Source organism: Sinohyriopsis cumingii, chromosome 6, assembly GCF_028554795.1.
Source record: "Sinohyriopsis cumingii isolate HCF-2022 chromosome 6, ASM2855479v2, whole genome shotgun sequence".
NCBI lineage: Eukaryota > Metazoa > Mollusca > Bivalvia > Unionida > Unionidae > Sinohyriopsis > Sinohyriopsis cumingii.
This window is the reverse complement of record NC_142966.1, coordinates 63565435-63637523: the sequence shown is the minus strand read 5'-3', so window position 1 is coordinate 63637523 and position 72089 is coordinate 63565435. Positions and strand designations below refer to the sequence as shown.

The window sequence follows — 72089 nt, the reverse complement described above, 5'->3', positions numbered from 1 at the left end:
ACATGTCTTAATTACTCCGAGAAAACTGTGACATATTATTTATATTCTGTATCATCGATTCCGATAGTCCCGCAAGCATTTAATGTACCTGGAGTGCAACTGGTGGGATACATTTCGGAATATGTTTGCGGAGGTAGCCATTGAGCCGTACACCTCACTAATGTCTTGACCGGAAATTCCAGCCAAGGTGGACAATATCGAACCGGTTTGGATAGAGCAATATAAGAACATTAGTAAACATATACGATGACGATATTCTCTATCGATGCCGTAACAGAAGCTGCTGACCAAGTTGATCATTTCGCGCGAGATCAACTTTCACGTAAGTACATGAATGCATGCAAGCGCGCCAAAGATATGTTACAGTCATGACAATATGCAACGGACGACCTTACAGAGGGTTTCGATCAAACGCGTGCACCTGCTTGAAATGAATAGATGAATTGCAGAGCAAGTAGCTAAATTCGTGGAAACTACAGCGGAGATGTCTGAAACAAAACAAGAACCATGTCCTATTGTTCAAGCAGCCATATGCGTCAAAGATGTCAGGAAAGCCGTAATGACAACCTTAAAGACATTTAGAGCTTCCAGTTGGCGATCGAGAGAATCAAATAAGACATATGAGAAGCTTGAGAAGCCATTGGTGTAATCGCAAAAGTCACCCGTATGCTTCATGAAGATGTCAAAACGACTATTTAAATTCTTCTACTGCCATCATCATCCGTGTATCTCTCATTTATGAACAAAACCCAATATTTAAATAACCAGGTCGTCTGGTAATCAGTGAAACTTCAACAAATATCTCTCTTAACGTACCACCTAATGGGAACAAAACGTACTAAAACAGCAATTCGGAACTTTGCCGATACATGGCTATTGTGGGTATTGAGGGAATATTATATTAAAATACGTCATACACATCAATCTGGAGACATAAATAAAGGCCTAGAAATATAAGTAGAATTTATGCAAAATTATGGGAGATAAAACCTACTAAACGAGGCACCAGGCAGCAAGCACGCTCACGCGAAGCCGAAGCCAATTACATAAAATGCACTTGAAGCAGGACCTGAACTCTCGTACATACTTTGACTCTCTAAAGAATCGCAATCACCCTCCAACATATCTCAACCAAAAGTGCAATAGTAACTTCTAAAGGAAGGAAAATTGTCTGGTGGATTATGTGACCCTTATCGGTTGGAATCGGTGGGATCGCTCTCCGACGAGTCAGAAGATAACATTTTGTGCGTTGATACATGAACTTATTGAAGACATCGATGATTTATGCGACGAACACACTGATGATGAATACTGATACCTTTTACATTCAAACATTTCGTGTTGAGAAGCTTCGCGTCCTACGTGAAAGCGTTGCAAGGGTTATGAACGTTTCAAACACAACCCCGAAAGGTACCTAGATGGTGCTGATCTCATGAATGGAGCCCAAATGTGTATGTGACATTTGTTTATACCAAGCATCACGGTGGAAGGTTGCAGACTTGCAATTGCATTGGCGCCACTACACTTGTTTTACAATGGGACTTTTATGCAATCACAACTGTTCGGTGGTCTTGTGTTTTCGTCTGCCACTTGGGACACCGTTCGACCGAGAATGTCGTCAAACACTGGCAAAATCTTGGAAATCTGTGCATGTGAACAGAAGCCTACACTCAGTTCTGCAATCTTAATCGAATGCGGCTGATATGGCACGGTCGTCAATAAAAACAATTATGGATTGGCCTGAAAAGATTCCCGTTGGCAAACGAATCTTACATATACAGGCATTGACAGAATTATCTCTACACGTTTTATAAACTGAACCTGTGACACCATCAGTGGTAAGTACGAAATAAGAGTCTTAGCAATCATCGTTTTCGTATGCAGTTCCTCCCAGTCATATATTCAGATTTTGCAGATATGTTGGAGCTAATACAGTATCATTATACCAAACACCCAACAAAAATGATGCATATTTGGAGAGTTGATCGCAAGGTTATTTTCAGAGCTAAAAACACAGTCACATTGTGCCGACAACTCAACAGTCATGGTGCAGCTTGGGTTGCTCATTTTGTTGAAGATGGCAGAGTTATATTCTCAAAATTAATATTGCGGATGCCAGATTTAATCCTTTCAATCGCTGTAGAAACTTGTTTGTTATTTTACACGCTGACTACGTACCGGATTGAAGGCAGTCGTCACCTTTTTCATGGCAAATAAGTTGTGAATGTAACCAGACATGTGTTCATTTACATTTTGAGCTGATGTTGGGCATGTCGGTAGGAAAATGGCATTTGGCAATTTTGGAGTGCCTGAACCGTAGGAAGAATATTTGCTTGAGCTCGGCAACGATGTTTTGCTGTATGTGCATATCACAAGATGCTATCTTTGATGAACCCGACTCAAAACGATGCACTTATAAGTGTATTTCTTAAAATACTTCATTGGTTTGTGTTCGATTTACTACGTGTTCGTTGTCGACATCCACTTGTTACTCATTCGCCTGCACTCAACAGTTCCAGATGTATTAACGTGATTCTCTCTGATAAGCTAATGTAGTTGGAAGGTGTAGCTGGACAATGAGGGTTATTAACGCAACAGTGGAAAACTATTAATATTTTAGCAAACTTGTAATTGAACCTGTTTCATCTTCAAATAAAAACAATGGTCTACAGCCAAAATGCTTCCGACATAAATGTAGTTAACCGTTACTAATTACTAATTCTAAAGATATGAAACTGGGTCAGTATATCCTATCCTTGTACTGGGAATGGCTGAGCATAAGTGATTTGTAAAGAGAATGGGTCTCAATTTAAACCAGAAATGACTAAAAAAAAGATCTTTGACTCGATCTATGAACACATCTATGACTGTGTTTGGTCAGTACTTGCTTTTTAGGCAAAACCATGAATGATGCAATCTGAAGCTGGTAGTGCATAATAAATGCTATATATTGCATCATGTTATTCCTAGAAGTCATGGATGATGCAATCGTAAACAAGCTTACATCAGTCTGCTGAACAAATTGTACTATATCAGCTAAAGAAATCATAGTGTCATGATCTAGTATTTGTCAGAGTTTGATTTAGCGAAGGGACACATTTCTGTTTAGCCAAAGTGAGCAGAGATGCCGCGTACTTGCGTGAACAATGCCGATAACTTCTGTTATGATTATGGTAAAGTGACGTTTGCATCACAAAAGTGCTGTATAACCACTGTGGTTAAGGAGCATATCACCTTTAGTTTTGCTTCAGAATTGTAGATCAGGACAAGGGGGTGGGGGGCACACATATGCTGCAACACATTTTGAACAGGAAAAGGAAATATATTCCTTTTGCAGTGCCAATGATTTGGAGATAGAGCCAACAAAGCATATCAGGAATCGTTACTTCTGAATGGTGCCTCCAGTTTGGAAAGGTGTATTAAAGATGAAATATTGGACTGTGTATTATTCAAAACATTCTATTTCCTGATGCACCATGATCATTCTCACATTAGCTAGACGAGGAAGAGGATGAAACGTATAGTCCTTAACCATCAATGTCACATGATCCATATTTGTTCCCATCCTCCTCCTCCTCTGAACCACACATCATAACACAAAGTGAACTGAATGACCGTGTCAGGAATTTGAAACTATCCAAGAATAATGCGGAGATGTTGGGTTCCAGAATACAGCAGTAGGATCTCCTGGCAGGTGAATTTGGGGTTTCCGTGTTCCGTGACCGTCAAAAGGATCCTGTCCCATTCCTCTCCATTCCTGCAACAACATCGATGGGGGTGATGACAGCTCTTAACAGCGTTCATGATCTAGGTGCGTGAAGACTGTTCATTGACTCATCGAAAACGAGTCTTAAATCTGTTTTTCTGTATAATGGCAATGTTTCTTCAGCAATTCCAGTTGGTCATGCAGTCCATATGAATAAAACCTATGAAAACATGAAACAATTTTGGAGGTACATAAGATATGACTAACACCAGTGGCAGCGTTGTTGCGATTTAAAGGTTCCTAAACTATTGTTTGGTCTGCAGACTGAATACACAAAGTGCTGCTGTTTCTCTGTAAATGGGATAGTCGTGCGACAGATTCCCACCTCATCAAGAAACACAGGCCACTCCGACAGTCATTGGAGCCTGGGAGGAATAGGATTTAGCATCAACCATTTGTTGAATCATCGAAGATTTTGTTACCACCCTTGCACATCAAGCTGGGTCTGATGTACTCCTTTTCAAAGCCATGGAAAAATCACAAGCAGCTTTCGAGTACATCTGTGGAAAATTTCCAAGCTTAAGTGAAGCTACGATAAGGGAAGGTATCTTTATTTTGTCCTCAGTGATGATGCATTTGACCGTGCACTGCGTGGCAAGGAAAAGACGTCATGCAAAAGCCTTCCAGTTATTGGCTAATTTTTTAAAATCGGAAACAACAAAGGAAACAATAACAGGGAGTTGGTAGAAAATCTTCTCGAAGCATTCGAAATCCTTGTCGCATGTCAATAAAGAAACATGTTTGCACTCTCATCGAGATTTAGTTTCCACTGAACTGCGAAGCAGTGAGCGACGGACTTGGTGAGCAATTTAACCCGGACATTGCAACAATGGAGAACGCTTTCAGGGCGAATGGAGCCCATCAATGCTTACAGATTATTACTGGACAATGACAAGAGACGGTCCATTAAATGAATACAAGAGACAAGCCATGAATCGCCGAGTAGACACTGAATAAGGAATAAACTATATATACTTATATATAAATTATAATTTTTGTCTTTTGTTTCGTTAAATATTATTTATACCTTTTGCTGTTTGAAAAAGTGTTACATGAACAGGACGTATGAACTATTATCATGTACAGCAACCAAAATATGAGGTAACGCAAATACAAAAGAACAGGTGGAAATATTCCATTCCTTGTGACCTTTCGAGCTTAAAAAGGTAGTGGGTGAAAAATTCTACCATATTTTATCGAGGTTGTATAGTTTCTCATAAACGAAGAAAAAATGATTGCCAGTAACCACTCGCTGAATACCCTCAGGCAGAAATCTTCGACTATTCATTACGACTAGACCGTGAACGAATTTTAGCCAGTTTTGATTTGCATTCTATGGCAAAGTCTGCTAAATATTTTCAACAAGTCCTTATACGTGATAAAATCGGAGCCAAAATGATTCAAAATAGGACATGGAACTCAAATGGGTTGCATATGTGATAACGCCCGACATGTTCTGGATTTTAATTCGTACGGGCTTAATCAACCACCTGAAGTTGTTAATTGTTTAACCCGACGAGATGGACGACAAGCAGTGTTATTTGATTCTGCTGTTGAAAACTAGACTGGACAGGAAACACATGTGTAAATGGTGCTGTCGAAACGTTGCATGCACTTGCAGGAAGCAGCGTTTCCTCGAGTACAACCATGCAATCAAATATTGGTTTTAGGTTGTCACTTTTAACGTACGCTAATTATTGTATGAAATGTCTTTTGTTATCTTTACGTACGTTAATCATCCCGTTGAGGCGCTGGCGTAGATCTGAGCAGGTTTGCCACTAAAGAAGATTTGCCTGCGAGTATCAGCAGGGATGTTTCCAACGTTGATCCGGGCGAGGTGGTGAATTTACAACAATAAACTGGAAAACTTCAAACATCTAAAGTGGACATTCAAGATGGTTTTCTGAGGATGCTAGATGCTATCGAAAACAAACCAGCCAAAATTATTGAAAACAGGTATGTCGGAGGAGCAGATGTTGCAGCTGCTACGTTTATGTAAATGTAAAATTAATGTTACAAGATGTGGCAATTAAATGGTCTTATCTTAAACAGAAACCGATTCAACTGATGCAAGAGCCGTCAATGATGAAGTAGTGATGTGATGTGATTTTTATTTTTAACGTAGCTTTAACAATGTTTCAGTCATATCGCTACGATGTCTGCAGCGTGGCAGTTTATAGGGATGTCTAGCACTGGGGCATCATGCCGCAGACATGTAGCATGATGTCCCACCCAGTCCCATTATCCTGACACCAGGCCGACCAGTCCTAACACTAACCTCTTAATGCTGAACTCCAAGCGAGGCAGCTGTTAGTACCATTTTTTAAGTCTCTGGTATGACTCGGCCGGGGATCGAACCCACGACCTCCCGCATCCAAGGCGGACGCTCGAACCACTAGGCAACCGGAGCGGTCTATGATGAAGTAGAATTCAATGACAAATCCACCCCAGTTGCACATGCTGCACCAACATGGATCCATTTGAGAGGAGAAAAATGTATGTTATTCACGAAGGACGCAGTTTTCCGTGTGATGGATCCGCAATGCTACCTACTTGGAAATATAATGAAACTGTGCAACTGCTAGGATACGAGATCGCCAAGAAAACTGTTTTACTAGCAAAACAGAAACGCCCATCTATGGTTGTAGATACTATTTGTGGAATCACCGCGGCATCAACTGTAGGCTTGGGTGTTATTGGGATTGCAATTACAGTAACTTTTGAAGGTACACTATTCAGAGTTGTCGTTGGACGTATATTGATTGGACCTAGTAAAATAGTCTCGTTTCATTTACTTAGACGAACTAATGTCCATTTAGAAATTCAAGGACTAGTCTGAATACAAGTAGCAAGCTTTATTAGGTTGTTATCGAAGATAAAACAATTACCACACAGAGATCGAAATTGTGTTTATAGAGGTGAAAATATCCAAAACAGGAAATGAATTAACAGCAGTAAAAATCGGTCAACATTATGCCAGTGTATGTCGATCTGCGCAGTAGTCTTATGACCTCAGAGGAGCATTTACTAATGTAATTTTCACATGCAACTTACTAGGTGAGGCCCACAACCAGGATCTATCAACGTACTTAAATTATACACTTGCTCGTGATTTAAGTGTAAAGTGCCATGGTAATGAGGCCTTATCTGAGACACTTAGAAAAGTCCAAACCCCATAATGATGATACTTGCTAAATAATATTGTATAATGCAGGTCAACGTTGTGGGTGACCGATGTTACCAACTGCAATACAGTGCAGGGAATGTTGAGTGATGTTTGGATGCAATTTCCTTTCTTTCCTTTTTATTAGTTCGACCAATCTAGGATTTCGGAACTTTTTAAAATCATGAAAATGTTACTTATGAACATAACCGTTTATGTTCTTTTCGAGAAAAGAAACAATTATCCCATGTTAGTCTACACATGAAAACAGGACAACAAAGCAACTTTCATGGTCTAACCCAGACCAAAAGTAATCAACTGACTCCTACCTCTCTGAGCATCACACGATGCACAACGGCAGAGTTAACCACCTATCCATGTTTTATTTGGCCGTTCACTCCCTATGGAACGTTCGCGCCGAACAGGTAGGAAAGCAAAGCGTTACAATTAGCTGTTAAAGTAATGTTCGAAAGTCACCAGCACTGTACATATTTACGAAGGCTACTGTGATTTTGTATTATGTGAGCGTGCAATCGGTTTAGCACAGAAGTTCTAGCGTCTTGCACTGAATAAACCTTAAATTGTGCACTTTTTCAAGAAGGTACTGAAAGTCATTTGAAAGTGGATTCTGCAGATATCTGGTAAGGCCTGAGGGAACATTATACATCAATTTACGTAATATTTAATTGTGTCTGGCGTAAAGGGCATTCGCTCCTACATATCCTTACGATTGGGCGTTAACTATTGTGTGCGTGACGCAATGATGGTCAGATGAAGCTTAACACTTAATTGACCATTGTTATTTAACTACCGAGGGATGCTAATTAGGCGTATATTCAATACAGATCAAAACAGAGGTGTTTTCTTATTACACTTTACATGACATGTTTTTGTAACTAAATTATTTTTACTCAGCCAATGTCGTAACTCTTTACTAGCGACCGATAGGATTTAGACTTGGGCGTATAATCATGAAATAAATGAACTATTCATCGGTACAAATTTCAATGACTGATTGAGAAAAATAAAAACGTCCAGATCATTATCTTAAGGAAAAAATCTTTACCCTTGACATTTGTCTGCTCTGGAATAATTTCAATGTAATGTCACCTTGCCGTCTAACAACGGTTTATGAAGCGCGATCATTGCCATGAATTTTGTTTTGAGGCAGATAATTTATGTGAAAAATGAAAACAGTGATAAATCATCTCCAGTAGTATTTTACAGAATACTAAAAGATTATTATCGATTTGATCATTTTGTTATGTCTTTTAGCCTTCTTTTGCATTGTTTCTTATCGTTATGTTTTGTCACTGGTAGAGACATCAGCTGAAGCAGCATGTGGATTATTTATCTTTTGTTACACAATGTTTCATAATGTGTGCAAACATCTTGGGAACTAATCCCAAAAACTGTAATGAAATGCAGGGAATATTCAGTAACGTTGGAACAGATACAAGAGATCATATTGGATCATTCTAAATGAAAATCAGATTTCGTTGTTTTTCTTTAAATTAAGTTGACCAATCATTGAGTTCCCACTTTTTGCACATATTGGAAATGGTTGACTTGTTGCAATAAACATTGATATTATGACAATGATGCCTGAATGTTCTCATGAAGAAATTGTCTCTCAATTAATAACCACAGGATATCCAACGATCATCCCCAGCCAAACCCGGACCATAATTAACCAACTGACGTCGACCATTCTGAGCACAACAAGTGTCACAACGGCATTTTATACCATCTCCCCATCTTTGAATATGTCCTTGGCTACCACTGGTAAGATGACTGCAAATAATTATGACGACAAAATAGTACACGTATGTACAACCAGTTTGAGTGAATGTTGCATTAACAATCTATACTGCACATATTTACAAAAGGTCCTGGTGTTTTGTATTGTATCTTCGCCCAAACGGTTCAGCACAGAAAGCATTGCATCTTCTACGGAATGAAACCTAATTGGTGTTGTTCTTGAAGAGTATGTATTGGGTACTATTTAGAACTGATGTTTGCACGTGCGTCTTCGGAATTTCTAACTTCTTTGTTAATGGATGAAGCCACACAATATAAGTGAGCGTTTTAAGTTACCTCGTGTCTAATATTGTCTTGCATAAAGGCCATTTATTCATTCATCGTTGTCGGATTCTGTCTTAGACATGCGTCTATTAATTAGAAAATGTGACATTTTATTGATTGTTTAAGATACAAAACATATTTAGATTATTGTCCATCTTAAACAATATTGTTTCTATATTGTGTATATTCGTCAATAATTCCTCTGATTATTATGTTATGCTGCTGACAACCAACAGCTTGCTCCTCTCTGAAGCGCGATCCATGTCATACACTTTCTTTGAATATGATTCATCCAAAATAGTTACATAGAAAAAAACTGTTATCTAGAAGTTTGTTTAGACATTACTGTAACAATTATTGGTTGTGTGTCCGCTTTTGCCATGAGATTTCAATTTAATTAGCACCCTTGGATATGATAACCTATTGTCAATGCCAGATGTAGAGTCTTTACGTTTAGTTGCATGTTTCATTATGTAGGTGAACGTTGTTCGGGCCAATCTCACTAATTGGACTGAAATATGGGAAATGTTCAGTGACTTTGGGATGAGATAAAAAATGATAATGTTGTTATTATCTTCCCAATGTTCATATTGTCATTCTTATGGTTTATTTACGTTGATGAAGCTAAGCGTTTTACAAGTTTTGAAATATCAGGAATGATTTACTTGCGGAAATAAGCGTTGCCGCTGTGTCAATACTACCCGAAGTTTCTCTTGGAGTGATAATACTCACCACTGTCTGACGAGAAATAACTATCGGAAATCTAGCAGCAATGAATTGGTCCTCTTCTACAACTTATAAGATGACAGCAAAATATTATAAATACAAAATGGTACAATGGTTTCTCAAAGTAATTGACCTCGGGTGGAGCGGAGAATTATTGAGGATAACATATAAATTTGGAATAGATATTTAAAAAGAGTCACTGGTAGTAATTTGGACCGAAGATTGCATTACCATGATTCAATATTTAATTTCATTTGTTTAATTGGTTTACTGGTTTTACAATGTCTCCGATATAACATTATTCAATGAACGAAACTAGTATGTACCTTAGGCTGAGTTCAAAGTTTTTTTGTGCGAATATTTTAGGTTTCCAAGTGTGTTGGCAATTGCATTTGGTTTCCAAGTCCCGTAGAATGTATGTGTAAAACAATTGGAGATTTATCAAATATTAGAGCCGTTGAAACAAGACACCCTGCTGATATAATAGCTAATATCTTCTTGTCATTGATGCGCTACATAATTGGACCCCAAGCCCCATACACCATCGCGCGTTGCATTACATGTGAAAAGGTCACACACACAGTGTTTATTATCTGTTATTATATGATTCATTTAACTTTGAATATTTCTTGAAGGATTTGAACTGCAAATGCGATGTAAACATATTGATATAATCATATCGTATATTATAATACAACATTTTTTAAAAGTTATCAATCAAGGTAAAGACAAGTATCAAGTACAAGAATTGGCATTGTCCCACCAATCTCTAGTAACAATAAATACTCTAGCCGGTAGGTTAAGTTTTCACGTGCATTAATACAAATAATACCGAGTCGAGGTAAAGCGAAACAAACCTAAAACATGCCACATATAATATTGTAAAACTGGCTTATTGATTTTGATATATAAACTGGATTTGGTCATTGAATCTTATAGTCGTTCTTGCTTGATGCCATATGGCCAAAGATATGACATTTTAGAACTTGCTGGCTGTTTCAGAAAGGCTTTACGTAAAACCTCGGAAACTGGTAATACTCTAACACATATCCACATCCGCAAGCGTCAGTGTAAATGCATGTGTGAATTTTATACGATTTTCCCCACTGTGTTCAAACAATTCCACACCTATTGCAGCTCCTCCAAAGGACAACAATGAAGTAATAATACAGATCGTTGGAGCCGTTGGTGCTTTTCTGGGATTATTATGTGTGATTGCGGCAGCTGCAGCTATTTGCAGAATATCGAAGCGACCAACAAATCCAGATGTGAGTACAGACAAATGCGATGTTTTTTTTATGCGACTCGTTTTAAATCTACTGCTTATTAAATCGTTTCATATTTTTAGGTTATTGCACTTGCTATTAATATCGATAGTAGATGAAAATTTTGTTACTCGTGAGTAGCTTTTAAAGAGGAGTCTTATGTTGAACAAACGAAATATTATGCATTTCAATAAACTGGACAGCAGTCTACATGCTGGTGGTCACAACACAAAATCTTTCGGTGCTTTCATTTGTATCACTGATTCAGTATGCTAGGTTTAATCCAAACGGACGTGGACATTGCGCATACAATTCAATTAAGTCAATCTAGATTATCAAGTTATGCAACTCATTAAACTATTTCTGATCATTTGCATAAATTATGGCAAAGCCATATGCAACTACATTATGAATTTGAAAATTTCCTTTAGGGACTGGTAAGGATACCCCCAGTAGCCATGAACGTCAGGAATCGTGCTTCATGACGCCGTGCTCTGAAAATGTCATAACATGTCATAGGTGTATTTGACTTTCTTCACGCTATGTTTTTCCCGTTTGATCTCTTAGGACTTCCAGAAATGGTCATATCCAAGATCCCAATGTTGACAAATGTAAACATTTAGTAAAGCGGGGGTCATCGTCAATCGGGATTACATTTGAATCTAGTGTTTTGACCCTTCTCTTGTGTGATTAAGACCATATTACAGTTATACTTCTCGATATTGCATATGGCACTTTGGGTTTAGATAATGCTTTATGTTTTGTTGGAACAATATCATGATTCACTTTTATTTCAATTAGCGATTCCTCAACATGTCCTTATTATTGTACTATGAGACTGTGCGGAGTTAATCAGTCCGATGTGCCTTTTAGAACACATTATGTAATTGTCCTACATAATGATGTCGAATTTGTTTTTTTAAAACTGTTATGTCATGTCAGGTTTTGTTTTCCAGATTGTATACATGTCACAGGATGAAGCCGGGTTGGGACTGGATTAGGGAAGACACCAAAATCAACTGCGTTTACAAGATGTTTATTTATAAACGCAATTTAAATATTAACAAATCTGACACCATTATAAACAAAAAGATAAGGAAAATTATAAAGTTCCTAACATGGAACTATCAACAACAATTAACTCAACGAGAAAAAACTCAAAACATGAATTTAACAAATGGAATTTCAAAAACGTGAATTCCTATCACCGATCAACAAAATAAAAGTGATCTACACCCCAATAGAAAGAAAGTCTTGAATGTATCGTTCAAATAACGATTTAGAAAAGAATGTAAATTTGGATGTATCGTTCGTAAAACGATATTGAAAAGAATGTAAATTTGAATGTAATTACGAACCTATCGATTGTAAACAGATCGAAATACGTCTAATTATGAATGTACCTTCATAAAACTATGTTGAAAAAGCAGTGTAAATTACAAACCTATCGATCATTCACATAACGATTTAGCAGTAGGAATGAATGAAATTACGAACCTATCGATCGTTCACATAACGATATAGCAATAGGAATGAATGAAATTATGAACCTATTGATCGTTCACATAACGATATAGCAATAGGAATGAATGAAATTATGAAATGCAGTAGTGGGACTAACATTGAACACTATATATAACTATCGTGGCGCCCATTTGACGTCCAAGGTGTTCCGGTTCCACGCGCTCTAGTCAATGGCCAGAGAAGCACCCACGCATGGTCCGCTCCTCTCAGTCTGTTGAAGGATCCCTCGAGAGCCCTCACATCACAGACCCGATGGTCGCGAAGCCCTGGTCCTTCGCATCGAGAAAACCAGTCCACTCTTCCGATCCAACGTCCCCATAACACAGCGTATACGTCACACGAAACCCCACAGAGTTCTGTGACTCCACATCAAATGATGTATAAGGCATGGCAGGCATGTATAAAGCAGCTCTACAGCTGGTGACTCCACATCAAACCATATACAAGGCATGGCATAAGGCAGCTAAAATTACAACAACTAAACCGTGTAGTACATATGACACGTATAAGTACTTCTGTATTGATATATGTTGCGCATGCGCGCACATGAATTCGTTACCCATTACATTAATGGTTCAATGCATGCAGCGTATAATTAAATATTAATTTGTCTGTTCAGTTACAACAAATAGCTAACTCGAACCAGACTAAAGTACTTTTAATATGGCGTTGTATAACCAAGGTATTGACTCTCTGTAGAATTTAGAATAAATATAGGTTTCCTGCTCGTTAGCTACTGCATTCAATGAATATGTTTGCAGATACGTCTTTTTGAAACATTAATTAAGGTTCTAAAACTTCTAAAGTATGAAGAATTCTGTCATAAAACAAATAGTAATAAAGATTACTTAAATTTCATTACCTATACAGCTGCAGATTTAAAGGTGTAAGCTTCCTGACAAGACTCGGCGTAATGTAATTTGGTTATAAAGAATTTGCTCTATATGTACACTAGCTGTGATAGATATGCGCAGCTAGCTACTTAGGTTTCCTGCTGCAGGCGATTTGCACGTGCAGGGCACCGAGTTTCACTCAGGATTTTGAAATAACTAGAGCCGAAAAAATATACCACCCTCGGTTGACGCTGTTCGCGGCAACGAAACCCGAGTACATTTTTGACAACATATACATAGTGATATAACTCATACACAATTCCGTGACAATACATTTATTTGAAGCTGGTAGGTATTTCATACAGACATCTTTCATTACCCTACGTATCTTGTTTTAAGTACATTCACTGGGCAGACGAACATTTAGATCCACCCTAGTGTGAGGGAACATTTCAGCTGTATTTGTATATATTTCGGTAATTAGTTCCTATAACAAGGCATCAACAATGTGACTGTAAGGTGTTCAGATGGTCAAAATATGGTATATTCTGCATCCATGTCAGTTTTGTTAGGCCGTTAACCTGCCTTAAAAATATACTTTTTATTTCATGCCTTTTTGTTATGACTGGTAACATTTTGTTGACGTTTAAAACATATCTTTGTAAAATAACTCACAGTAATTATATAGAAATATTTATTTTTTCTCTAGAGCTCTGATTCCGAGTCACAAAATAGCAGCAACGATAACGAGAATGAAAACGAACTCTCTGATATTACTCCTATTATCAGTCTTCCACCTGGATACCACGGTCCAGGGAAGTCACCACGTTTCGATACCAACCAGATTGACACAACACGGAGGAATGAAATGCCCAATGACTCTGTCAAGATAAAACGAAAACGACCGAAGAATAAATACCAAGACGGTTTACCAAATGTGGATTGAGATTCTCCAAACGTGGATTGTGTCATCCCATTTTCATACAAAATGAGTGCCTATCTCCTCGTCTTGGCGTTTACTGTATTCAAAGTACACATGTACATTTTGTGAACATTGCAATTGCAACCAAAGTATTGAATCAGAATGTGGCCTATGCTACCATACATGCTTGGGTTCGGGCTGGACTCACAGATATAAGGAAACACACATTGTTGCATGACATTGGTTGTTTTCGTTTCACTTACATTTACTGGGAAAATTTAACTAAATAATACTCAATACCCTAATTATTTTAATATTAGTTCAATCACAATGTTAAATCCTGTAAGGATGAAATATTCAACTGTCATTTTTGGAAAGAAGTAAGACCATACCAGTGCCAAATTAGGAAAGATCGTGAAAATATATTGATAAGCAACAGACACTTAAGTTACAAAGAATATAAAAAATTACCTTTACATATAGAAAAGAAGAAGATGACATTGTTATAGAATCCTAACAATTATATTTTATGTTGGGAACGTACAACAACAAATATCCAATATTCAATTCGTACTTTTGTAAGTTTTGTAAATTTAATTTAAAAAATATTCAACTCCTGAACTAAGACGTTTGTGACGTTTGTGAGCATTTATTAAGTAAGCCGCGTGACAGATTGCCAGGTCATGATGCGATCATCCATTTTAGTTGCCATGTTTATGAGTATGAACGTCCTACCATTGTCATCTGTGTCGACTGGAACTTAGTTGAAGATTGCGATATAGATGTATATATTTACTAAACTAAATTATCGGAGAACGGGACAGAGTACTGGATCTGAAAATAGAATTGATTGCGTCTCTGCGATCAATGGAGATTTTATAACCCTGAGATTAAAACAGAATACATTTGTTCAGAAAAATCCGTTGAAAATGGTACGTTTAGATTTTATTTATTGATACACGAGTAAAGTTAAATCTTTATCGATATAAAGAATACATACATATATCCCAGCAATAGGTATGACCATTTCCCAGTGGTACTCGCTTTTCAATATACACAGTTTAAAAAAGGACCAGGTTTGTGGAGTTTCAATAATTCGTTCCTAAAATACACAGTATATGAAAAAAAGGTCAAGAAGAGATTAGAAGAAAAAATAACCGTATACTTCTAAGACTTTTAATAATAATAATAATAATAATAATAATAATAATAATAATTTAGATGATCACTTATTCTTTGAAATCTTTAATTTAAAAATCTTCACCCTCACATTAGAATATTCTTCGTATAAAAAAGAGCAAGGTAAAAGGGAAAATAAAGAAAATTGAACTTGTATTAAAAATAATATTTAAAGCACTGAATTTGGATGTATTGATACTTTGAATATTCCACTTGAAAAAAAAAGACAAGAAAAAATAAAAGAGATGATTGTACGATGAAAAAGTTAATTGATAGAAAAAGGTAAAAAGGACAAAATATGTATGTATGTTGGGAAAAAGAATTTATATTAATAAAGCAATAGCAAAAATAAAAGATGATTCAAAGCAAAGAATCATTGATGAGTTTAAAATTTTGAATGAGGAGAATAAGTTTGATGGTACATTATTTAGTAAACGATGATGATATAAGTCCTCAACAAATGGATGATATACTAGGGAGAGTTGAGATTATTAAATTGACACGAGGTGAACCAAAACAATTAAAGGGTGAAATAACTCTTTCGGAAGCTTCAAAATACAAAAATAATATGAATAATGGTATAAAGTCCAGGAAGTGATGGAATCACTATTGCATTTTAGAAATTGTTTTGGAAGGATTCAGGACTGTATTTGATGTATTCAATAAATTAAAAGATTCAAAAAAGAAATTTTATCTATAACACAGAGGGAGGGAATTTTCACATTATTGTCAAAGGAAAATAAATGTGGATAATTTCGAAAAATTATTGGAGACCCATTACTTTATTAAATATGCTATATAACATAGCATCATGACTAATATCTAATAAAAGTCTTTTCGCCAAAGTTAGTATAAGAAAGTCAAAGAGGATTTGAGAAAGTCATGTAAACGGGAGAAGTAGTTAGACAGGTAGATGATATGATGTGCTTTACAGAAGAGAATAATATAAATAGTATTATTTTACAGGTTGACTTTGAAAAACGATTTTGATTCCGTCTCCCGGAAATTTATTCAGAAAGTGCTTTTTAATTTTGTTTTGATGATCATATTTATATGCAAAGTACATGCGTGATTCAAAGTGGATTTGCATGGCAGTTTTTATATTGGACTTGGTTGTCGTCAAGGGGGTAACTTCTCTCCATATTTATTGGTATTAGCAGCAGAAAGTTTAGGAATTATTGTTCACAACGATAATTATATTAAAAGTGTATGCATAAATGAATAGAATATAAACTGGCACAAAATAACGATTACACATCCTTTCAGTTTAATGGATAAGAGAACTCTTTGTATGCCTCGATATAAACATTAGTACATTTGCATCAATGACGGGACTAGTAGTAAATATCAAGAAAGCAAGAGCTATACAAATAGGAGAATTTAAGATTCTCAGACACAAATGTGTACAAAGTTAGGATTTGATTAGGTTTCAATTTTTTTTAACTAAGAGTTGAGATAGCTGTGGAAACAGACAATATTGTGAAAATGAATTTTGAAAGCAGAACTCAAGATATACAAACACGTTTAGGATAAAACTACACTGGAGACTAAATTAGAGTGGCTGTAGTTTGAAATCAAATTTAACATACTGACTAGAATTTTTTTAATTTAAAATTGGTTTTGTAACTGACAAAGGGTGCTCTTTCTGTAATAGTGGGAAGGAAACGATGAATCATTTATTTTGCAACGATGTCGTTGTGAAACATTTTTGGTGTGGGGTTTGAGAATTTTATAGAACTTATACTGAAGAAGTTTTAGAGATTTCTGAAAATCCTATTTTATTTAAAGATTTAAATCAATCTTTCCAGTAACATTTGATAAATCTAGTATTTTTACGAGCAAAGTCTGTGATATTTAAATCGAAATTTCTAAACGAAAACCAAGTCTGCTAGAACTCTACTTTGTGCATTATTTTACATGAATATGCCTATATATACATGTTCTCATATTTATTTTGTAGAAATGATAACACTTTCATACGGAACCATGATAATTATACATCGTGTGTCACTACGCAGCTGTCTTCCAATATCTTCTCTATGTGAATTTATATGCAATAATGAACATTTGATATAAATGTAACGAGCAAATTCTAACAAAGGAACAGGAGAAGAAGAAGAAAAAAATAACTGAGAAACAGATTTGCAGGGAAAGAAAGAGACAAACAAAATACTTTCCTTTTTAGTACACAGTTTTCAATTATTTACTGAATCTCTGGATCAAACATACATTTATACAACTTACTTTATTCGGGACTTTGAACATTAAAGCGTTTTATGAGCTGAAGTCTCTTGAACTCGAAACCTGCATACATCAGTGCTATAAAAATTAGGTGATAATTGACTTCAAGATAATATATAGTAAATACGTATTAAATTTTTGGGACCCTTAGTGGCTACATCATTATAATTAAATATTAAATTCAAGACCTAAAGAAAAAAAGAGGCACCTAATTAATATCTTTAACCTAAAATCTTTAAAGTTTTAAACATGTTGCTGTATACACAGTAAACGTTCCGGTGGCCTAAGTGGTTAGAGCGTCCGCTTCGGATGCATGATGTCGCAGATTCGAACCCCGGCCGAGTCATAAAAAAGACTTTTAAAAATGGCACTAGCAGCTGCCTTGCTTGGCGGTCAGCATTACGAGGTTAGTGTTAGGACTGATTGGCCTGTCAGGATAATTCGACTGGATGGGACATGACACCTCATGTCTGATGCATTATGCCCCAGTGCAAGACATCACTATAAACCGTCACACTGCAGACATCGTAGCGATATCTATATATTAATTACTTACCTTTTATGTCTTCTGATTTTACAATGATGTTTCATTTATCCCGTGTATGGCTATCTTACCCGTGAGTAATCAATTCGCCTAGCCCCATAGGTGGGACATTATCAGATATATATTCTGCATCTGAATAATCATGCCAGCACAACAACGTCCTCCTTGGTCATTATTTACTGTGACTCGTGCAAGTAGTCAAACCCACCATCTGGTACCAAAGAGTGTGACAAGACGCAGACATTTTCCTCACCATCTCGTCCCTCCTAATATACATTAGAAAGAACTGCATGCAGCCGCAAAATGTTTGAGTTTCAAGTTTATTGTCGTCTTCTTGAATCTAATCAATTAATTGGGTGTACACCATTGAACATCTCAGCTCTCCGAGGAAAGACAAATTGTTTATTAAAATAAGTAAGAACAGAAAATGTGGAATTAAACCGAAGTTCAAGCTGATAAATGTTCTGACTCTAAAGTTCAAGAAGTATTCAACATGGAGGAATGTTAACATTTATATATATCACAACAACATCAATCGGACACTGCGAACGTGACGTTTTGGTCAGCGTGTACCGCATGATTTAGTAGTTCCAGGCGCCTGCTCGCCTTGTGCGAAAAAATGGCTGAAATAGTAAACAGAAGCAAACGACATAGAAGGATTCACAGAAGAAGCATAACTTATCATGCTATGGGTGGATTAGTATGTGAAGAATTTGTACGTGCCTTTCACATCGTCCATCCTGGAAGTGGTCCAAACAAGCCCAAACGCGAAAGGGTCACAACCTCAAAGGCACAAATTCTACACCGTAGACTATGCTACGACTTTTTCACAGAACTCGGCAATACGCATAAGCTTTCCTTGTATACCAACATGTGCTACATGTGCTACCCAAAACGCACAACACTACACTGAGTGTGCTGAATTAACGGCAATCATCATTAACGTGATTATTGGTATGGAAGACCTATGTAATTTTGAATACACATACATGTGTCTTTGTCTATGGATCCATTGTACTGAGTACTAGATCTTAACATCAGACATTGACATATGTTTAGTACATATACATCTACGACCTTGAACTACCCTTTTATATCAGTTTCTGAAACGATCTTATTAGTAGGTTTGTGCATCTTTGTGGATGCATGACATCAACAGATACTTTATCTGCACATTATGTTTCTTTTCCCAAAGGCAATTCTCAAAAGTAAGTTGTAACATGGGTTGTCAATATAAGAGTGCTCAGTCAATGGGTGATCAAGACGCTAGGGTCCTGTAGTCCAATGAGTGAATCGGTGTAAACAAAATCAATCATGAAATCACATTCTATATCAATATATATATTTGTGTTGTCTTATCTGTTGTCAATGTACCAGCATTTGCATTATGTAAAATAACATCATTTAAAACAGAAGATATTTATCTACTGAACTATATACCCCATTTTAAGTAATTAATTCCAAATTATATTTTTCATGATAATGGAGGGGCTGGGTATCTTAATGCGTGATGATCCACCCTCCTACTTAAATCCGCCTTCAGACATGTATTTATATTTTGAGTGGATTGGTATCTGATCCTACCTATTAATAAAGTTCTACAATTTTTGCCAACATACTTGTTCAAACCAAAACATAGGATGTTTATAGACACGAGTAGTTCAAGTTTTTTTTATATGATTTGTACAGCATATTTTAGTATATACTCCGCTGCTTCTTGTCATGTAAATGCACGTAGAATAAGACAACCCTACCATGAGTCGTCATTTTTAATTAAAGGGTGACATCGGCGGATAGTCGGTAGATCCAGCAATATCTATGCATTAAACTGATGCAACTTTATTTATTCGAAATACCTGTTTGGCCATTTGACTGGAGTGTCTGTAATTCTGAAATGCGTCTGTTGTTGAGTCATATCTTGTCATGTGGATATTATTCCACAATGCATGAAATTGGTAAGAAAAAATAAAAGCAATAAATACATATAATACAGATGATTTAATTCAGCAACTCGATTTCCCTACATACGCACAGGTCTAAAACAAGTACACAAAGGAATGCTCCTTTTATAAAATCATTTAAGGTTATTGGTCCTCGGTAATCCTTGTCGGTACAACTTTAGTCATTAATTTAAGAATGTGAATTCATTCAGCGACAGTCTTGCAATGTTTTCAATATAATGAGAGCATCCCCTCATCGTGATTTTGGTTAGAATAAAATCTGTAGCTTGTGTTTTGTACAGTCATGTGAACACTGTTTGGCTACATAGCAACCAGTGTGAAAATGAAATAAGTTAAAGTGATAATTTTAGCTCAACTGATTCAGATTTATGACTAATTTAGTATAAATTACTTACAACGAAAACTTAATAAAATTCTAGTTCGAAAAATATTACGATGTAGCATTTAGGGTTATGTTACTCTTTTCCACTTCAAATATTTTCATTTGTCTAAGTAAGGTGCAAAATATGGAAGGTTTCCTTGACAAAAAATATTGAATAGTATATTTAATAAATTTTCTTCTCTGAAAGGTAGAAAATGGTGCATCTTGATAGATGTACATAAGCGATACAATGAATAAATGGCAATGTATAAGCTCACATACCCGTGAGACCAGTAGAATGAACACAAATAAAGAAATAATAGGTCTCGATAAACACAAAAACGTTTTATTCAAGGGAAAAAACAAACCCTTGTGTCAATAAAGCCCGTAATACATTCCACTATGACAGAGAATATGTGTGTTTAATGAACATAACACTTCCAGCACTCAAATTCTTCTCTTAAAAACAAAGATTAACCCTTGCGTCATTGTTTGCATTATCTTTGGCCAATAAACAATATTACCAGAAACAGGACATAATCTCATGCCAACTTACTGTCTTGGCTCATGAAGTTTGATTTGACACAGTAAGAATGTTCGTGTCATATTAATGTGCAAATCTGTTCACTACAACTAAAATGCATAAGAAATATTTTATTTAAAGTCGCAATATCGTTCAGCAAACTATAAAAATTGCTTCAATGGCATTATCGAAATATATACTAATATATCAGTTAAAATCTTCTTTGCGCTTAAATTATTGTGCTGAAATTTCAATGAAATGAAATTTTATTTTAAGTCAATGCAGTGGCAATTTCGGCATGAGGAGTATGCACATTTTTCATAGAAATATGTCTGCTAGAGCTTTAGTTATTCAGGAGAAACGAAGAAGAAAGATAAAGAATAAGAAACCTAGCTCTAACCAACTGAACACTAAATAAATACTATATTTCTCTGCTTAATGCCTAGAAAAATAACGTGTATGCGTTGCATCGGTTGGTCCAAACAATATTTGCCGTTTCTCATTTTTCATCATACTTTTACCGAAAGTATCACATAGTTTCTTGACTTGTTTTTGTTTACCGTTGAGAACACATTTATCAGAATTACGTAACAACACAATGTTATATATTAGCGAAATATACACTCGTTAAATGATCAGCTCAGGAAGTTCCTCAGATCTTTCTGGAAACTGGACACAGCTATTTTCTTTTTGGTTTACAGAGAAGGCACATATTAAAATTTCTTCTAGAAATATATTTATTTTATTGATGTGAAACTGTGTCTAATCATACTCCAAACCAATTGGGTTATGTCATAGCACAAGAGAAACACATCAAATTTCAACATAAATGTACACGGATGTAGATACATATGGCTCAAATAACAGTGTCGTAACATAATACTTTCATATTTAGACAGATATGTAAACTAGGCATTTATTACTGATCGCTTCATATAACATAAATGCATGAACGTATCCTTAGTATTTATTCCAGCATATTTATTAACATCACCGTTTTCTAGAGGCATCAATAATTTATTTTTTACATTTGCGATATGCGTACTGATATATTCTGATAGGTCGTGTAATTTGTGGATACGCTAACAATATAATCATTAGAAAGTCTCATTTTCTCTTTTAAAGCTTTTACAACTTATAATAATGTTTACTTACCAATGCTGATAGAGATACGGGGCAAATGCAGCCTTTGAAGCTTATTTTAGAAGAGTATGCAACGTTCCTGGTACTGGAGCATTATGCTCTGTTTTTCTATACTCTGTTTTGTCTATCTTGACCAATTAAGATGATTACTAAATGCAGGAAATATGAAAATAGTTTAGGTATGGTAATCATAAAGTATAATCTCAGGGGTCTACAGTGTGCTTTACAGGAGGCATATACATGTACGTACTTGTAATCTTTCTTGCATTGGCAACACTGGTCCTCACCATGATGCCGACATATATGCTCCTTATTGTGTTGCGCACAACATATAAACATTGGATAAGTTCTCGTAATTAACATTTTGCCAATGATCCTACCCATTATGCTCATTTTGTATAAAAGACATGTGCTAGAAGGCATGGGCTGTATAGCAATGTTCAAATGTACCTCATGGTCGAATCGCATGATGTAAATATAAAGTAAAAAATACGGGCATTTCCTTTTCGAACAGTGGAACATACACTAAATGAGAGATCTATTCAGCTATTAACTTTAAAGAAAACAAAATGTTCACAAAATATTACAGAAATATAAATTTAACTTAAGACATATTCAGGTGGATTCCCTGAGATGTGTATGACTTCATGTCTCAATCAAAATAATCAATGTTTTGGGAAATTAGTGATTTTAAATACTCAACGTGTTTCTAGATTTAAACCAGTAATTCTCGTCCTCGTTCTAGATTTAGCGAACTTTATTCGAGAAGGAATTGCTCAAAAGCGTAAATGCTCTCGAATGAAAGAATAAAGGTTTGGATACTAGTCGACTGGGAAATAATTGCTGCAAATGTCAGTTAGTTAAACAACCTTGACATCTGTATTCAGAACTTGGCCGTCTTTCAGGTCAGTAAGCCACATCTGCAAAGAGGGTGAATCTTGTTACACAATAACATCAAATGAAAAAAAGACGATTTTAAACTTGCATACTGAACCTTTGTGTTGAACCCTCACGCAAACAAATCACAATCAAATTCAAAGCTTTGATTAGCAAGTGTAGGAAAGTAATATGTACTGTAGTTTCCAGAGTCGAAGTTTGTTCTGAACTGACGTAATGTACCCATGGACCTCATAGACAGCTACCCTAGAGCTTGTAACTTAGCACTGGGTTTATTTAGATGGGATGTAACATCTACAAGAAATGCAGTATCACAGAGCAAGTGTTTTGTTATCAAACTCCAGCACAGGATTTCCTTTCCTTTCTATAAAAACAGAATACACTATCTTTCAAGTCGTAAAAGTGCTCTAGCATCTTACCTTTTCTCAATCAAAGTAATTCACAGTAAAAGGCAGCGTCTTCATGTTCAGATTAAACGTCTTCCAGACATTCTTCAAACTGCTGGTTTAGTAAGCTTGACAACGGTGACCATGAAATGTAGAATTTCATCGATATGCGAACAATTTTCTGATGCATAACGCAGTTTGACCTAACCGTTGATGGAGCTCCATTGGTTGATATCTTGCTGGGCCTCCAGCTTATAAAGTCGCTTTATCAGAAGCAATGTCACGTTCTGGTTAATGTCTTCACCCATTGTAGTATCTTTCACTAGTTGAAGGGCCAACATTCATTCCGTATAACCGAATTTAGTATCGACCTAGTTGAAACCTAGATAGCTAGTTCATTTGTATCACTAACATCTGTCCAGTCATCTAGTGCAGTTGAAAACGCTTTAAGTGGTAACACTAAGACTTTGAAGCTTAATTTTATATCAACCGTTGCACCTATACGTTTCGCTCAAGTACAAAGGGAAAGATGTATGTGTTCAAAGTTCTAATATTTATTAGGACACGGTACTTTCATGACAGCACTGCGACAATTCTTTCGGAATATGGCTTCGAGCGCTTCGCAATTGTTTCACTGACAATAAATGTTGCCCAAATGATCTTGTCAGTTTCATTATTACGTTTTGGAAGGAAAAGCATTTGTTTGCCAGCCACACCATTTTTAAAAATTTTCAATTTCAAATTTTTCGCCTGCTGCCCATTGACATTGTCATAACTGGCTTGCAGGGAATTATAGTGTCTTATCGGTTTAAATTATTTAAAAACAGAAATAATTACTAACATAAATATTTCCCACTCTGCATGATACAATGATAACGATTGGTCCATTTATCTTGAAATGTACGACACTGACTGTTTACTTTCCTCTTCTTGAATAATGCAATATCAATGGTTTGCAAGGCCAGAACTATATCCAGCCGCCAAAGCGCACTATCCCAAGGTTTCTCAAAAACATGAAAAACACGGATGATCGCTGATTTGATAGGCTCATGAGGGAAAGAGGACATCGACTCGGTTCACATTGGTGAGGGGTTTAATAGCAAATCTTTGCTGGACGAACTTGCGCAACTGTGATAAATAGACACAGGGCGTATTTCTTGAACCTATCCTCGAACGGAGCCTGGTGACCTTTTAATAGATGCGTCAACCCTTCCGGTACCCTCGCCGACTTGAGTATATTATCGGAAGCGCAAACTACATGTTGCTTGTTGTCTGTTACAATGAGCAACATATATTGTAAATGGGCAAATCTATCGTGTCGCCTGGTTATGGATACTTGTAGGCCACGTAGCCATCGACTAGGTCGCCAATAATGAAGATGCGCCCGTACATGTTCTCTGGATATGGCGTGTACAAATTGAACAACATGGAAACGGAGTTAACATGCGATCCTTCTACCCCATCTGCTGGTAAGATTCATGCCGTGATTGGCTAACGCCCTTGTTAGCCTCCTTGGCTTGTTGATCGTCCTGATATTGTTCAGCAAGATATTCGAGATGTTCGCTTCGTTAAAGTCGGCACTCACTTTGAGCCTCATAAGAACGTCCTCGGCCTTATTAAAAAATGTACTCGCTTCTTATCAAGATCCCATGCATCAGCAGTCGAATTTTGTTTGGTGTCCGCCTCAATACACCGGTCCTACATCTAGAAGATATAAACACAAAAAAGTAAGAACGACACTTATTTGTGCACAAAAAATGGTGCATAAATAAAACGTGTAATTGTATTTGCAAGTAGGCAAATAAGATCTATATTGTTTAAAGAATATTTACATATACCGTTGTTATGGCATAAAAGTGTATCATATTGTGCGTACTGCGTAAGTCCTGTAATTGTCTATATGTTGCAAATGAAACCCTTACAAATGGAGGTTAATCTCAAACTTCAATTATGTGGTTGATCTAGGGTATGGACAGACACGAATACGGACGCCAATGTTATCGTTAGGTCGAGCTTCCGCCAAGTAGGGCTCCTCTCTCTCCCTCCTCCCTCCCCCTCTCCCTCTATCTATGTATTTAGCTATCTAATACAGAAACGTTTGATCCATAAATTATATTTCCTTGCCTTTCCAATCATCCCATTTAAATCCATAATCAAAGATATTCCTTCAGTAAGGCATCTAATCAACAGTTTTGCTATTTATCATTTACACGCTGTGAAGTCACATTTTAATATGTTTTGATAGATCCATTCTGAATCTGTTCGCCAAGCTGAGTCAGAACCTTAGAATTGTTTTTTTTAAGGTATCGTTATCAAATATCTTGAATAAATAAGCAGATAATTGATATTAAGCACTAAGTATTAAGATCCAATATCTAAATAAGGACTTTCAGGTACCTTGTACTGCTGATAAATGCCGCCATGCAAACTTATGTTTAAATCCCAGTACGATTTCGTTATACCATTTTGTCTATGTCAATTTTGGTTAAGTGCATTGATGATTTAGCCACAAACAAGTGCGAATTTGTATACCTCTGGATTCTGAACTGATGGCCAGAAATTTCTCCTATAGGAGATTTATCTTCATTGTTATCTGAATGCAACACTTTTAGGAAAGAACATAAGCCATTAATAAAGAAAAGTAAATATACTTAAAGTCCAAATATAATGGGATGTTAAATGTATTATTCACTTGACCTTTAATGTTATACTTTGAAATATGGTCCTAGATATAATTAGGATTAGAACAGGTTAAAATTATATACTTTAATTTCTACAGGTAGATCTTGTTGAACTGTTTGTATTGTTCCTGTAGTCATTCCGGAAATATGTTATGTCTTTCTACTGACTATACTGAAGATGAATGTGAAATTAGTATGCATACTTTAATATCTTGCTGAGGTGGATTTTGCATAAACGTTGTCATCACTATTGTCACTCATATTATCCTCATGTGACACACAAGTGGCTTTGTTCGACAGGATATATCTTGAATATTTGTTTTGTTAGTGTGGGTTATAATCCAGACGGTGCTGGGGGTGGGTGTAGCTTGAGTTTAAATTTGTCTCTAACCCGTTTTAGGACGACATATTCATCATTTTTGCAGCATGATGCTAAACCGTTTGTTTACTGTTTATACACGAGTAATTGTTTCAAAGATCAAACCCACTTTGAAAGAATTGTAAATGCTTCTCAATGTACAAAACTGTTACTTTCAAATTGGTTGCCCTTAGTTTCAGGGATATAAGTTGTAAAGTTACTTCTTGCAGAATTCCATTTATGTTATTCTTGATAATTGACTATTGAGTTTCAAAAGGAAAGATGTTGCAAATATTTCATCCAAAATCATATAATTTCAAGTCGAGATGTAGTGTTAAGTAACAAAGTAACAAAGGGTAGTTTTAAGTAAGAAAGTAAAAAAAAATTATGATACCTTATCGAATTTAAAATTTCTTGAAACACTTCATGAATCTTTGAGTGGAATTGTTATTTTGGACCAGCAAAGGGTTAACACAACAACTCAAGTTTTTGACAACTTGGTCAATTGTAAAGCAATTGACCGAATAATTTACAAACAGACATACATTTAAGATGTGTGTAAATATATGTGTATATATTAGAATAACAGCACATCTGCACAACAGTGACTTTATGTTTCCAGTTGAAAGTAAAGTTAAAAAAATTTATCAAATGAAAAATTTCACAAAGGCTTCAGGCACATAATAAACATGCCAAGTATGTATGGGCAAGTCAACATACAACCCACATCAAAAGGCAAAATATATCTTAACGATAATATACATGTAGATGCGCATAAACGCACACAAACATAGGCAAATTACTGAGGAAAAATTAAAGAGACTGCAGGTTTAAACTTGTCTGTATCTGTTAAACTCATACATTCATACATACTGACAAGAATGGTTCCCTCCCGCTAATTAACGGCTGACATCATACATACATACATACATACATGCAGTTAGAATCCTAACTCATACAGGGACTATTGTGTTCAAACATCATCTCCATACCTACCTAATATTTTACTTACTAATCTAACTATCTATCCTTCTAACTATCTATCTATCTATCTATCTATCAAGATATCTATCTGCTTTATTACGTGTGTTAGCTGTTGCTTGGGGGGCTAATTATAACTATGGCTCAATATAATCAATACTTTGTTCCGTTATTTGCACTGTGATAGCGAAACATGTTATTTTCCACCATTGATAATTCTTTTTTCATAACAGGTAGCTGCCATTCATGCTCAGTAAATGCTTTCCCGTGGTAACCCAATTCTCTTGCGAAATAACAAGGTATGTTTATTATGGAGCAATGACGGCAGTACATTATAACTGCAATACAGTAAGGAGTAGAGTTCGTTACAGACCTTCGCATTGTAAATCAACATGACAATCCTTAAACACACAGAGAGAGAGAGAGAGAGAGAGAGAGAGAGAGAGAGAGAGAGAGAGCTAGAGAGAGAGAGAGAGAGAGGAGAGATAGTCTTTCATCTTCCACCACACTGTTCATTTCAAGAACGATTCCCCAAATCTTATATCTTTACTGTTCGATGGAGCTACACCCTGACTGGTTATATATATATATATATATATATATATATATATATATATATATATATATATATATATATATATATATATCACATACATGGTTGATAAGCCTTGTTATAATCCACTCGCTTCAAGAAGAATAACTGGGATTCATGTTTAACTGGGATTCATGTTCCGAACATACCTTCTTGCATAATGTTGCACAATGCCTACGTCGTTTCGGGTATAGACTCTAAACTGTGGGACATGCGGAAGGACGGTCTGGAGATGTACAAAAAGCGTTTACAATTCTGATCCATCCTCCAAAAGCAAAGTTTTTGTGGTGAGGAAATTGGAATCGTTACGATTTTGTATAAAATGTGCAGTAATTTCAGGTGGTTCCATTTTATCGCAACTCTTGTCTACCCATTTTAAAATGAAAACATCAAACTTTCAGACACGATTCGGGTTGTATGTAGCTGTGTAAAATCGATTTAGAAGAATACTAATCCATCCATTTTTATCTGAGGTGGTGGAGTGGGGCATTGGGATACTTTTGCAACTGTATGATTATGCATAAAAATATATATTTTAATTTGACGTGTTTCCTACTACATTGTGCAAGATAGAGACTTTAGACCTGGATATGTAATGGGAGTTGGTGGGTGTATTCTCTAGATGTATTCAACGGTATAAACAGTCCCTCAGCGAGAGGTGATGAAATTATCTTATATATTTAAAGAAACTACCGCATTATGACACAACTGTTTCTGAACATCGAAATCTGGTGTTCATGGGAATGTACCATCTGTAGTGCCAGCACATGTCAGGTGGGGTCTGAACGAAAATGATGTTTCTACTCTGGGGTGGGTCGCTGGATGCATATAATTATGGTCTCCGTGTTACAAGTTAGCAATAGCATAACGAGATTCACAATGGGTTCATAGAACTGTGGTCACACAGTGAACACTGGGCGCGTAAAAACATTAATACATGCAACTTAGGGTCTTGTCTTACCACAGGAGGATCTTACCTTTTGGGCCATTACTTGGAAAATAGTGGGATTCCACCCTATAAAATATACACTTAACGAACATAAAAATATATATTTATACACGATATTCGCCTTGAACGAAATATAGATCCCTAATTCCAATGACCTAACCCAAATGTCATAATTAGGAATCTATCAAGATCCACATCTTGTACCAATAACTACATTGACTATTTATAACGAGATGAATTAAAATATACATCTAAACTTGGCAGATGGTTATCATTGTTATTATTATTATTATTAGTAGTAGTAGTAGTAGTAGTAGCAGTAGAGATAGCTCCATGATCACATGTAGAACTCTCATAAATTCAGAGATAAATGTATTTGTGTGAACAACATGGTCAGTCGTATAGTCTTTTATTTTGAACTTTTCTAATTTTTTTATGACAACTTTTATAATTTCGAACTGGCAAATTAATTTTTGTCCTACCCTTCCATCCCTGAACAACAAGTGAAAATATCGTATCAAAGAAAATGCATTTGAAGGAAGTGGTGGATAAAAAGTCAATATATATAAGAATAACATATAGCGAAGATTAAACAGTTGTATAATTGGCTATATTTATATCTTATTTATTTCATTTTGTCAAACTTCAAACCGCTAGTTCTCGAAAATATATTAATAAAAGTTGATGAAAGGAAGCTTAAGGTTGTTGCTCAGTGTTTTGTATCTTTTGATGCTTTCTTTAAGTAAGATACTCACAAATCTACATCTATTTCTAAAATCTTACTTTTTCCGTTTATAAAAGATACTTTCTTCTATACCTAATAAAACAACAGTCAGCCATTCAGTTCGATTTGACATATATATAATCGAAGAGCAAGTAAAGATTAGTCTTCATGAAGTTAAAATGTCTGGCTAAATGAGTAATTTAACGCGTGACCACTCTAAAGAGAATAGATAAGGGATTAAAATACAATAACGCATCCCATAAAGCTACTGTATGAACAATTTAAATAGGCTTTATTGAAATAAAAAACAATCTTTTTTATACGCCGACTCAAATCACCATTCCTTTTGTTTTGAACAATGTCTACATTGTGTCAACAAAAGAAAAGATAGCAATCTGTTGGCACATTGCCAAAAATTTAAAACTTCATGTAACTCAATCCTCAGTTGTACTGCATCGTCTGTGTTCCTTCGTTTTGCTATTTATTATGGACTGGAAAGCAATACAACACTTTATGAACAGGGAAGGAAAACCAGTGAATAATATACAGGTCTATTTATAACAAGAGCTCCATTTACAGGTACGTACTCGGTGAGTCAGAGCTGCATTTTCTGTTCGTCATTTTTAAAAAATATCAACTCTGACAAGATCAGAATAATCGGACAATGTCAGAATTATCCGTAATCGCATCATTGATGGTAATATGTGCAATCTTGATTGGATCATTACGGGGTAAGTCTAATTTTTTTCAGTGAAAGAATTTATATACGAGGAATATATCAGGGACACTCTAATTCGACCGGCTCCTGTCGGATATTTGTTTCCCTGAAAATTAACGTGGCGGCCATGTGTTTATGGAATTTGATATCAAATCACTTTAAAGATTCATGCCAAGTTGTGACAAAAAGAAACTATTGATATATCTAGTTACGAAATGTACCGGAAATGGGATCGAATTTGATACAGTGGTTTGCTCTCAAACTATCTATTTCTAAAAATAACTTTTCCTTATGAACCCCATATTAACGCGTGCCATCATTAGACTCTAGGGCTTTAAACTAAGCACACAAAACAAAACCACAACCAAGTTTCGTCAAATTCGACTTATAATTCATTTTCCTACAATATAAGTTTTATCACAAGTGCAGTGTATATAGTGCTCTTAATGAATCCAGTGGTATTAGGAATGAATTTTAAAATTGAATGCACTGTGTATGTAGCCTTGAGTGTGTCAATAGTTTTGATACATCAGACTGATATAACCAAGAATATCTTTGAATGAATTCACAATAATTCCAAAAGATTGATTTAATTGTAATGTCAATGAGCACATTTTAATTCCAATGGGTAATTAAAACAAAAAGTTCCTCACAAAATCTACAAACTTAACTAAAATTAATTTATCAAGGACTAATTTTGAGGTATGGAATGAGTAATTATAATATAAACAATTTCCCTATGAAAACCTAAGACAGAATAAGAGGAATAAGAGGAACAGGATGAGCATCAAAAGTTCATTTCAAGAACATTCTAAGGTCGAGTCTTTTACTTAATTTTATGAAAAATATGACAAATATCAGGCAGAACAGGATGTCTGAAAGGTACAATAAATGTCCCGAACTCAGATTAATGTAAACATGTTTTTTAACACTAGAGTTTAGTCTACATTCATTGAAAAACGTTTTAAGATGTAATATGTTCTTTACAATATGACCCTTACTAGCTGCAATCACAGACACATATCAAATACACAATAACGATACACATAACAAGCAGACTTACGACCTTGAAAGTGTGTAAGGTTGGATTACTGGTTAAGTGGGAAGGTGTAGTTGTATATGATCAAGTGCCCCCAAAAGTGTTGGGAGATGTTAACAATCTTTGATTTTTAATTCAGGCCTAGACTGCACGTATTTTGTTTCAAACGTATGATGCGCTGCATACAGCGACACAGTATAGATCAAAAATGTGGCTTGAGGGACTAATATATTGGCCACACTCTAGGTTAATTATTATGAGTTGTTGGGGTCGCATATGCTTCAGACACCTTTCTATCTGGTGCTATGTGGCTGTATAATGTTTAAACATTTGGAAAGTCTGTTACACCCGTTTTGATTGCTTAGCAAAAAAGCAATGCGTTGGATCTATTCACTTATGAATTATTGTTAGTTCTCCAAATTTATTATCTGACAATGACATTTGAAACTGACATTGACATCGTTAAGATGTATATATATATATATATATATATATATATATATATATATATATATATATATATATATATATATATATATATATATATATATATCAGATTTCGTTATAGCATCTATTGATCTATTGTTAAGGATTAGTTCAGCTTTTAATTTACATTGGTTTAGTTTACAATGTTTGTAGGTGTTCGTGATCAGTAGACTTAAACGTTTGAAATACTGATGTGATATTCACCTTTACCATCGATGCGGAATGGGAGATCCACTGCACAATTTAATTTTTTAAAAAGAACCGTGATACTTAGAATCGAACCAACAGATTGCAAAGTTTAGTCCTTACAGATACGCAGATTCAAAGCGAGGTACTATACACCCATTTCAATTAAATTTATTTTCAAGCACTATTATTGTTTAAATCTTTAATATAAAACATATTTTCAGGTGATGTAGGGGTGGGGGTGGGTTAGCTCTATTTTACAGCGCACGACAGACTATACATGGCAGTCAGTGTAACTGGTAGAGTAAAAACATGGGAAAGCCCCGATACTAACCACCCACCTATGGGAAGCTACTGGCAAACGTTCCCACATATCTACAATTGTCGAGCCCTAGACTCGAACCCACGCTGACAGGTGAGATTACAGTGATCAGTAAAGCAAGCGCTTTGAACCTGGAACCCCTAAAAGAATTATAAGGATGCAATACATTGACGCACTAGGGAATTGTTTTAATTCAGATCATCTCTATCCCACAGAAAATTACAGAAAACAAGCCGGATAATAGTGTTTTATTTTCCACCTAATTGTGCCATTCATTAATTGTACCATTCATTAAGTTTAGGATTATATCTAAATTGTATGGTCATAAAGAATTCAGAAAAAGATTCACCCATGTTTGTGCGCCAGTTATATTTTAAATACTAACCTTAAAGCTTACTATCCAATCTATGTACCAAGATGAAATTAAGAAACGTCTTTGACATAAATATACTAAAGATACTCACAATATTCTCATATTGACTTTAGATCTCTAAACCCGTAAATCAGTTCATTTTCCTGACTCTAATGTTGTGCCCATACGAAAGAAATAACGGTGGATAGTTTTACTTCAGATATATTATTTTTTCCAGCACATAATGTAATCGAAGCGTGCTACGGTAGCCTTCAAAATGATTACCTGCAGCCCGCATGTCCTGCTGGTCATGTGATCTATGTGTCAGATGTGTACACTTACGCGAAAAGGAATGGCACGGGATGTCGTGAGGAGTCCTCCTACTATTTATACAATAAAACATACTGCTGTCGATATGTCAATGACACCGATGATTGCGGAATGAGGTAGGTCAAAGAACGATTCGTTTAAAAGTTATTTCACTAAATATGCAGGAGGGTTGAAAAGGACGATTCTTTAAAATATTTTCATATCAAATTAAATTCTACGTATTTCATTTAATAGAAAGTCTTAATAAATCTTTAATCACCTGGACACGACAGTTTTGTTTATAGCATTTCTCGATGCCATTTTTAAATGGTAGGTGCCGTCCTTGAATACGTTATTTGCTGATAGCTACACTTCAATTTGGAAAATAGTTTCAGTCCGCCCAGGTGTCAAAGGTCGGACCCACATAAGTCCTTTTTTCCTGAAGTTAACGTACAGTGTGACATACAGTGACAATAAGGAGTACTTTCGTTATCACACTCACTCTCTCCATTATCCTAGTATTTAAACGGATTAGGTATCTTTCCAGGAAAAGTTACAAATAAGACCGCTCTGATTCACCAACATTAACAATTGTTAACTACTGTAACTTAATATATATTTAACACGGACGACGCACGTGATTATGACTACAGGGCTGATAAAGTAGTACATTGCATTCACGAGCATTTTAAAACCATACGTAAATGTCGTTTCAAAGAATTATAACCATAACAAGAAGCACATGTCAACATCAGTATGAGTGTTATTGTCCTAGCTGTAGAGTTACTATATATAGGACAAGAGTACGCGCGCTGTTAGTTAAAGCGTTCCCCTTACGGCCATAATTTGTGGCAACACATTATTTCGCTTACATTTCAACCTTAAGCATCAATAGCTTCTATATAAAATAAGTCATCGAATATCCTCAGTCAGATTTATGCTTATATGTTTATTGTTTACAACTGTTGTAATCAGTGTTGCATTCTTTCATCTATTTGTTTTTCTTACTCCGTTATTGTTGTTGTACCGCTCCGGTGGCCTAGTGGTTTGAGCATCCGCCTTGGAGGCGGGAGGTAGTGGGTTCGATCCCCGACCGAGTCATACCAAAGGCTTACAAATATAGTACTAACAGCTGCCTGGCTTAGCGCTTAGCGTTAAGAGGTTAGTGTTAGGACTGGTCGGCCTGGTGTCAGGATAATGTGACTGGGTGGGACATCATGCTATATGCCTGCGGCATTATGCCCCAGTGCTAGACATCACTATAAACTGCCACACTGCAGACATCGTAGCGATATGACTGAAAAACTGTTAAAGCTACGTTAAAAATCCAAATCACACACACACACACACACATTTTGTTGTTGTTGCGGAACTCCTATTTATTTTCTTACATATATTTGCACAATCCAAAGATTTTATGAACTATCGTTCATGATCTCTGTTATAACTATGCTATGGTAGGCATATACGTTCGTGGGTGCTTATACAGAAGCCGGAAGGTGTGTTACAGACACTGCATATACTATTAACTCAGGACTGAACACGTAGTGCTTGTCTAACAAAATGAAACAATTCATATAACTTGTATATTTTATAAAAGATTCAAAGTAATCCTCTCTCAGCTACATATACATATACGTATCTGTCAAGACGTAATCGTGTCAGGAAAAATAAAGCAAAGAAAATACTAATTTTCTGACTCATCTCTTTTGATGGTTAACTTAATGTATAGAGGATCTCAAAATGGTTAAGGACTTAATATTGAATTATGAAATGGGGTTCAATAATGTCCAGTTTGTGCGAGCCTTGGACATTACATTATTCAACGAGTTTCATAAATATAATATTAAATCATTAACCATTTGAGATTCTGTTTTATCACAGTTTTCTTTTCATGGAAATTGAAGCGAAATAAGAAGAAATATTTTCATTCATTATGTTTCAGATGATACATCTTTCTTTAGTCGCTCTTAAAAGTTCCTGGAATTTTGTTGCGTTGTTTTATAATTAGTAAAATATTAGTTTTATTGTCAATATATATATGTCTCAAAGAGCAACTGCTCTTCTGAATGAATTGAATATTTGACTCATAAAAAAATAATCTTTTTTAACATATATTGGCTAAGCATGTTCAGTATGATGTCACAGAGTTTTAGTTCGAGTAGAGAAATACTGAACAGCGAGCGTGTGTTACTATCAGTTTCACTTCTAAACATGCATTATGTTTGATATGTCAAGGGATGCTTTTCCCATGATCGCAACCAATCACTAAAGAGAATAATGTGCAATAATTTCAACGGCTTATTTGGACCAATCAGACACGCATAAAGTGATTGGTCCAAATATGAATCTTTTGATTACAGTAATCACAAATGCAGTAAAGTATATAATAGGCAAGACCTAATCCAAGTTGTCTTCCAAATAAACACGAAATTCGAAATGGCCACAGTAGGTACTGTTGTGTTATTTCATGTGCATTAAAAAGTGGTCAAATATAGGATTTGATCCAGAAATATTATGTACCTATTGCCGTAAGGATATTTCAGCTGACTGTAAACCAAGAGCAGCGAGGAAATAAAGGTACATGTCTAAAATGTACACAGATGTGTGCAGACATAAATGTATGTAAGAATTTCACATATTAAAGAATAGTCGAGATCATTCTCTAAACCATCATTCATTATCTGTACAGGTTGGGGACTGGTTTATCGAAATAATCAGTAGCTAACACATATGCTCTTAACACCAACAGAGTAGCTTAGTCTAATTTTGAATCTGAAAAATGGTAATGAAATCCTGTTATGGCATAACAACTTTTGACAGTGTCTACAACAGTGGGAACAAAATGCAAAATATAAGTTCTATTTTGTATTTCTGTAACTGGCGTACATATCACATAATGTCATATACCTTGATTTAATCGAAATATTTCTTCTCTGTTAATCCGTTGCTATTTTTTTTATAAAGAAAAGCCATCCTATTCTTCATCGCTTCTCGAAATTGTATTGTGTGCTTTAGCAGTATTTTACAACGGCTGGATTTGTAGTGAAAGGTATGTGATGGGGAACATGGCAACTGTGATGCAACAACTAAATATGACAGCTTTATTCTTACAGCAGTAAAACCTCATGTCTTAAAATCATGCTTAAGATACACACTTGTAACTGATTTACACTGAATTGTCTTTTGCACCATTTGTCCTTTACCATGTATTATCTTACTATATCATGATAACTACACAATTAATCCATTGATCCATCATTGTGTACCTATCTAAAATCTCTTTTCTATCACAAAGATATGTAATTTAAAAACCAGTGGCAGCAATTTAAAACAACTGTGTTCTTTCATAAAGTGAAAAAAAAATAAGATTTATTATTGTCGATATACACCATCCAGTTTGCACGTTGACGTTGTATAGGTTACAGAGCTTTACCAACGTCTCTCCTTTTACCACTAGGTGGCCGCTGCCATTGATGCTGAATCAGGCACGCTTAACTACACATAACAGAGTGCGGCGTGAATACTCTAGCCCTCTATGTAGTAATTCTATGGTCATATTTTATACTCACAGTGAGATAAATTTTCAATGCAAATTACTCTTTTTCAAATAAAGATTATTCAAAATAAGATTGAACACTTGTGATAAAATATGCCCATGGCTATGATGATTGATTTGATAAAACTTTAGCGGAGGCTAATTTATTACATAAAATTGCAGAGTTATTTGAGAAAAATTAAACACTCCGAAAGAATCTCTCTTGAGATGAATAATAGTTTCCATAGATAAAGTTCTGAGTTCGAGTGATTTACTTTCATATTTACATAAATCGAAGCTCTAGATTTCATAAAACATTTCCATTAAATTTAGGAAAGGTATCTTTCTAGTCACAGGCCTTAAAAATTAAACTAAAACAAACCGCCACATCCCCCAATATTCCTGTTATCCTTGAATGTTCCTTAGACAATATATTAACTTTTGACCTATAAAATAACAATCTTAGAAGAGCATTTTCCTATCGTCACAAATTATAGTTTTATGTTTTACTAATAATTCCATGTGCAAATTATATATTTTAACATCTAAAAATCTCAAGTCACAAGACATTAATGCAGTTATTTAATAGCTATTGAACTTAACATTTATTTGTAAACTCTTTTGTTCTATAAAATTAAGGTACAGCGGATACCCGTCTAGATTCAGCCTCTATATGAACTGTAACGGATACCTGAACTGCACGGTCCCGGTGATCTGGAACAACACTTTCCTATGCTGCGATCAGGGTACATACTTGGCTAGGACAATTTACATGCGAATGCATTATCAGTGTATTGCAGGTATGAATGACCTTCAATATATTTATTTGTATATTAATTCCTTTTAGATGGAAGAGGGGTCGATGTTCATGTTTCTATTATTATTTCCGGTCTGTTCACCAGTCATTATTTAAAAGCGCAGGGCTTGTGACAACAAGATTTGGCTAAACTTTCCTGTTGTTTTAATTTATGTTTTGAAAAGCTTTAGGTAATCACTAAAAGATAGAACAGCGAAACGGTTTTCATCTGTCCGAACTTGGCTCATTATTTACATCCATTAAAATAATCGGTTGGAGATGGTTAAAGACTGATGCAAGCATTGCTACACTTTTGGCGTGACATCCATACTCATATATCATATTATTGTTCGCATGTTTTTAGACACAAAATCGTTTGAATCTAATATTAAATGCTTTTATTCTGTTTGTGAAAGAGTCCAGCATTGTTGAACTCCCCGCAACGCAAGATGTAGGCCCTAAGAAAGAGGTACACATTCGGAATGTTGGCTATCCAAGACAGATTCGGAATTGTAATGTCACCTCAGGGTATCTTGCCATGATAAAAAGTAGTTCTGGAGTCATCGTCATTAGGGCCCTGGATCTGAGGCTGGCTTTCGACGGAATGGGACGCTGTACACAGAAACTTAACATTGTGGATGGGAATAGAGAAACAGACATTACGTGTTATGACAATAACAACTTTAAAGAGACGATTTTATACAACAGTACGACAAACAACATAACCATAAGAATAGACAATACATTATCAAATGACGCAGGCAACGTTTGGATCAAAGTAACAGGTACGGCGTTATATAGCGTTTCTCTATTAATTATTTCATTTTGTACTGCAGTTGAAATGTAGCATTGTTTTTGCGATGGAACAATGTCATATTAGGCAATCGATATCCTGAAAGCATGCTAATTCTTCCAAGTGCATGCGTACACAAGAACTGAAGTTAGATACAGATATTTAAATATAAATTACATGAAAATATTCTCCACAGTAGAATCTTGTCTTAACATCAATAGTATTGATTTAGCAAATTACATTATTTACTAGCTTGACAGTATATCTGCTAGTCATTTCATTTTGGTTATCAAAGCTGACCAAATACGAAAATTGCAATTTACATGAAGCTGTAAGATCAGGTGCAATGATTACTGTGAAATGCTAAGGCTTAGCTCCGTACATGGTTGAAAACAATGTATGAAAGTTACGTATTTTACAAATTGCGATGTACAGCTTTTGCTGATATATCATATAATCGACTGGGACACATAGGAAATGCAGTAATACATGTTATTCATATAATTAGAACAACACATGTATAATATAAATTAAAACATATGTCTAATGTATTCTGAATACCACATATGTTGATCATAAGTCACGTCACAGATATTCAATAAATATGGGGGTACTAACGCTGAACATGTCATAAATAAAGCATATGTTCTGAGTAAAGTATGCCAAACATACCATAATTCTTCCATGAAAAACGTGATTGGAGAGAAATATATTCAAACTTTGTGTATTTAAACAGGATTTATACGTGTTTAACATACTGCATCTAAAACATTGTTGAGTATGTTTTATTAATATCAATTGTTGGCTTTTCCCAATGATCTGTTATGTAGATCTGTTTTTTTATATAATTAAACTTCGTCCAAAATCAAATTTAAGGTCTACCTGACCAGCGAAATTTATTTTGTAAATAACATAATACATAGCAAATATTTCTCAATGACTATAGATTAAATATTTAGATCATTCGTATTGTAGATAAGCATGCTTATGTGAATCTGAGTGTAGGACAACAGTTTTTCACTTATAAATTCTTGATCTTATTGATGACAAAAAATGTTTAAGAAAGGAAATTGACCTATATCCTGGCTCCGTTTATTTGTCTTATATTTCAATATTAATGCTGTTTACGCTTTCCTACATTGACAACCGAAGTATAAACAGTCTTTTTCTGCTCTGTTTTAATGTGGTAAATTTATGTATTAAATTATTCACAAAAATTACATGGTGCTCATTAATAAGTCTTCAATTAAATCATTGATTTGGAATTTTAGTGAATTCATTCTGAGTAATTTTGGATTATATTAGTTTAATAAAAAAGTCAGGTATCTTTACTTAAAGTTTAGCAACCAACCTGACAGAAATCACATAGATCATAGACTTACCAAGGGGAAAAACAATATCCCAATTTTACGTCTACGTAAACATGTTTGCTAAAAGTATCTTAAAGCATAGTTTGCAGTCATGGAAATGTTTACAAAATGACCTTAACAAGCTACAATAATGGACAATAATGTTAAACACACACAGAGTATAGATATACATAACATTCACCCGACACAAGTATTCCACGCTACTGGTTTAAAAAAAATAATTATAATCCAATTGCAACCGACTTGTTACCTCGAAGTCTGTGACACCTCTGTTGATTGTCAAGCAAAGAAGCAACGCATACATTGTACTTATTCACCTTTGAAATAATCTTAGTCGGCGACATCAACTATCTGATAAAGAAATAAAAAATATGCAAAGTAGATCTAACTGCATTTAAAAGTTTACTTCGTTAAGGTGTTTATTTGACTGTTGAGAAGATAAACGGATTAAAGACAAATTGATATAATCCTGTATGAGGTATTCTGTGAGGTCCAGTTGGTCGTTGTATGTCTAGGACATAACCTTCGATCCTTTGGCAAATACATAGATTGTGGAATAACTGTTTCAAGCAATGAGTACTTTCCGATGATGTTGTTTTTCCATCCGAGTTTTTTTTAAAAAGTGTATAAAGACAAATGCTATGACCTTAAATAACATCATATTTACAAATATCTCACGGATTTGCAAAGTAAATGAACATTTTGGAAATGCTAATCATTTGACGTACACACGTAGAATTTCAGTGTATTTCTCCTTTTATTGTAAAGCAATATAACCTATTTAACAATTACTTGATATTACACTATTCATTTTTAAGGGTCATTGGAACACATGAACTGTTAAATTTAAAAACAATAAATACCCACAAAACGTTTGAGAATAGGCCCATATGCCACGTAGACCTCAACATAATTGCATGACACAATACATGCTGCTGGATATGTACAGCGTGCAATATGGCAAATAGAATAGCATGAACACAACATGCATTTAATGCTATAAAACTTTGCAAACCTCTCAAAACTGACTAGGCTCTCAAATACATAATATACACACATAACTCTCCACACAATACGCTTATTACAATACACAAAACATAGTCAGAAAATTAATAATTTAACACACTTATAATTATGAAAATTTCGCGTAAAAAGGTGTTAAGAAATATAATAGTCTGCATGTGAAGGGGCATAATCCTGTTGATTTCAGAACAAATTACCGTCCCTTATAATAAGTTGAAATAACATTTGCATTAATACTGATAAGTTTGCACGAGGAAAGGATTTTATTCCCCAGATTGCAGTGAGCTATAAATATAATATTTGTTTTCGTGCCTCATATGTTAAACCTCTTAACAAGTTTTGAGTTCTTATCCCATTGGATACTTAAGTCAGGTGTTTGATTATTGTGTACCACAAGTTTGGGGTAATTCTCCAATTGTATACTTAAGTCACGTGGTTAATTATTGCGACGCGGGTCGTGTGCAGAGAAGTAGTAAAGTTTGCCATGTAAGATTTAATTGCAACTTAGCGCCTTAATAGAGTTGTGGAGGTACTGCGCATTCCCCTCCCCCTCTCTCTCTCACCTCTACACACACACACACACACACACACACACACACACACACGTACGCACGTACGCCCATACGCACGCGCACACACAGACACACAGAAACACACACATATATATGTATGGATATGTGAAATGTTTTTATTCCGATTTCCTTATTCACTTTATGTTTAATTATTTTTTATAGCAACCTGCCGATGTATTTAAGTCTGTGCTTGGATTCCTTTTAAGATGAATCATTTAAATTAGTTGTTGACATTCCAAAGTGCCCTCAAGCCATTCTGGAATAGGCAATAATTAGGATTATTGTGAATTCATTAAAAAATATATTCTGGACAATGGCATTGTGATACACCAAGACTTTGGCACTTCAGCGAAATTCAAGGATAATGAAATTCATTGGGAACACTCAACTCTGTTGGACGCGTGAGAGAACTTTTGGGATTATTATGGATTTCATTCATAATAATGCAGGTTCCTAAAAAAAATATTTTATGACTTAATAATTTAATTATTTGCAAAAACTATTTCGGTTTGCTTCTTTCTGTTTCTTTGATTATCAAACCATGCTTTACTGATCCTTTGGACGGTAATATTAGAAATTAATGAAATTGAAAATGGTCCTTCCGACATGTAATAATTGTGGTCTGACAAGATGTAGGCAAGTCAAATTTATGTGACCTAGGTATTGAACATCCTTTAAAAAATTCAAAACAACACAAAAGACTTCAACAATGAAAACACTGATCTGCATGCAGAATGGCGCATATGTATGTTTTTAAAATAAATAAAATGTAATTTGATGTACGAAAGAAAGTTTACCATCTGATACCTGGGGACGAAGAGGGAGAGCTTGGCATAAGCTTAATGATGTTGATAAATGGTTTTAATCTTCTGATGTTGTATTTTATTTGCGTCCAATGATGACCCCATAAATAAATACCGTTTAAACCAATGGACACGTGTCTGATAGTCATATACGTGAGCAAGTAAGATACTTACACTTTAATATTTATTTATAAAATCTTTTTCATATCAAAAACACTTTGTTCTATACCTAACAAAAACATTAGCCAATTAGCAATTCAAATTCACATACTATACAATGAATGATTCTTCTTCATAATGCAAGACGATACAATATAATTTTTGTTATAGAGGAATTTATTTTGTGTACGGAACAGCAATAACAATGACAGCAACACTGAAAGTGTTAGTTTGATTCATTATTTTATAACACAACCCTCATAATAAACGAAAGATTTATATCTAAAGTATTTCTTTACATATAAATCAAATATACATGTAATTAAAATTACACAGCAAAATGTAATATGAATGGTACAAAATATACAGAAAATAAGGCAATATGGTACTTCTATGCATGTGAAAGTAAATGTGCGCTGAGATGTGTTTCCCTTGATGTGCCTGATGTCAATCATATATTCCTGCAACATCAAGCTCTGCCTTAAAATTATATTAGTTTTGTTTTTCGTTTTGTTAAGGAACGTAAGGGGCTGTAATCACTGAATGCTATAAACCGAGAAAGAGGTGAATAAAACTACGCTTCAAAATGTTGCAACGCCAATATCAAAGCCAAACATTATTTCTTGGGAAATAACTTCCCTTGTGCTTTTGTTAACGTTTTTTTGTTTAAAAAATGGTCATACTGTATGATCCACGCCACTTACTGTTCTTTAATCAAACTCCAACATCATCTGCATCAACATCTATTTAAAATAACTGAAATGTGTAGCTCAAAAAACGGATGCACTCTTACATATGTTTTTGTTTTATCGGAACAAGAAACTTGGTCTTCTTACTCAACACATTTGTTAGAAGTTCAGCAATAATGGAATAATTGAGCACAATTTACCGAGAACATATTGCCATATCAAACATCGCAAAGATTACACTGACCTTAACTTCTCAGGTTTTAACTTGACCGTGTTGTAAAATATGTCCTAAGAATGAAACAGAGGCTCAGCAAAACTAGTTTGTTCCCAAATTAATTGTCACATTTATATCACTGGGTCGATCAAAGAATTTCCGAATGGTTTTCAAGTGATCGTTCCAGCTGTTGTTGTAGATGATGAAATCAACTATATACGCATTATTTAGACCTGAGGGTATTACGTTCATTAAACGGTAGGAAGTTAAAAGATAACTTTGTCATACCAAACGGCGGCACTTTGTATTGATTAAGCCCATCGGTACTTGTAAATGTAGAAAAATTCTTTTGTTCTATGCATGAGTGGGATTTGCCTGCCAGTTTCACGTGCATTAATCAAGATCTTATCTCCTGCTAGGTCATTGCCTAGTGATAAATAAATAATATCATTGGGTAAAAAGTCACTGTTCTTACAGCCAAGGGTCATGAGAGTAAGACAGATGCAGAATTGATGCACTGGAAAGGAATATGAACGAAGCCACACTCTACTCCCTGAATAAGAACATTTTCACTAGAAGAACACTTCTAATACAAAGACAAACTGCGTGGTAATAAATGCACGAGAAACTACTGTGTCCCTTACTATTTTAGCAGGGATTTGCTTTGTAGAATCACCAATAAGTGATATAGAACATCTCGACATTAATGGTTTCAATGACAAACTGTAACATTGACTTCTTTGAAAAAAGACATTTGGAATAGACCTTTATGAAGTTGCTTACTTGTCAATCCGTAACAATCATAAATAATGTGACCTTTCTACATACGATAGGTGAACGTAGACAGAAAAAGGATTTCTCATCAGTCTTAATAAAATTTTGATTCCTAACAGTCGTGTCGGACTGAGATTTGAAAGCATTCGTATGAGACTGAGATGAGAGGAAGATGTGTAGACAAACATAATTTTGTGAGTCAAAGCGTATTCATCAGCTGTAGGAGCAGCATTTTTGAGAGTTTCCAGCTTTTGCTAATCAATGGAGATGTTAACGTCACTATGAACAAAATTGCTGAAGTCTACAATTAATATGAACTGTCTAAAATTATTGTAATCTTCATCAAGCTTCATGGTCGAGCACCACCTATCAAATAGTTGTTCTTTTTCTCTTGCAATTTCAATATGGGTTTCTCGAGTTTCTTTTCTTCAATTAGAAAAACTCTGTTGATATGCCTCAGGTACCACCTTATAAACGTTGAGAACACATTTCTTAACTTAATGATATTCATCACTTTGTAATATCAAAGTCCAACGCCATCGTGGCCATTTCAACCTATCTGCAATTTGATCAAAAAAAGAATGATTGATCTACTCCTTTCTCGCATTTACCTAATATTTCTGATTACATCAACACATGAAATCGTGTTAAAGGCTTGGAGTGTGCTCCGCCTGTCAGTTCGAGTTAGTTTCATTTCAATTGCATTTCACTTTCATCACTATGAATTTGAATTTCTCTTTCTTCTTTCTCCTTGAGCATTTGTTTTTCTTCCTTCTGTTTAAATTTGGATTTATCTCTCTTCCTTTTCTAGTTGCATTTATTCACTTAGCTTTCTCTTTGCATTTGTATTTGCATTTGCCTCTTTTATCTTTCTCTCTCTTTGTCCTCTCTCTATCCTCTTCTTAATTTAGAATTTCATTCGTTCATTTGAGTTAGACTTTGAAATTTGCTAAACTCTATTTCCATCTTGGTCTTTTTTTCACAACTGCAATTCTTTTAAGTGCCTAGGAATACCAGACACACATATTCGAATCAAATCCAAAACAAATTGATCCCAAAAAATGTTTAATACCAAAAAAGGATTCAAAGTTTTATTATTCTCTTGTTTCGCTAAAGGTGCTTTTACCTCAGAAAGATGGTCTGGCAAGCTCAAGCAACTAAACCTTTTTAAAGGACATTAAACATTTCTAGGTAGGATTTTAAATAACGTTTTCCACTATGGATGACATTGAAAAAGCTAGCTGATTTCACTAAAACTTTCTCAAATTTATGAACTTAAAAGACCAGGGACTACGAAAATTCCGAAACAAAGTCAATTTAAATATAAAAAAGACGATAATAATTTATCTGAAAATGTGTTTTTGATGGAGGAACCCAGAATTTGTCTTACTATTTTTTGGTTTTAGATTAAGTAACAGAAAAAGCAAAACAAGTACTTTTTGTAAAATTCAATAGATATATTATTTCCCTAAAATACAAGATAAAAATTTAGAAAGGAACATGCTGTGTTGGGAACTAAATCTGAAATAAAGCTATAAATTATATCACATGTCCAAACATACAGAGTATTCGAAAGGAATTCCAAAAGTGTTCCGAATGGATTCCAGCATGAATGTGTTGATGTACAATGGTCTTGCTTGTGCGAACGTGGTAATAGTCCGATGCATCACAATGATATATTTGAATGAACTCACAATAATCCCCCAAACGTCAGCAAGTACTTTGCAGTTCGAGTGAATAATTTAAATGCAAAATCCTATCAAATTATAGCTGAACACAATAAAATTGCTTTTCCACCAAAACAGAAGATAGGAATCAATACTTTGTATATAAAGAACTTTATATAGAAAGCAAAGCACAGTAAGATGACCAGTACGTGGGTTATTTTCAATAGAAATTTCTATCCAATTCGTAAACAGTTTGAGGTCTGGTTATTTAGATTTTCTCATCCAACCTGACATAAATCATGTAGACAATATACTGGACAAAGGAGAAGAACTCCAAGTATACCCGTTTACAAATATTACCTTTAAGTTTAGCCAGCAGTCATTGATTAAAGTTAGCTACGTAATATGTTGTTTACAAAGTGACCCTTACAATCTACAATCACGAACAGAAGTTAAACACAGAATATAGATATTCGTAACTTACATAAGCAGTATTAGACAAATGCATAAATATGTAAATTTATTCCCTACCATCTCACCGATACTTTATCTGGTTTCCAAACGTCTTACAAATCGCTTAACACTCTTGATGTTATTTTTAATAAATTTGATAAATTAAATTGCAGGTAACGACACGAATGCCACAGTATCCATAACCTTCGGCAAAGTGTTTGCTATTGATGGCTGTGGAGGGGATTTAGGCGTTGGAGTTCCAAGTTACTCTACAACAATACTGGCTGAATGTTCGTCTGGAAAAATAATTTTCGCCAACGTCAGTCAACAAATAACCACAGAAAATGCAACCAGCAACGGGGACCAAACTCCTACCGCTATGGCATCTGGGAATCCATACTCACTTATCACTGGTAAGCGGTTGCCATATAGTTATGAAAACAAAATGGTACAATTGTCTTTCCAAGGAATTGTATCCACAACTCCACAAAAAACTAGAAGATTATTGAGCATAATATTTATACTCTGAATAAATATTTAATAAAATAAAGTCACTGCCTGTAATTTGTAGTGGAGATTTCATTACTGTTATAGCATAATAAATTTAAATCCTTTCTGCCGACACGTTTCACAATGTCTCTGATGTCAAATGATTCCATGTAAAATATCACAATGTATCTAGTCTGATTTCAGATTTTACGATTCGTCATTTTTGTCATCTCTTATGTTTCACATGAATGTTTTGTTGCAGTTGCATTAAATCTCACCACTTGTGGAAATAATTTGTAAATATTAACAAAGCAAACATTCTGTTTATGTATTTACAAGTATGTTAGCATTTACGATCTGCAATAGGTTTTAGTTAGTCGATTTTAATCGCGTACCCAAATAATCAAAACTATCGTCTCCATCTCAGACTTTGTCATCCTTTATATCATTCTTAAAATAACATTTTTACTTCCTTACTTTCTTATTTTAAAGTCCATACACCTTTAAATACTAGTCTTTTAAAGCGTGTGACTAAGCTCTGATATTATTAAATAAAAAGCACATTTATTCCTCAATAATACACATAAACTACCATTTTGTTATTTGCAATCATAATGTAACTTTGAAATATCTGAAGAGATTTGCTCATATTACTGTTCATCGGAGCAAGGCCCATCTTCAAAACATTGTTTATTAGTTATAATTCTGCGTGAAAAATATACTTTACTACAGGATCGGAAGGGCACGTTGTATCCCCAAACTTGATTTTGTTCATGATGCGTTCGTTTCGAGCACCATAACAAAATCATATAGTGTTCACAAATGAATATTACTGTTCACATGTAGAGTTTCTTATTATATGTTCTCGTCACTACAACCATTTTTAAAAAAAAAATATATTTTGCTCATTTTGAAGCTTTAAGGACTAAATCTATTGGGACGAAATGTTAAATGTTAGTCAGTGGAAAGTATGTGCGAGAATGATAGATTGGAAGAACTTAATAACCAATTGACCACGTTTCATTGTTATTGAGCTACCGAGGTGTGCTAATTAGGATAGATCATTACCCCTTGTATTCCCATGTTAAATATTTTAATTCCACCGATTTGAGGAATGACATTTCATGTCTAACAGTTGCTACCAACCCCTTTTTAGCGACCAATCGGTTTCAATCTTGGGTCGTAAATGTGTCATATGATAAAGGTGCCATTCAGGTATGTAAAGTTTAGTGACAATGCGAAAGTTTACGTTTACGGAGCGTTCATTTTCGTAAAAGATATTTCGCCTCTAAATGTGTCCCTTTGTTGTTGATGTATTCGATTTTACGCCATTTTGAAAAGCTTGATAGGCTATGCATGGCGGCCAATATAACTGGGAGAGGAAGAAAAAAATCTGTACAACTCGGGTAAGAACCACCGATCCAAAAGAAACTATTTGCAAGTTTTCTTACATCCACACATTGACTCAGCCGGAGACTCGAACTCAAGTGGGCAGATTTGATATGGCAAATGATTAGTAAAGGTGGACCCTTTGGACCACTTATCTATTTAGGGCCCTCGAAATCGGTCCGTTCAGTAATAATTCCACTGACTGTCATGTGGCCTGGCTTTCTATCAACAGCTTGACATATTCCTAAGCGCGATCCCTTCTATCTTATTTTGATCGATGTTATGTATATTAATTAAACATTGTGTACCCAACTTTGTCATGTTGATGGTTGTGCCTACCTTCACTTTGTCGTGCTGTTGCGAGATATTTACTAATATTTCAGTTCAAGGCCTGGCGTTGTTTGCAAAGTTAAAATCGTCAGGAAGAGAACTTGCTGACACTTTGATGGAATTTTCACTAACAAGCAATTCTTGGGCATTCTGTTGCGTTATAGGTCTTGCTACGGCTCGTATATAAATAGGGGTTCTGCAAACAAAGCCTTTATTTCAGTTTAAAATCAGTCCGTGTATGCATTTCTAGTTTTGCCCATTTATAATTTGAGATGAATTATTTTTTAAATTATTCATTGAAATTGCGCAGTGCTTATTGACCTTTTTGATTAAAACGCTACTTTGGGATTAGGCAAGGACACATTCAAAGATATATTTATAAAATTATTGTGATACACCAGGACACTCAAGGCTGTCTAAATATATTCAGAATATTCCATACTTTTGGACTTGTAAGAATCATATAGGATAATTTGAAATTTAATGCATAATGCTATAATTGTTTATTTAATTTTCATTTGTATTGTAGAACATTACATCATTTGCTGAAATGTGATGGTTACACTTCCTCTCTACCCCGTAGTGTAAGACCGTAGAGTCGTAACAGAAAAAAACGTGGTCTTCATCGGGATCTGAAGTTATTTAAAAGATTTCAGAACTATTAAAATAACCTAACCCTAACTCACTGGTTGTGTTAAACAGTTAAGGAATTATAGTTAAAAACCATACGGATATGACAGAATGCAAATGCAGAATCAGAGAAAAAAGAGAGACAGATTCAAGGTGAGATGGAAAAGACAGAAAGGAAGACTCATATTGAGAGATAGAAAGAAGAGAGGCAGAGGCACAGAGAGAGAGAACAACGGGAACTACAAGATAATGTTAAAGAAATAGAAGTGGCAGAGAGAGAGAGAGAGAGAGAGAGAAAGAGAGAGAGAAAGAGAGAGAGAGAGAGGGAAAGAGAGAGAGAGAGAGAGAGAGATAGCCAACGCTCCCACCATTTACATACAAGTTCAAGTTTTGATATTACCATAAATATTAGACTAGTTGTAGCAAAGATAAGTCGATAAATAGTTTATACTTTCCTCGCTTTGAGAAAATTACTGAAAGTGCAGTCTACACTACGATAAAGTGCTGATTATGATGCTGTTAATGAATGTATATCGAAGTGTTATGATTTGACAGCAGAGTCATTTCGAAAAACGGTTTTGTTATTGTAGAAAATTCACTTGACAGACCGAATGTGCAAGCTAATATATGCATTAATCAATCTTTTGATGCCAAGTGTGCTTCTAGTATTTGGACCATCACTATATATTGATCGCAATCGTCTTCTTTTTACTACTCAATGTCTCTGTTCTAATCAGGCTGACAAAAGATAATTATTCAACGCCGAAAGAGACCCGATCCGATTTTTTACAGTGGACATTTAGCGAAACTGAAACAACACAAGTACCAGTTTGTTACTTTATGAACATCTGGGTCAGTATGAAAAAATAAAGACCGCCAGAGGTATCGGCTGGTGACGAATTGTCAATCAACTAAATAGTTGTCGTTCCGAAATCATATTACAGGACATTTTTAGTCAGGTGGATGATTCTTCCTTTGTTGGTCATTTATGGGTTAATAAATCTTACCACAAGATCTTGAATAATTCGTAGTGTCCGGAAATTAGAGTGATGTTTGTAAGTACCGTAGATCTTTTCAAACTTGTCTAATGGTAGGAAACCCAAACTGTTCCTTCCATTTATCTTAATAATAGTCGACTGTTTCGGTCGCTTAAGTAAGACCATGTCAGGTCAGTACTTGATGATATTAATGTGTGCCTTGTCCAGTCTGATCAACGGTTAAAATTTGCATGGAATTTCCTATCAGGTATTTATGGATTAAGTATACAACAGTTTAGATCTTTTGCTTACCGCTTGGAGATTTAAGGGGAGTTAGAAGGTATCATCATTGAACGACACGATTCGGTGATTTTGTTTTGATCCAGGAAGGGATTTTAAAAGGGTGTTTATTTGCTGTTGTTTACTGTTAGTGAGACAGCTGAAAAATTTAGTTTTGTGCTTTTTAAGTTGTTTTAGACATATTGTCCTTCGCCCATTGAAGCTAATAAAAAGAAAGGTCTTTCACTTGAAGAAGAGTTGAAGATTAAATTAGGTATAAGATTTCAAACATAATTTATCAAAGGCTTGTGAAATATCATGGATTAATCTTCATTACTCAGTCGAAACTCTAAGTGATTGAAGTCAAGCTCATGTGCTCTTGCTTCAATTTCCACTTCTGGTGAAATTGTATCGCCCTTATAGAATCGAAAAGAGGGAAAATTAGAGTGATGTTTGTAAGTACCGTAGATCTTTTCAAACTTGTCTAATGGTAGGAAACCCAATCCGAAGATTACTTGTCAGTAAACTGTTCCTTCCATTTATCTTAATAATAGTCGACTGTTTCGGTCGCTTAAGTAAGACCATGTCAGGTCAGTACTTGATGATATTAATGTGTGCCTTGTCCAGTCTGATCAACGGTTAAAATTTGCATGGAATTTCCTATCAGGTATTTATGGATTAAGTATACAACAGTTTAGATCTTTTGCTTACCGCTTGGAGATTTAAGGGGAGTTAGAAGGTATCATCATTGAACGACACGATTCGGTGATTTTGTTTTGATCCAGGAAGGGATTTTAAAAGGGTGTTTATTTGCTGTTGTTTACTGTTAGTGAGACAGCTGAAAAATTTAGTTTTGTGCTTTTTAAGTTGTTTTAGACATATTGTCCTTCGCCCATTGAAGCTAATAAAAAGAAAGGTCTTTCACTTGAAGAAGAGTTGAAGATTAAATTAGGTATAAGATTTCAAACATAATTTATCAAAGGCTTGTGAAATATCATGGATTAATCTTCATTACTCAGTCGAAACTCTAAGTGATTGAAGTCAAGCTCATGTGCTCTTGCTTCAATTTCCACTTCTGGTGAAATTGTATCGCCCTTATAGAATCGAAAAGAGGGAAAATGACTTTAATTATATCAATAACTCTCCTGGGAACCAGCAACAGAAATGAAATGTGTCATATAAATATATTAAAGGAGTATTTTGGTAGCGACATCCTTGTTAATTATTCGTTCAATTTAGAATTGAATGAACCAGTTATGTAAATAAAAGTATCTTACTCTGTCAACGATATGGCATTTGTAGTCTGTGTAGCATATGGATCACTTTCAAACTTGAACTTTAAATAGTCTTGTAGTAAAGGAGTCATTCAGGGGCGCAGCTGCCACATTTTGGGTGATAAACATGACACGTTCAGAGCCGACTCTCTTAAACAATATATCCAAATGCAATATGACCGTTCTGAAAGGAATCCAATGCTTGTCATGTTATGCAGCTTGCTGTCTATTGCAAAATCTGAAGTGTTATTTTCGCCATATATTTTCTTTGCAGATGATGCATTTGAAAAGAAAACACATCTGACATATATCAAAGCAATACTTTACAGAATATTGACGATAACACCCTGCTGTATTTTAACCTTCTGAGGCATTGCTTAAAATAATTACATATTGCAAGTGGCATAGATATCAGCTGAAGCATTTTGTGGGATATATACACTGAGTTGCATAATGTTACATAACTTTGGTCAATGTAGTGGATCAGATTCCCATTAATTGCTCTGGAATGGGTTTTGTTAAAAGTTGGATGAGTTATTATTGTGTTTATGCTAACGTTCAGATGTTTCTTCATTTCATAAAAATGATAAATAAAGGAGATCGTAATTATCAAATCTGGGAAATGATCTGCTTATGCAAATAATCTTTGAATGTGACAATACTAATTGACTGATGTCTTCTGGAAATAATTGTCATCCGGTCTCTCAACAACTAACCTCAATATATTCAAGTAAGATGATCAGTCAAATGAAGAAAACAAGCAGTCTACAGAGGGAGACAACTTTAAGAACTGAAAGCGCCACAAGGGCATCTTCTACCAGCTCTCCATTTCTGAGTTCTTCGCTCTCTACAAAAGAGAGAACAAACTGTTATCATTATTTGTAAATTAAGTAGCCTGCACTGTAAATATATATTAAAGATATGGTGATTTTGCTATTCGTCATTGTCCAAACGGTGGTATACAGAGTGTCTAGCGTCTTCAACTGAATAAGGCTTAAAAATATGTAATTTGACAAGAGCAGGTAATAAAAGCTATTTGAAAAGATCTCTTCGAATAAGTGCTACTGATTCTGAAACACATCTGTTTTAAATCACCTCATGGCCAAATTTAGTAAGGGTTGAAGACATAAGCTGCTTTGTTCATAATGAACTGGATGCAAGACATTCTAGTGTACGTAAGATAAAGATCGAAATTTTAAGAGCTACAATCATGAGACCAAGTATCATTTGTATGTAGGAAAATTAGGCCTTCATAAGAGTATCCTCTACTACCTTTCCTTCTCTGAAATCGTTTTTCACAGCCACATGTAAGATGAGGCCAAATAATTATGAAGAAAATGTGGTGTAAGCTAGTATATATTTAGTCACCATCGCTTTAAAGATTGCATGATTCTGAATTCGTCATCGTCCAACGACTAATTAGGCTACAACGAATGGAAGATATAGTAAATTTAGGATGGGATAAATACGATAATAGTGATCTCACGTGGAAAAAGTACAGATTTCATTTCTACTTAATTTGTTGTTGTTGAATGTTAGCTTTTGGACTTTCGACATATAAAAGATAACGTCTTTATTTACAAACACGTTGCGTCTATGATTATGCTGCCAAAAATGTTGTTTTGGAGAAATAATTGTCACTCTGTCTGTCAATAAATTGCAACAGCATATCCAACCAGGATCGCCATCAGAAAAATCCAGCTTACAAGTAGTCTAGTGACGACGTTCAATAGGAGCATTGGAAGCGTCATCATGGTATATTCCGCTACCGTTCCAGCTGTGAGTTTGCCATTTGCAACCTTAGGTAAAACGACGCCACATAATTATGAAGACAAAATGGTATAATCGTCAGTCCTGTTAATCAGCAGTATTTTTCACATTTACTGGAGGAACTGTGATTTTGAATTTTTATCGTCCAAACTGTTGAAAACACATGTTCAAGTGCCAACATTTGAAGAACATGGTTATGAAGTACGTCTTGATCAATAGGTATTAATACTTATTTGAAAGTGCTGTTTGTCAATGATAGCTACTGCCTTTGAAGTGGATTGGTAAAAAAGAGAGGCACTACAACAGAGTGAAGCGTTTTGAAGTTATATCCTGTCTAAGTATTTAGCTTAGGCTGGAGAGATCTGGAACGGTATGGTTACCCAGCTGCATTTACAGATTACGTAAAATCATGATCGACAGGTGAAGTGTTGAACTCAAGTGAAAATTTATTATTGTTATTTATCTAATTTGTCGGACAATAGGCTGCATTTCAAAACTATAAGAGTCTAATACGTGGTTTTCTGATACTAGCAGGTAACAAAATTCGATTGACTCATCATATGCTGCCACTAAGGTAGCGTCGTCCGACAGAAAGAAAACCGGATTCTTTAAGGAATCTCATAGCAAACGCGCATGTCTATAATGTTACATAATGTGGGTCAAAGTTATGAAAACTAATTTCACTAGCTAGATTATAATCCACGTAAGGTAAACCAATTTCAGAATGAGATAGATAATGTAATAGTGCTTTGATCTAGCTAACACCCTGATCTCTGTTCAGTTTTCATTTAATAAGTTGACGAATGTAAGCTTTCTAACTTTTCGAAAATCAAAAATGATGTCTTTTTGCACATCAATGTGAGTCTATGGCAATGTTGCCTGCAGTAACTTTTAGAGTAATAATTGTCAACCTGTCTGTCTAGGACCGCTCCGGTGGTCTACTGGTTACAACGTCCGCCTCGAATGGGGTTGGTCGTGGGTTCGATTTCCAGCCGAGTCAGATACATTAGTAGGATTCCACAAATTTCTCTATTCAATTCAGAAATAGACTCATAGGTGTACGTTTATTACACACTGTATGGCATTGCTTGATAACTATGTTCCACTAACAAGACCAATCACAATCAACCGGTAGCATATCATAGCGAGTCCGTACTATTGACTGGTCGGAGAGATGATATGTTCAGAGCCTTAAACCATATATCTTTACATGAAAGTATTCCCGTCAGGAATACATCAGCTGACTGTCGTTTTATATTGCTCTCTTCAAAGAAATTGATTTCTTCTATAGGGAGCTACTTGCAATACACTCTCTTGGCAGATGACTGACGTGACTTTGCTATATATATAAGATTATCTTCCGCAATAAATCACGTATTACTGTGGCAGACCTTACGGACATGATCGTTTTTCAATATCATTCCATCACCTCTAGAATTGTTATATGTTGCAGGTGCTAGATCAATCAGCGGAAGTAGTGTGTGGGATCGTTTCTTATATTTCCATAATGTTATATAATATAAGTCCTCGTACTTGTAAAAAAATACCCAAATAAAGCTGCAATGTATGGAAAGTATAGTAAATTCAGGATGAAATAATTAAGGTAGTTGTGCTTTCATCTGGTAGTATTTAATATATCTCTGAAGGAAATCTCATTGTGTTTCTTTTTATTCTATAACATATAAATTTTTATAGAATCGAGATATGTCCTCGGTGCTAGAGTAATCGGATAAAGCAGGGCGTGAATTCTTTACACACACTTCCATTATGCTATTTAATGTTGGTCATCGTTGTAGAAACTAATTTTACAAACTAGACTAAAATGCATAGAATGTATAATAACTTTAGTATGAGACAAATGAGATAATAATACTTTGATCAGGCTAACACTCTGATTTGAATATTGTTTTCATTTAATAAGTTGACGAACATAATCATTTCCACATTGTGAGGTATCTGAAATGATGTCTTGATGCACATAAATGTTTAGTAATGACAATGTTGTTTGAATGTTCAGCGATTAAATAATTGTCACCCTGTCTGTCATCAAATTGCCACAGGATTTCCAAGCAGCATCACCAGTCAAATCCAGTTGACAAGTAGCCAAGCGACGGCAACCACTCTGAGCACTGCAAGCGTCACAAGGGTGTCATCTCCTACCTTTCCATCTCTGACTTCGTCATTCACTACCACAGGTAAGATGACGTCAAATAATTATGAAGACAAAGTGTTGTAATTTGACGGACACATAGGCTGCTTTTCAAAGCAGTATTAGACTGATAGGTGTTTTCTAATACTTTGTATGACACTGGCAGCGAACAAGGTAAATTCTACTTACTTAATATATGCTGCCAATACGGTAGTATTGAAAGACGGGTTGAAAATTGGAGTCTTTTAGAAATCTCATAGTAAATGAGCCATTGTTCGATGCCTCGTGCACTGGATCATTATGAAACATAACATGTTCAGAGCCTTCTCTATCTTAAACCATATATCTGGTTGAATTTATTGACTTCTGGAATAATACCTCTGAGTGTCTTTTTATATGACTATCTACAAACAATCTGACTTGTTATATATGGCGATTCTTGTCATTCATTTTCTGACACATGCCTGATTTGAAACAGTATGTACAGATGAATTATCTGCCTTATTCTTTAACATACTACTATAGCAAATCTCATTGACGTGACCTTTGTCTATACCATTTAACCAACTGTAGAATCGTGATATGTTGCCGGTGCTAAGTTAATCAGGTGAAGCAGGATGTGGGTTGTCTATGCGTATTTCCCTAATGTTACTTAATGTGGCTCAACGTTCTGAAAACTATTTTCACACAGTAAATTATAATCCACATGAGGTATGCTAATTTTAGAATGAGATAATTAAGGTTATAGTGCTTTGATCAAGCTAACATTCTGATCTCTGTTCTGTTTTCTTTTAAAAAGTTGACGAATGCAAGCTTTAGCACCTTTCGAAAATCAAAAATAATGTCTTTTTGCACATAAATGTAGGTCTATGGCAATGTTGCCTAAAGTATCTTTTAGAGTAATAATTGTCACCCTGTCTATCTAGGACCGCTCCGGTGGTCTACTGGTTACAACGTCCGCCTCCAATGCGGTTCGTCGTGGGTTCGATTTCCGGTCGAGTCATACCAAAGAGTTATAAAGTTGGTACTAACAGCTGCCTCGTTTGGCGCTCAGCATCAAGAGGTTAGTGTTTGGACTGGTCGGCCTGGTGTCAGAATAATGTGACTGAGTGGGATATGATGCTACATTTCTTCGGCATGATGCCCCAGTGCTAGACATCACTATCACTGCCACATGGCAGATATGGTAGCGATATGACTGAAAAATCTTTAAAGCTACGTTAACAAATCGAAATCCAAATCCTGTCAAGGAATGTCCTCAGGATATCCAACCAACATCGCTAACCAAACCCAGCTGACAAGTAGCAAGTAACGGCAAGTACTCTGAGCACTGAAAAAGGCACAAGGGTCTCTTCTATTTCATTTCCATCTATGGCTTCGTCGTTCACTACCAGAAGTAAGATGATGCCAAATAATTATTGAGACAAAATTGTATAATGGTCTGTACACTTAATGACAAGCACTGTACAACTTCTCGGAAGGCTCTGTGAATTTCAATTTGTCATCATCCAAAGGGTTGAACAAAGAGTGTATGTCTTCGTGCATTGACTAAAGCTCGAATGATGTGCTTATTCAGCCGCTTGTGTTAACAGGCATTTGCAAGTGGCCTTTATGACTGATAGCTACCGACTTTGAAACGGATTGATTAACGAAAGTGACCGCTGTTTGATGATTTGTTTTGAAATAAATTCCGGTCTAAATATTCAGCTTGACTTGGAGACATCTGCTGCTTTAACCTTACCCAACTGGGTGTATGGCATCCGATAGTACTAAGATAATGGCTGACAGGTGAAGAATTACATGAAACGGACCACCTATCAATGTTTTTTGTTTTCCAGATACTTTAGTAGGATTCCCCAAATTCCTCAATTCAATTCAGAAATAGACTCATAGGTGTACGTATTTTACACACTGTATGGCATTGCTTGATAAGTATGTTCCACTAACAAGACCAATCATAATCCACATGTAGCATATGATAGCGAATCCGTACTATTGACTGGTCGGGTTCAAGCTTGAGCCTTTAAGGAATGTTATAGTAAATGAGCGGAATAGTGTCCGAGTTGCACTGTCTTGTGGAGAAGCATGACATGCTCAGAGCATTATATTTATTAAACAATATCTTTCCTTGAAAGTATTCAAATCAGTAATACATCAGCTGACTGTCGTTTTATATTGCTCTCTTCAAAGAAATTGATTTCTTCTATAGGGAGCTACTTGCAATACATTCTCTTGGCAGATGACTGACGTGACTTTGCTATATATATAAGATTATCTTCCGCAATACTTCACGTATTACTGTGGCAGATCTTACGGACATGATCCTTTTTCAATATCATTCCAACACCTCTAGAATATTTATATGTTGCAGGTGTTAGATCAATCAGCGGAAGTAGTGTGTGGGATCGTTCCTTACATTTCCATAATGTTACATAATGTAGGTCCACGTACTCGTAAAAATACCTTAATTTAGCTACAATGTATGGAAAGTATAGTAAACTGATGATGAAATAATTAAGGTAGTAATTCTTGCATCTGGGTAAAATACAGATTTCCTTTCTTTTTAATTTTATGTAATGGAATGTAAGCTTTAGCAGTTTTCAGATATGAGACCTAACTACCGTATGTAAATAAATGTTGCGTCTACGAAAATGCGGCCTAAATGTACTTTGGGAGAAATATTTTCACTCTGTCTTTCCACAAATTGCAACAGGATTTCCAACCAGCATCTCCAGCAGCGAAATCCAGCTGACAAGTACCCAAGCGACGACGACCAGTCGGAGCATTGGAAGCGTCAATATGGTATCTTCTTCTACCGTTCCAGCTGTGAGTTCTTCATTCGCTACCACAGGTAAAATGTCGCCAAATAGTTATGAAGACAAAATTTTATATCCTTTTAGTCAGCAGTAATGTACAGATGTATTGGTGGTGGGTACGGTGATTTTGGATTTGGCATCGTCCAAACTGTTGAACACACTTGTCCTAGTGGCTTCCATTGAAAAACGTTGTTATGATATCCTTCTTGATGACTATGTATTAAGACCTATTTGAAAGTGCTGTTTATTAGTGATAGCTACTGCCTTTGAAGTGAATTGGTAAAATGGAGAGGTATTCCAACAGCGTGAAACGTTTTGGAGTTATATCATGTCTAAGTATTTATCTTAGGCTGGAGTGATCTGCAGCTTTTTTGTTACTCGCATTGATTTTAGATAGATTAGGTAAGATCATGATCGACAGGTGAATTGTTGCAATCAATTGACCACCTGTTATTATTATTTAGGTACTTGGCAGTCCAAATAGGCTCTTTTTCAAATCAATAAGAGACAATTAGGTGTATTTTAATTCCACTGTGTTTGATACTGGTTGGTAACAAACCTACACTCAACATATGCTACCTATACGGTATTATGGATAAACCAATTTAACACTCGATTCTTTAAGGAATCTTATAGTAAATTTGCCATTAAGCGGCCCACTTGCACTGCATCATTGGGAATCATAGAATGTTTAGAGAATGATCTCTCACTGTTTTGGAATAATACGGTTGGGTGTCATTTTATGTTGCACCTACAATAAATTGGATCAGTCCTATAGGGCTGTACTTGCTGAACATTTCCTTGGCAATGACTGATCTGAAATAGTATGTACATATGAATTATATTCGGCAGTATTTACACATGTCTGAAGGAAATCTCATTGCGTTGATCCTTATTCAATAACATATAATTTTCTCTAGAATCGAGGTATGTTCACGATGCTAAAGTAATCGGATAAAGCAGGGCGTGAATTCTTTACACACATTTCCATTATGCTATTTAATGTTGGTCATCGTTGTAGAAACTAATTTTACAAACTAGACTAAAATGCATAGAATGTATAATAACTTTAGTATGAGAAAAATGAGATAATAATACTTTGATCAGGCTAACTCTCTGATTTGAGTATCGTTTTCATTTAACAAGTTGACGAACATAAGCATTTCCACATTGTGAGGTATCTGAAATGATGTCTTGATGCACATAAATATTTAGTAATGACAATGTTGTTTGAACGTTCAGCGATTAAATAATTGTAACCCTGTCTGTCATCAAATTGCCACAGGATTTCCAAGCAGCGTCACCAGTCAAATCCAGTTGACAAGTAGCCAAGCGACGACGACCAGTCGGAGCATTGGAAGCGTCAGTATGGTATCTTCTTCTACCGTTCCAGCTGTGAGTTCTTCATTCGCTACCACAGGTAAAATGTCGCCAAATAGTTATGAAGACAAAATTTTATATCCTTTTAGTCAGCAGTAATGTACAGATGTATTGGTGGTGGGTATGGTGATTTTGGATTTGGCATCGTCCAAACTGTTGAACACACTTGTCCTAGTGGCTTCCATTGAAAAACGTTGTTATGATATCCTTCTTGATGACTATGTATTAAGACCTATTTAAAAGTGCTGTTTAATAGTGATAGCTACTGCCTTTGAAGTGGATTGGTAAAAGGGAGAGATATTCCAACAGCGCGAAGCGTTTTGGAGTTATATCCTGTGTAATTATTTATCTTAGGCTGGAGTTATCTGCAGCCTTTTTGTTACTCGCATTGATTTAAGATGTATTAGATTAGGTAAGATCATGATCGACAGGTGAATTGTTGCAATCAATTGACCACCTGTTATTATTATTTAGGTACTTGGCAGTCCAAATAGGTTCTTTTTCAAATCAGTAAGAGACAATTAGGTGTATTTTAATAGCACTGTGTTTGATACTGGTTGGTAACAAACCTACACTCACTCAACATATGCTACCTATACGGTATTATGGATAAACCAATTTAACACTCGATTCTTTCAGGAATCTTAAAGTAAATTCGCCATTAAGCGGCCCACTTGCACTGCATCATTGGGAATCATAGAATGATCAGAGAATAATCTCTCACTCAAATGATATATCTGCTTGAATTTTTTCTGTTTTGGAATAATACGGTTGGGTGTCATTTTATGTTGCACCTACAATGAATTGGATCAGTCCTATAGGGCTGTACTTGCTGAACATTTCCTTGGTAATGACTGATCTGAAATAGTATGTACAGATGAATTATATTCGGCAGTATTTAACACGTCTGATGGAAATCTCATTGCGTTGATCTTTATTCTATAACATATACCTTTCTCTAGAATCGAGGTATGTTCACGATGCTAAAGTAATCGGATAAAGCAGGGCGTGAATTCTTTACACACATTTCCATTATGCTGTTTAATGTTGGTCATCGTTGTAGAAACTAATTTTACAAACTAGACTAAAATGCATAGAATGTATAATAACTTTGGTATGAGATAAATGAGATAATAATACTTTGATCAGGCTAACTCTCTGATTTGAGTATTGTTTTCATTTAATAAGTTGACGAACATAAGCATTTCCACATTGTGAGGTATCTGAAAATAATGTCTTGATGCACATAAATATTTAGTAATAGCAATGTTGCCTGAATGTTCCTCGAAGAAATAATTGTCACTCTGTCTGTCGTCAAATTGCCACAGGATTTCCAAGCAGCATCACCAGTCAAATCCAGTTGACAAGTAGCCAAGCGACGGCAACCACTCTGAGCACTGCAAGCGTCACAAGGGTGTCATCTCCTACCTTTCCATCTCTGACTTCGTCATTCACTACCACAGGTAAGATGACGCCAAATAATTATGAAGACAAAGTGTTGTAATTTGACGGACACATATGCTGTTTTTCAAAGCTATATGAGACTGATAGGTGTTTTCTAATAACACTTTGTATGAAAATAAATTCTACTGACTCAATATATGCTGCCACTACGGTAGTATTGAAAGACGGGTTGAAAATTGGAGTCTTTTAGAAATCTCATAGTAAATGAGCCATTGTTCGATGCCTCGTGCCCTGGATCATTATGAAACATAACATGTTCAGAGCCTTCTCTATCTTAAACCATATATCTGGTTGAATTTATTGACTTCTGGAATAATACCTCTGAGTGTCTTTTTATATGACTATCTACAAACAATTTGACCTTTTATACAGGGCGATTCTTGTCATTCATTTTCTGACACATGCCTGATTTGAAACAGTATGTACAGATGAATTATCTGCCTTATTCTTTAACATACTACTATAGCAAATCTAATTGACGTGACCTTTGTCTATACCATTTAACCAACTGTAGAATCGTGATATGTTGCCGGTGCTAAGTTAATCAGGTGAAGCAGGATGTGGGTTGTCTATGCGTATTTCCCTAATGTTACTTAATGTGGCTCAACGTTTTGAAAACTAATTTCACAAACTAGATTATAATCCACATAAGGTATGCTAATTTTAGAATGAGATAATTAAGGTAACAGTGCTTTGATCAAACTAACATTCTGATCTCTGTTCTGTTTTCTTTTAATAAGTTGACTAATGTAAGCTTTCTCACTTGTCGAAAATCAAAAATAATATCTTTTTGCACATAAATGTAGGTCTATGGCAATGTTGCCTAAAGTATCTTTTAGAGTAATAATTGTCACCCTGTCTGTCTAGGACCGCTCCGGTGGTCTACTGGTTACAACGTCCCCCTCGAATGCGGTTGGTCGTGGGTTCGATTTCCGCCGAGTCATGCCAAAGAGTTATAAAGTTGGTACTAACAGCTGCCTCGATTGGCGCTCAGCATCAAGAGGTTAGTGTTTGGACTGGTCGGCCTGGTGTCAAAATAATGTGACTTGGTGGGATATAATGCTACATTTCTTCGGCATGATGCCCCAGTGCTAGACATCACTATAACTGTAACATGGCAGACATGGTAACGATATGACTGCAAAATCTTTAAAGCTACGTTAACAAATCGAAATCCAAATCCTGTCAAGAAATTTCCTAAGGATATCCAACCAGCATCGCCAGCAAACCCAGCTGTCAAGTAGCCAAGTAACGGCAAGCACTCTGAGCACTGAAATAGGCACAAGGGTCTCTTCTATTTCCTTTCCATCTCTGGCTTCGTCGTTCACTACCACAAGTAAGATGATGCCAAATAATTATTGAGACACAGTTGTATAATGGTCTGTAGACTTAATGACAAGCACTGTATAACTTTACGGAAGGCTCTGTGAATTTCAATTTGTCATCATCCAAAGGGTTGAACAGAGAGTGTCTGTCTTCGTGCATTGACTAAAGCTCGAATGACGTGCTTATTTAGCCGCTTGTGTTAACAGGCATTTGCAAGTGGCCTTTATGACTGATAGCTACCGACTTTGAAACGGATTGAGTAACGAAAGTAACCGCTATTTGGTGATTTGTTTTGAAATAAATTCCGGTCTAAATATTTAGCTTGACTTGGAGACATCTGCTGCTTTAACCTTAAACGACTGGGTGTAAGGCATTATTTAGTACTAAGATTAATGGATGACAGGTGAAGAATTACATGAAACGGACCACCTATCAATGTTTTTTGTTTTCCAGATACTTTAGTAGGATTCCCCAAATTCCTCAATTCAGTTAAGAAATAGACTCATAGGTGAACGTATTTTACACACTGTATGGCATTGCTTGATAACTATTTTCCACTAACAAGACCAATCATAATCCACATGTAGCATATGATAGCGAATCCGTACTATTGACTGGTTGGGTTCAAGCTTGAGCCTTTAAGGAATGTTATAGTAAATGAGCGACATAGTATCCCAGTTGCACTGTCTTGTGGAGAAGCATGACATATTCAGAGCATTATATTTATTAAACAATATCTTACCTTGAAAGTATTCGTATCAGGAATACATCAGCTGACTGTCGTTTTATATTACTCTCTTCAAAGAAATTGATTTCTTCTATAGGGAGCTACTTGCAATACATTCTCTTGGCAGATGACTGACGTGACTTTGCTATATATATAAGATCATCTTCCGCAATACTTCACGTATTATTGTGGCAGATCCTACGGACATGATCCTTTATCAAGATCATTCCAACACCTCTAGAATATTTATATGTTGCAGGTGTTAGATCAATCAGCGGAAGTAGTGTGTGGGATCGTTTCTTATATTTCCATAATGTTACATAATGTAGGTCCTCGTACTTGTAAAAATAGCCTAATTCAGCTACAATGTATGAAAAGTATAGTAAATTGAGGATGATATAATTAAGGCAGTAAGGATTGCATCTATGTAAAATACAGATTTCCTTTCTTTTTAATTTTATGTAATGGAATGTAAGCTTTAGCAGTTTTCAAATATGAGACATAACTACTCTATGTAAATAAATGTTGCGTCTATGAAAATGCAGCCTAAATGTTCTTTGGGAGAAATATTTTCACCTTGTCTTTCCACAAATTGCAACAGGATTTCCAACCAGCATCTCCAGCAGCCAGATCCAGCTGACAAGTATCCAAGCGACGACGACCAGTCGGAGCATTGGAAGCGTCAGTATGGTATCTTCTTCTACCATTCCAGCTGTTAGTTCTTCATTCGCTACCACAGGTAAAATGTCGCCAAATAGTTATGAAGACAAAATTTTATATCCTTTTAGTCAGCAGTAATGTACAGATGTATTGGTGGTGGGTACGGTGATTTTGGATTTGGCATCGTCCAAACTGTTGAACACACTTGTCCTAGTGGCTTCCATTGAAAAACGTTGTTATGATATCCTTCTTGATGACTATGTATTAAGACCTATTTGAAAGTGCTGTTTATTAGTGATAGCTACTGCCTTTGAAGTGAATTGGTAAAAGGGAGAGGTATTCCGACAGCGTGAAACGTTTTGGAGTTATTTCCTGTCTAAGTATTTATCTTAGGCTGGAGTGATCTGCAGCCTTTTTGTTACTCGCATTGATTTAAGATATATTAGATTAGGTAAGATCATGATCGACAGGTGAATTGTTGCAATCAATTGACCACCTGTTATTATTATTTAGGTACTTGGCAGTCGAAATAGGTTATTTTTCAAATCAGTAAGAGACAATTAGGTGTATTTTAATTGCACTGTGTTTGATACTGGTTGGTAACAAACCTACACTCAACATATGCTACCTATACGGTATTATGGATAAACCAATTTAACACTCGATTCTTTAAGGAATCTTATAGTAAATTCGCCATTAAGCGGCCCACTTGCACTGCATCATTGGGAATCATAGAATGATCAGAGAATAATCTCTCACTGTTTCGGAATAATACGGTTGGGTGTCATTTTATGTTGCACCTACAATGAATTGGATCAGTCCTATAGGGCTGTACTTGCTGAACATTTCCTTGGTAATGACTGATCTGAAATAGTATGTACAGATGAATTATATTCGGCAGTATTTAACACATGTCTGAAGGAAATCTCATTGCGTTGATCTTTATTCTATAACATATAACTTATTCTAGAATCGAGGTATGTTCACAATGCTAAAGTAATCGGATAAAGCAGGGCGTGAATTCTTTACACACATTTCCATTATGCTATTTAATGTTGGTTATCGTTGTAGAAACTAATTTTACAAACTAGACTAAAATGCATAGAATGTATAATAACTTTAGTATGAGATAAATGAGATAATAATACTTTGATCAGGCTAACTCTCTGATTTGAGTATTGTTTTCATTTAATAAGTTGACGAACATAAGCATTTCCACATTGTGAGGTATCTGAAAATAATGTCTTGATGCACATAAATATTTAGTAATGGCAATGTTGCCTGAATGTTCCTCGAAGAAATAATTGTCACTCTGTCTGTCGTCAAATTGCCACAGGATTTCCAAGCAGCATCACCAGTCAAATCCAGTTGACAAGTAGCCAAGCGACGGCAACCACTCTGAGCACTGCAAGCGTCACAAGGGTGTCATCTCCTACCTTTCCATCTCTGACTTCGTCATTCACTACCACAGGTAAGATGACGCCAAATAATTATGAAGACAAAGTGTTGTAATTTGACGGACACATATGCTGTTTTTCAAAGCTATATGAGACTGATAGGTGTTTTCTAATAACACTTTGTATGAAAATAAATTCTACTGACTCAATATATGCTGCCACTACGGTAGTATTGAAAGACGGGTTGAAAATTGGAGTCTTTTAGAAATCTCATAGTAAATGAGCCATTGTTCGATGCCTCGTGCACTGGATCATTATGTAACATAACATGTTCAGAGCCTTCTCTATCTTAAACCATATATCTGGTTGAATTTATTGACTTCTGGAATAATACCTCTGAGTGTCTTTTTATATGACTATCTACAAACAATTTGACTTTTTATACAGGACGATTCTTGTCATTCATTTTCTAACACATGCCTGATTTGAAACAGTATGTACAGATGAATTATCTGACTTTTTCTTTAACATACTACTATAGCAAATCTAATTGACGTGACCTTTGTCTATACCATTTAACCAACTGTAGAATCGTGATATGTTGCCGGTGCTAAGTTAATCAGGTGAAGCAGGATGTGGGTTGTCTATGCGTATTTCCCTAATGTTACTTAATGTGGCTCAACGTTTTGAAAACTAATTTCACAAACTAGATTATAATCCACATAAGGTATGCTAATTTTAGAATGAGATAATTAAGGTAACAGTGCTTTGATCAAGCTAACATTCTGATCTCTGTTCTGTTTTCCTTTAATAAGTTGACTAATGTAAGCTTTCTCACTTGTCGAAAATCAAAAATAATATCTTTTTGCACATAAATGTAGGTCTATGGCAATGTCGCCTAAAGTATCTTTTAGAGTAATAATTGTCACCCTGTCTGTCTAGGACCGCTCCGGTGGTCTACTGGTTACAACGTCCGCCTCGAATGCGGTTGGTCGTGGGTTCGATTTCCGGCCGAGTCATACCAAAGAGTTATAAAGTTGGTACTAACAGCTGCCTCGTTTGGCGCTCAGCATCAAGAGGTTAGTGTTTGGACTGGTCGGCCTGGTGTCAAAATAATGTGACTTGGTGGGATATGATGCTACATTTCTTCGGCATGATGCCCCAGTGCTAGACATCACTATAACTGTAACATGGCAGACATGGTAGCGATATGACTGCAAAATCTTTAAAGCTACGTTAACAAATCGAAATCCAAATCCTGTCAAGAAATTTCCTAAGGATATCCAACCAGCATCGCCAGCCAAACCCAGCTGACAAGTAGCCAAGTAACGGCAAGCACTCTGAGCACTGAAATAGGCACAAGGGTCTCTTCTATTTCCTTTCCATCTCTGGCTTCGTCGTTCACTACCACAAGTAAGATGATGCCAAATAATTATTGAGACACAATTGTATAATGGTCTGTACACTTAATGACAAGCACTGTACAACTTTACGGAAGGCTCTGTGAATTTCAATTTGTCATCATCCAAAGGGTTGAACAGAGAGTGTCTGTCTTCGTGCATTGACTAAAGCTCGAATGACGTGCTTATTTAGCCGCTTGTGTTAACAGGCATTTGCAAGTGGCCTTTATGACTGACAGCTACCGACTTTGAAACGGATTGAGTAACGAGAGTAACCGCTATTTGGTGATTTGTTTTGAAATAAATTCCGGTCTAAATATTTAGCTTGACTTGGAGACATCTGCTGCTTTAACCTTACCCGACTGGGTGTAAGGCATTATTTAGTACTAAGATTAATGGATGACAGGTGAAGAATTACATGAAACGGACCACCTATCAATGTTTTTTTTTCCAGATACTTTAGTAGGATTCCCCAAATTCCTCAATTCAATTCAGAAATAGACTCATAGGTGAACGTATTTTACACACTGTATGGCATTGCTTGATAACTATTTTCCACTGACTAGACCAATCATAATCCACATGTAGCATATGATAGCGAATCCGTACTACTGACTGGTCGAGTTCAAGCTTGAGACTTTAAGGAATGTCATAGTAAATGAGCGACATAGTATCCCAGTTGCACTGTCTTGTGGAGAAGCATGACATGCTCAGAGCATTATATTTATTAAACAATATCTTACCTTGAAAGTATTCCGATCAGGAATACATCAGCTGACTGTCGTTTTATATTGCTCTCTTCAAAGAAATTGATTTCTTCTATAGGGAGCTACTTGCAAAACATTCTCTTGGCAGATGACTGACGTGACTTTGCTATATATATAAGAACATCTGCCGCAATACTTCACGTATTACTGTGACAGATCCTACGGACATGATCGTTTTTCAATATCATTCCAACACCTCTAGAATATTTATATGTTGCAGTTGTTAGATCAATCAGCGGAAGTAGTGTGTGGGATCGTTTCTTATATTTCCATAATGTTACATAATGTAGGTCCTCGTACTTGTAAAAATAGCCTAATTTAGCTACAGTGTATGGAAAGTATAGTAAATTGAGGATGAAATAATTAAGGTAGTAAGGCTTGCATCTGGGTAAAATACAGATTTCCTTTCTTTTTAATTTTATGTAATGGAATGTAAGCTTTAGCAGTTTTCAAATATGAGACATAACTACTGTATGTAAATAAATGTTGCGTCTATGAAAATGCAGCCTAAATGTTCTTTGGGAGAAATATTTTCACCTTGTCTTTCCACAAATTGCAACAGGATTTCCAACCAGCATCTCCAGCAGCCAAATCCAGCTGACAAGTAGCCAAGCGACGACGACCAGTCGGAGCATTGGAAGCGTCAGTATGGTATCTTCTTCTACCGTTCCAGCTGTGAGTTCTTCATTCGCTACCACAGGTAAAATGTCGCCAAATAGTTATGAAGACAAAATGGTATATCCATTTAGTCAGCAGTAATGTACAGATTTATTGGTGGTGGGTACGGTGCTTTTGGATTTGGCATCGTCCAAACTGTTGAACACACTTGTCCTAGTGGCTTCCATTGAAAAACGTTGTTATGATATACTTCTTGATGACTATGTATTAAGACCTATTTAAAAGTGCTGTTTATTAGTGATAGCTACTGCCTTTGAAGGGAATTGGTAAAAGGGAGAGGTATTCCAACAGCGTGAAGCGTTTTGGACTTATATCCTGTCTAAGTATTTATCTTAGGCTGGAGTGATCTGCAGCCTTTTTGTTACTCGCATTGATTTAAGATACATTAGATTAGGTAAGATCATGATCGACAGGTGAATTGTTGCAATCAATTGACCACCTGTTATTATTATTTAGGTACTTGGCAGTCCAAATAGGTTCTTTTTCAAATCAGGAAGAGACAATTAGGTGTATTTTAATTGCACTGTGTTTGATACTGGTTGGTAACAAACCTACACTCACTCAACATATGCTACCTATACGGTATTATGGATAAACCAATTTAACACTCGATTCTTTCAGGAATCTTATAGTAAATTCGCCATTAAGCGGCCCACTTGCACTGCATCATTGGGAATCATAGAATGATCAGAGAATAATCTCTCACTCAAATGATATATCTGCTTGAATTTTTTCTGTTTTGGAATAATACGGTTTGGGTGTCATTTGATGTTGCACCTACAATGAATTGGATCAGTCCTATAGGGCTGTACTTGCTGAACATTTCCTTGGTAATGACTGATCTGAAATAGTATGTACAGATGAATTATATTCGGCAGTATTTAACACATGTCTGAAGGAAATCTCATAGCGTTGATCTTTATTCTATAACATATAACTTTCTCTAGAATCGAGGTATGTTCACAATGCTATAGTAATCGGATAAAGCAGGGCGTGAATTCTTTACACACATTTCCATTATGCTATTTAATGTTGGTCATCGTTGTAGAAACTAATTTTACAAACTAGACTAAAATGCATAGAATGTATAATAACTTTAGTATGAGATAAATGAGATAATAATACTTTGATCAGGCTAACACTCTTATTTGAGTATTGTTTTCATTTAATAAGTTGACGAACATAAGCATTTCCACATTGTGAGGTATCTGAAAATAATGTCTTGATGCACATAAATATTTAGAAATGGCAATGTTGCCTGAATGTTCCTCGAAGAAATAACTGTCACCCTGTCTGTCGTCAAATTGCCACAGGATTTCCAAGCAGCATCACCAGTCAAATCCAGTTGACAAGTAGCCAAGCGACGGCAACCACTCTGAGCACTGCAAGCGTCACAAGGGTGTCATCTCCTACCTTTCCATCTCTGACTTCGTCATTCACTACCACAGGTAAGATGACGCCAAATAATTATGAAGACAAAGTGTTGTAATTTGACGGACACATATGCTGTTTTTCAAAGCTATATGAGACTGATAGGTGTTTTCTAATAACACTTTGTATGAAAATAAATTCTACTGACTCAATATATGCTGCCACTACGGTAGTATTGAAAGACGGGTTGAAAATTGGAGTCTTTTAGAAATCTCATAGTAAATGAGCCATTGTTCGATGCCTCGTGCACTGGATCATTATGAAACATAACATGTTCAGAGCCTTCTCTATCTTAAACCATATATCTGGTTGAATTTATTGACTTCTGGAATAATACCTCTGAGTGTCTTTTTATATGACTATCTACAAACAATTTGACTTTTTATACAGGGCGATTCTTGTCATTCATTTTCTAACACATGCCTGATTTGAAACAGTATGTACAGATGAATTATCTGACTTTTTCTTTAACATACTACTATAGCAAATCTAATTGACGTGACCTTTGTCTATACCATTTAACCAACTGTAGAATCGTGATATGTTGCCGGTGCTAAGTTAATCAGGAGAAGCAGGATGTGGGTTGTCTATGCGTATTTCCCTAATGTTACTTAATGTGGCTCAACGTTTTGAAAACTAATTTCACAAACTAGATTATAATCCACATAAGGTATGCTAATTTTACAATGAGATAATTAAGGTAACAGTGCTTTGATCAAGCTAACATTCTGATCTCTGTTCTGTTTTCTTTTAATAAGTTGACTAATGTAAGCTTTCTCACTTGTCGAAAATCAAAAATAATATCTTTTTGCACATAAATGTAGGTCTATGGCAATGTCGCCTAAAGTATCTTTTAGAGTAATAATTGTCACCCTGTCTGTCTAGGACCGCTCCGGTGGTCTACTGGTTACAACGTCCGCCTCGAATGCGGTTGGTCGTGGGTTCGATCTCCGGCCGAGTCATGCCAAAGAGTTATAAAGTTGGTACTAACAGCTGCCTCGTTTGGCGCTCAGCATCAAGAGGTTAGTGTTTGGACTGGTCGGCCTGGTGTCAAAATAATGTGACTTGGTGGGATATGATGCTACATTTCTTCGGCATGATGCCCCAGTGCTAGACATCACTAGAACTGTAACATGGCAGACATGGTAGCGATATGACTGCAAAATCTTTAAAGCTACGTTAACAAATCGAAATCCAAATCCTGTCAAGAAATTTCCTAAGGATATCCAACCAGCATCGCCAGCCAAACCCAGCTGACAAGTAGCCAAGTAACGGCAAGCACTCTGAGCACTGAAATAGGCACAAGGGTCTCTTCTATTTCCTTTCCATCTCTGGCTTCGTCGTTCACTACCACAAGTAAGATGATGCCAAATAATTATTGAGACACAATTGTATAATGGTCTGTACACTTAATGACAAGCACTGTATAACTTTACGGAAGGCTCTGTGAATTTCAATTTGTCATCATCCAAAGGGTTGAACAGAGAGTGTCTGTCTTCGTGCATTGACTAAAGCTCGAATGACGTGCTTATTTAGCCGCTTGTGTTAACAGGCATTTGCAAGTGGCCTTTATGACTGATAGCTACCGACTTTGAAACGGATTGAGTAACGAAAGTAACCGCTATTTGGTGATTTGTTTTGAAATAAATTCCGGTCTAAATATTTAGATTGACTTGGAGACATCTGCTGCTTTAACCTTACCCGACTGGGTGTAAGGCATTATTTAGTACTAAGATTAATGGATGACAGGTGAAGAATTACATGAAACGGACCACCTATCAATGTTTTTTTTTCCAGATACTTTAGTAGGATTCCCCAAATTCCTCAATTCAATTCAGAAATAGACTCATAGGTGAACGTATTTTACACACTGTATGGCATTGCTTGATAACTATTTTCCACTGACTAGACCAATCATAATCCACATGTAGCATATGATAGCGAATCCGTACTATTGACTGGTTGGGTTCAAGCTTGAGCCTTTAAGGAATGTCATAGTAAATGAGCGACATAGTATCCCAGTTGCACTGTCTTGTGGAGAAGCATGACATGCTCAGAGCATTATATTTATTAAACAATATCTTACCTTGAAAGTATTCCGATCAGGAATACATCAGCTGACTGTCGTTTTATATTGCTCTCTTCAAAGAAATTGATTTCTTCTGTAGGGAGCTACTTGCAATACATTCTCTTGGCAGATGACTGACGTGACTTTGCTATATCTATAAGATCATCTTCCGCAATACTTCACGTATTACTGTGGCAGATCCTACGGACATGATCGTTTTTCAATATCATTCCAACACCTCTAGAATATTTATATGTTGCAGGTTTTAGCTCAATCAGCGGAAGTAGTGTGTGGGATCGTTTCTTATATTTCCATAATGTTAAATAATGTATGTCCTCGTACTTGTAAAAATAGCCTAATTTAGCTACAATGTATGGAAAGTATAGTAAATTGAGGATGAAATAATTAAGGTAGTAAGGCTTGCATCTGGGTAAAATACAGATTTCCTTTCTTTTTAATTTTATGTAATGGAATGTAAGCTTTAGCAGTTTTCAAATATGAGACATAACTACTGTATGTAAATAAATGTTGCGTCTATGAAAATGCAGCCTAAATGTTCTTTGGGAGAAATATTTTCACCTTGTCTTTCCACAAATTGCAACAGGATTTACAACCAGCATC

General features: G+C 35.6%; 1 protein-coding gene across 1 annotated transcript; it reads left to right on the top strand.

Annotated features, from left to right (window-relative positions):
• Positions 1 to 30453: 30453 nt before the first annotated feature.
• Positions 30454 to 48824, top strand: LOC149797079 (uncharacterized). The gene is made up of 6 exons (XM_089960707.1): positions 30454 to 30535; positions 33146 to 33353; positions 37394 to 37554; positions 37967 to 38335; positions 46241 to 46480; positions 48805 to 48824. Exons 1-6 carry the CDS (start codon positions 30469 to 30471, stop codon positions 48822 to 48824), a joined length of 1065 nt encoding a protein of 354 aa, XP_089816833.1. The 5' UTR covers positions 30454 to 30468.
• Positions 48825 to 72089: the final 23265 nt, after the last annotated feature.

Coding starts and splice junctions, on each gene's coding strand:
- LOC149797079 (XM_089960707.1), top strand. CDS start 30,469: ATGTCAGAATTATCCGTAATCGCATCATTGATGGTAATATGTGCAATC. Junction 37,555..37,966: donor GCATTATCAGTGTATTGCAG/GTATGAATGACC, acceptor TGTTTGTGAAAG/AGTCCAGCATTGTTGAACTC. Junction 46,481..48,804: donor TCCATACTCACTTATCACTG/GTAAGCGGTTGC, acceptor TTTGTATTGTAG/AACATTACATCATTTGCTGA.